This window comes from Budorcas taxicolor, chromosome 21 (genome assembly GCF_023091745.1).
Source record: "Budorcas taxicolor isolate Tak-1 chromosome 21, Takin1.1, whole genome shotgun sequence".
Lineage (NCBI taxonomy): Eukaryota > Metazoa > Chordata > Mammalia > Artiodactyla > Bovidae > Budorcas > Budorcas taxicolor.
Window position 1 is genome coordinate 64,223,711 of NC_068930.1, and position 71,233 is coordinate 64,294,943.

A 71,233-nucleotide genomic window follows, 5' to 3' on the forward strand; every position below is an offset into this window, starting at 1 on the left:
GGGTCCAGGCTGGAACCAGTAAGTACAACCTCAGTCAACAACCCTCAGCCCCTCTTGACTCTGTCCTGTGTTTGCTACTGGAGCAGCTGTCCCTATGCTGAATGTCCCGCCAGATACCAGGCTACTGGAGAGCAAGGCCAAGGACCTGACCTAGCCTTCTTTCACCCCCAGATCCCAGAGCAGGGTTTGGGGGCCTCCTGAGTAGATACTGCGATGTTTGTTAAGTATATAAATGAATATATGATTGATAAGAGCAACCAACACAGACAATAAATAAGACAGTGGCTACAGTCCCGGATTTTTAAGTCTAAAAGCCAGCTGGACACTAGCCAGTGGCCAAGGAAGACATGTGGAAGCTGCTGGTCCACGTGAGGACTGACCGATTGGGTCAGGCTACCCAGACAAGCTGTTCCAAGCCCACACCTGGAGCCAGTGCAGCAGCAACTAGTGGGGGCCACTACAGCCCCTTCAGCCCACGCAGCAACCTTGCAAATCTCACGATTAATGTCTCTTGGGGCAATGCTAACCTGGAACTACACAGGAAAGGAAATTCTGGAAAATGTGTTTGCAGCTTAGCTAAGTTGCACGTGTGTGTGTGTGTGTGTGTGTGCTAAATTGTGTCTGATTCTTTGTGACCCCGTGGATCATAGCCCGCCAGGCTCCTCTGTCCATGGAATTTCCCCGGCAAGAATACTGCAGTGAATGGCCATGCCCTCCTCCAAGGGATCTTCCCGACCAGGGATGGAACCCGTCTCTTATGGTCTTCTGCATTCGCACGCAGGTTCTTTACCACTAGCGCCACCTGGGAAGCCCTTAGCTAAGTTGCTGCTAAGTCACTTCAGTCGTGTCTGACTCTGTGTGACCCCATAGATGGCAGCCCACCAGGTTCCCCGTCCCTGGGATTCTCCAGGCAAGAACACTGGAGTGGGTTGCCATTTCCTTCTCCAATGCATGAAAGTGAAAAGTGAAAGTGAAGTCGCTAAGTCGTGTCCAACTCTTTGCGACCCCATGGACTGCAGCCTACCAGGCTCCTCCGTCCATGGGATTTTCCAGGCAAGAGTACTGGAGTGGGCAAGTTGACACAGCAGAAATCCACACTCAGTCATAGTTGCCCTGGGGTCAGGAGGAGAAAGGAGACGCCTCAGGGCTTAGCACTTCCTCCATGTCCCACTATGAGAGGTCCCAGGGGCCATGGCTGCGGGACTTGAAAGCTTCTGTTTGCTGCTTCTCTGGGGCTTTACTGAGGTTGAAACAAATCATGATTCTATACTTGTTTAAAGCCACTTTATTCTTATTTGCAAAACAAATACTCATACCAAGAAAAATGCCTTTTGCCCTATTCTGCAGGCTCCTTTGTCACAGGCTGGGTTGATTAGAGCTGAACGTGGGGCTCCTGGTGAATTAATAACCACCAAGCAGGTGGAATGGAATCAACTGCCTACAACAAATACAGTTTTCCACTTAAAGTGAACAAAGGTCTTTTCCTACCACCAACTTTCTAATAAGTGGGGTTTCGACAGCCAACTTTCCTGTCTCTAGTTATCAGTCACCAGGCCTCAGGGTTATTACAATAAGCCCTTCAGTGTTACTGGAAAGCTCTTTGTCCCTCTTGGCAAGTAGACTGGGCGATTCGATTCTGTGAAGCCAAAATAAAAGATAGGTGTGTGTGATCTTAGAGTTTCGGCTCCTGGCGAGGCTGACTCTTTTTTTCTGTCTAACAAGGTGGAGGCCAGCACAGGGAGGTCACTCAGCCACCCGTGCCAATCATCCCACGTCCCTTCCAAGCTTCTAATGATGCTCCCAACCAAGGTCTGTATCATTCCCAGCCAAGAATGAATCATGGCAGATGGGGCATCTAATTTTCTGTTTCCATTCTAGTTACTGCAGTCTCACGAGCCTGCGGCTCCACCTGCCCATCCTCTAGGTAAATGCCCATCTGACCGCCATTCAGGCCATTTAACAGGAAAGACAGCAACCATCAAAATAATTATCTAGCAGAATATTTACCATCCATGGACCATCCGCTAAGTGTCTCTATCTCCTAGGCTTTTGCTCTAATGATAAAAATAAAAAAATATCATTATTCTCCTGATATAAATGACCAGAATGAGGCTGGTTAAGGACTGCAGCCATGAAATTAAAAGATGCTTACTCCTTGGAAGAAAAGTTATGACCAATCTAGATAGAATATTGAAAAGCAGAGACATTACTTTACCAACAAAGGTCTGTCTAGTCAAGGCTACGGTTTTTCCAGTGGTCATGTATGGATGTGAGAGTTGGACTGTGAAGAAGGCTGAGCGCCAAAGAATTGATGCTGTGGTGTTGGAGAAGACTCTTGAGAGTCCCTTGGACTGCAAGGAGATCCAACCAGTCCATTCTGAAGATCAGCCCTGGGATTTCTTTGGAGGGAATGATGCTAAAGCTGAAACTCCAGTACTTTGGCCACCTCATGTGAAGAGTTGACTCATTGGAAAAGACTCTAATGCTGGGAGGGATTGGGGGCAGGAGGAGAAGGGGACGACAGAGGATGAGATGGCTGGATGGCACCACTGACTTGATGGACCCGAGTCTGAGTGAACTCTGGGAGTTGGTGACGGACAGGGAGGCCTGGCGTGCTGCGATTCATGGGGTCGCAGAGAGTTGGACATGACTGAGCAACTGAACTGAACTGAACTGACGGATTTATCCAACAGCATCTTGGCATTTAGGCACCGGAGCTGGAATTAAAACTCAGGACAGCTTAATCTCTTATAAACATTTCCACCCCCGCCAGACTCCCTCAACATGTTTGTAGCTGCAGATGCAGAAGAAAGACTCTCACAGACCCAGAGAAGCAGAGCGGGGAGGGGGTTTAGTGAGAAGCCCCTTTACAGAGAAAAAAATACTGAAATCCAGAGAGATGATTGCCATGTCCAAAGTCACACAGTCAAGGGACATCTGAGTGGCCGGGGCTCCTGCTTCAAAGCTCTTTCAGCATCCAGGCTGCCCATTTTCATTCTGTCTGTTCACTTTGCAGCTACACATGTGAAGTCAGAAATGGGAGGTTTGGAGTGCGTGAGTGGAGCTGCAGAGAGGGCGGCAGCGGCAGGTTTTCTGGTCAGTGGTTTACTTCCTCACCATGTTCTTTTTGGACTTTGTATGCGTCTTCAATGGATGGCAGTTTGGAGCTGTACCGGTTCCTTGTTAGGCTGTGCTATTCTGGGAAGTGACATGGGGTATTTTTTAAAAACTATTTATTTTGGTTGAGCTGAGTCCTCATGGCCGCATGTGAGCTTTCTCTAGTTGCGGCGAGCAGGGGCTGGCTTCTCTCCAGCTATGGTGCACGGGCTTCTCGTTGCGGTGGCTTCTCTTCTTGCAGAGCATGGGCTCTAGGGCACGTGGGTTTCAGTAGCTGCAGCACGTGGGCTCAGGAGTTGTGGCTTGCTGGCTCCAGAGGACAGGTTCAGGAGTTGTGACATACGAGTTAGTTGTCCTAAGACATGTGGGATCTTCCCGAACCAGGGATCGAACCTGCGTCCCCTACATTGCAAGGCAGATTCTTAACCACTGGGCCACCACCAGGGAAGCCCGACGTGGGGTATTTCTAAAGACACAATAGATCTGGAGTTTTTCATAAAAGTTCAGTTGAGCAAAACAGAAAGCTGAATCAGAATGTCAGCCCCACATTTGGGCTGAGCACCACACGAGGTTTTGAGTAAGTTCAGAAGTGCGCCAAGTAGTGTGGAGACTGACCACGCAACTCTGGGTGCTTGGCCTGGCATTACATAAACCAGGGAGCTACAAGAAGCAAGCGGCCACCGTGCTTCAGACAGGAGTACTTAAAGCTATAGATGACAGAAAATCTGTGCCTGAAACAAGGACTTATTCTTATCACTGAATAGAAGCTTCTGGCACTGTCTCATTTTCCCAGCACTGAGCTAATGTCCCTATGACACACCTTTCGCTTTCTTGGTCTCTCTGAGATGGCTGTCACAGTTATGCGCCATGCGCCAGCACAGGAGGGAGCAAGTAGGTAAATGCAAACCTGCAATCCTCTGGTTCCCCTCCTCCCAGCATCAGCTATGTCCTAGTATGACTTCTCTCATGGTAGCAAAATGGTCCCCACAGCACCAGCCCTCACGCCTACTCTCCTCTCAAACTGTTGGTTCAGTTGATGCTTCTTTCCTACATGTATTAAACATTCCTCCCAAGCTGAACTACTCTGTTTCCCAAATCCACCACTCTGGTACCTATTAGTTGTATCAGTTAGCTATTGCTATGTAACATGTGATCCTAAAATGCGGTGGCCTAAAACAACTACCATTTATTGTGGCTCACAAGTCTTCAGGCCAGTTGTATGGTTCTGTCAATCTGGGCCAGGCTTGGCTGACCTTGGCTGGGCTTGTGCTTGTGTCCAGGGTCAGCTGGCAGGCTGACTGGGTGCAGAGGGGGTGGGGGTTGGCTTGCTGGTCTAGAATGGTCTGATTGGGATGAACTGGCTCTTCTTGCACATGCTTCTCCCATCCTTCCAACTGGTTAGCTGGAGTATATTGCTGTGGTGATGGCAGGGCTGCAAGGGTTAGCAAGCCCAATTATGTAAGAGGGCAAACAGAGTTGCACATTTGCTTTCAAGCCTCTATTTGCATCATAGCTCATTGGCCAAAGCAGGGTATGTGGCCAAAGCCCAGAATGGGATTGGACGGCTATTGCGGAGTTGCAGGTAAAGAGCAGATTCAGGCAGGCCATTGATTGAGGTCATTAATGCAGTCTACCCTAGTGGCTGAGTGACTTTGGGAAAGTTAACTTAACCTCTCTGTGTTTCAGTTTCCTGATCGGTAAAATGGGAACCATGATAATCTCATAGGATTGGAAGCATCACTAAGTCATTACGTATAAAGTACCTGCCTCTCTTTCTTCTCCACTCTCTAGGGTAGCACTGACTCATCCTTCAGGTTGATTGGTGGAGGATGATGGGTGATGGAGAAAATCATGGATCAGCGTTTCAGAATCCTGGTTCTAGGTGCATCTCTGCCATTGACTGTCTGTCCTATACAACTCTAAGGGCTCAGTTTCCTAATCTGTAAAATGGGAATGTTAGTATCTCATCTCTGATCACTGTTGCCCAGTTGTTCACTAGTTAGGGCCCCCCCATTACCAGCTAGCACCATGAGCCACAGGCAGGGGAGCTGTGGGGGAAAGATCAGGCCTCGCCCTTGGACCTCATGCAGCACCCCTGGCTGCATCCCAGGGTGTGGTCTCCCATCTTTGAATCGATACTGTTAGTTTCCTGTTGTCACTGTAACAAATCAACACAAATTCAGTGCTTTAAAACAACAAATCTGTTCTCTAACAATTCTGGAAGTCGGAAATCTAAAATGGGTCTTATGGGGCTAAAGTCAAGATGTAAGCAAGGTCTTCCTTTCTGGAGGCTTTAGGGAGAATCCTTCTTGCTTTCTCCAGCTCTGAGAGGCTGCTGACTTCCTTGAGTCCTAGCCCCTTCCTTGCAACACTCCAAACACTTGGTTTTGTCATCAGATCTCCTTCTCTGATGGCAACCTTTGTGCCTCCCTCTCACCCTCCCGTGAGTGTGAGACAGGCTGGGACCTCGGACCCTTTCCTGCAGTGTGCACCTATTCTCACCTCTCCTTGAGCAACAAAATACAAAGAAACTGTGTGGGACTAAAAATAACTGCATTCATGCACAATAGGGGCAAATTCTGGACAAAAGATACAAAGAGGCCAAAAAAAAAAACCCCCCAAAACAACACCCCCAAACAAACTCCAGCTGCTACTTTTGAAGAGCTCAGAGCAAAAGCAGGGGGTTGGGAGCAAAAGCAGGGGGTTGGGAGCAAAAGCAGGGTACCCCGCATGCCCCCGGCACTCAACACTACCTAAGCAGGGGCAAATGACCTAAGCCCCCTCCAGCCTGACCCCCTAGACACACCTCTCCTCTTATCCCATACAAGCAACAACCTCTTCAGGGAGCGGGCAAGCAAGGAAACCTGTTGTTTGTTCTCATTCCCTGTTGCTGCTGCAGTATGGACCCCTTGCCTGAATTTCTTGTCTGGCATCCGATTAATTTCTGTTGATTAAGGAGGCCAGGAACCCTGAGCAATAACAAGTGTGTTGGGCTCCCCCAGACCATGCAGGATAATCTCCCATCTCGGGATCCCTCACTTAATTACATCAGCAAAGTCTCTTCTAACATGTAACATAGCATATCCCTGGATCCCTGGGATTAGGACGTGGACATCTTTGGGGGCCATCATTTAGCCAATTAACCCACCCTTTAGGGTGGGCAAAGGAAGAGCACCTCCCAGCTGACATGATCTATTAAGTGTAAGAAACGCCGCAGGAAGAAAGAGCCACCCCTATGGACCGTTGATCAGGGCCTTTATTGGGCGGTCGCTCTCGGGCAGAACTCCCGGGGGCGGGTGAGCAAGGAAGCGAAGGGAGTCTGAGAGGTATGAGGGGTGGGGAAGGGTTTTATAGCCAGGGCCGGGCTCCCATATAAGGAAGAAAGCGCGGGCTCAGCGGTGATTGGTGTCCAAGGGCTCCGTGTCGGCACCTGATTGGACGGCTTGGTTGTCGGCCCGCCTCCGGGACTTGTCTGTGGCACTTTTCCGGGGCATGCCTCAACACGCCCGGGCAAGCCTCAACATGTCCGGGCATGCCTTAACATGCCCGACCTTGCCCGACCTTTCATCCCGGCCTTTTTGATATAGGACGAGGGGTGCTGATTCTCTCTGGCTACTTCCTGCTGAACGGGGGCGATGAGGGGTAGGGTATGGCCGGGATGACAGGGGGAGTCTGCCGTTAATTTTGTCACAGAGTGCTTGTTGGAAGCCCTTGGTACTGCTGTCGTAGCACCATCAGCTGGACCGTGTTGAGCCGTTGTTTGATCTTTATAAGGTCTTTGAGGTTGAAATACAGATCTGGCCACCACATATTAGGGGGGTGAATTCCGGTGGTCAAATTGAGTACCTCGCGAGTCAGTCCATTCCGGAGCGTCCAAGTGATCTGAAAGGACTGGTGGGGGTTTTGGTTGGTGTGCCCCCCTCTTTCCAGGACCCCCAGTACCCCCAGAGTAACCCAGAGTAGAGAGCCCCGCATTGTTCCGAGGTTGGGGTGAAAGGGGTGCGGCGGACAACCAGCCTCGGGGGTCCCGTAAGGATGGAGCTGGTAACCAGGTCAGGGTGTCCCAAGGGAATAGCACCCCAGGAGTAGGAAGCAGGTGGCTAGGTATGTGAGGGCCAGGGACAGTCGAAGAGTGAGGGACCAATCGCGGGGGGCCACGGCCGCTAATCCAATGGCAAAAAGTATGGCCAGAGCTGCAATCGTCAGCAGCCACAGCGGGTGATGCCAGGCCAGCATCGGATCGAATTGGACTGTGGTCTCTCAGTTATTCAGGAATCGACGACAGAGGGGTTCAGGTGATGGTCAGTTTGGTTGGCCCCGTGAGGGTGGAGCGGTAGGAGTGATCGGGAGAAGGGGTCGGGGCCGGGGCCACCCCTGTCTCTGGGAGACCCGGGGGAGCTCGTTTGAGTCAGGTCAGGTGGTACCAGGGCTCATGTCCCAGGAGTTTGGCGGCTGTAGGAGTGGTGAGGATTACAGTATGGGGTCCCGTCCAGCAAGGCTGTAGTGGGCGGGGACTCAAGGTTTTCAGCAGTACCTGATCTCCTGGGGCCAGAGGCCGGGTGGGCCCCTTGTCGTCTGTCGGTTGTGGCAGGACCCGGTCTGTGTGTTCCCTCAGCAAGGATCGTAGGAGGGAGAAGAGGGGGAGGTACCCCACGAGTGGGGGAGCCTCTCCCTCTGGGAGGTGAGTCAGGAGATAGGGCCTGCCGTAGAGCAGTTCAAAAGGGGTCAAACCTGTTTGGGAGTGTGGTGTGGTGCGAATGCGAGTGAGCGCCAGAGGAAGGAGGTCGACCCAAGATAGCTGTAGTTCTGAGGCTAGCTTGGTCAGATGTGTCTTGATGATGCCGTTCACCCGCTCTACCTTGCCTGACGATTGGGGCCGATAGGGGATGTGGAGATGCCAGTTGATACCCAGGGCCGCAGCCACCTGCTGAGAGATCTGCGAGATAAATGCAGGCCCATTGTCAGACTGGAGAGAGTTTGGCAACCCAAATCTGGGAATGAGATGGGCCGTCAAGACCTCCGCCACCGCCGCTGCCGTCTCTCGGGGGGTGGGGAAGGCCTCGACCCATCCTGAAAAGGTGTCCACCAAGACCAGCAGACAGCGGTAGGTTCGATGTCTGGGCATGTGGGTGAAGTCTATCTGCCAATCCTGCCCGGGCATATGTCCCCTCAACTGGTGAGTCTCCTGTGGGGGTCGGAGTCCTCCCTGAGGAGAGGTGGAGGCGCATGTTAGGCAGGATCGGTGGATGGCATATATGGTCTGTCTGAGATGTAGGGGAGAAAAGACAGGGCTGAGAAAGGAAAAGAGAGCTCTTGGGCCGATGTGGAGGGTATTGTGGATTTGGGATATTATGGCCTTAGCCTGGCGCTCAGGAAGCACCGGTTTATTATGGAGTAGTATCCATCCTGACAGGTGCCTCTGAGCCCCTTCTTGCTCCAGCAAGGCTCTGGCTTCCTTGCTTGAATAATCTGCGTTGAGGGTGGATCTCAAAGTCAGCAGGGGCTCGGGGGCTTGTTGTAAGGTAATCTGTCGAGCCACTTGATCTGCCATATTATTACCCAGAGCGACAGTGTCATGGGTATTTTGGTGTCCCTTGCAGTGTATGATAGCGACCTCTTTGGGCAGGGATAAGGCATCCAACAGTCGAGTAATGTGGGGGGCATTACAGATGGGGTATCCTTTAGTGGTCAGGAAGCCCCGTTCTTTCCAGATTGCCGCGTGAGAATGGGCAATCAAGAAGGCATACTTGGAGTCTGTGTAAATATTGGCCCTCTTTCCTTCTGCTAGGTGTAAGGCTCTAGTTAGGGCTGTTAGTTCAGCCTTCTGAGAAGTCGTCCCGGGTGGCAAGGGCTGAGCTTCAAGGACTTCCTTGGTGGTTACCACAGCATAAGCCGCCCTTCGGTTTCCATTGGGGTCTCGCTTTGAGCTCCCATCGACGAACAAAGTTAGCTCTGGATTTGGTAGAGGTTTGGAGAACAGGTTGTGGGGTGGTTGCATAAGGGACTCAAGGACCTCCGAGCATGAGTGGGCTGGGGGTTCTGAGGAGAGAGGGAGTGAGGGTAGTGAGGAAAGCGGGTTTAATTGTGGGGAGCGGCCCTCGGAAACCTGAGGATTGTCCAGGAATACCAGGTGAAATTGTTGGAGCCTGGACTCGCTGAGTTCAGAACGAAATCTAGAGGCTAAAAGGTCACCAAGACGGTGGGGTGAGAAGATGGTCAGAGGTTGGCCATGAATCAGCTTTTTTGCATTGGCATACAACGTTGTCGCTGCTGCTAGTGCCCGCAGGCAGGGGAACCATCCCCTGGCTGTGGGGTCAAGTTGTTTGGATATGTAAGCAATAGGCAGCAATTCGGGGCCAATCGGTTGCACCAAGGCTCCAAAGGCTATCCCTCCCTTTTCATCCGTGTATAGATGGTGCGGATAGTTGGGATTTGGGAGAAAGAGAGGGGGTGCAGCCAATAGGGTTGAGCGTAAAGCGTGGAAGGCCTGAGTCACTTCGGTGGGGGAAGACAGCGGCCCTGTGGGAGTCTCTTTAGCTGCAGCATATCGAGGTTTGGCCAGGGTAGCATAATTTGGGACCCAGTGTCGGAAGAATCCCGTCAGTCCTAAGAAGGACAGTATCTAGTCTCCGTCGGCTGGAGGGCAGATGGACCGGAGGAGGCTACACCGGTCTGCTGTCAGGGCTTTAGTGGTCGGAGTGATGTGGAGGCCCAGATAGACGACAGAAGTCTGAGTCAGTTGGACTTTGGATTGTGAGGCTCAGGATTAACAGAAGGGGTTGGAGGGTCAACAAGTAGCATTAGGAAGGCCCCTGACGTGGGAGCCGATCCTGGAGCTAGCTGAAGAGTGGCCTTCAGCTTAGCAAGTATATCTCTTCCCAAGAGAGGAGTAGGGCAGGAGGGGATGACCAGAAAGGAGTGGGTAAATAGACAGGAATCTAATTGACAAGATAATGGTTGGTTTGGAGCGGACACGAGGGTTGGCCGTCAACGCCCATAACCGAAACCTGGGAAGGACGTAGAGTGCCTCCGAAAGAGAGGAGGACCGAATAGGTAGCCCCCATATCAACCAGAAAACTGATGGACTTACCCGCTACCTGGAGTGTTACCCTGGGCTCGGCTTGGGTTATTGGGGTCCCCGAGTCTGGGCGGCATCAGTCACCGTCGAAGCTCAGCAGCTCCAAAGCCGGAGGAGGGCAGGAGGTCTCCCTGGGGCGCTCTGGTCCCCGGCCCCTAGAGGTCGAGGCCTGAGAGGCCTGGGGACAGTCACTAGCCCAGTGTCCTTGTCGTTTGCACAACGGGCACGGCTTGGAAGGAGGCCGCGGATTGGGGCACATCTTGGCCCAGTGCCCTTCTTGGCCGCACTTGAAGCAGGCCCCCGGAGGGGGGTTTTGGGGCCCCGAGCCTGCCGCCGGCCGCAGGGCCGCTACCAAGGCCTGGGTTTGCTGGTTTAGGAGGCTTGCCTGAAATTCGGCCTTTTGCTTGAGCCTTGCCTTTCGGCTGGCCTCAGCAGTTTCCTCGCGGGCATTGTAGACCTTAAAAGCCATTTTTACCAGGTCTCGGATAGGGGTCTGAGGGCCGTCCTCGGCCTTGGCCAACTTTTTCCGGATATCGGGGGCAGACTGGGAGATAAAACGATTGGCCAAGGTGGCCGCCCTAATGGGGGACTCAGGGGACAGCCTGGTGTATTGGACGAGGGCCTCGGTCAGCTGATTAAGGAACATGGCTGGGTTTTCGTCAGGCCCCTGGGTCACCTCATCTAGTTTGAGGAGGTTTACAACCTTATGAGAGGACGTTTCCATCCCATCAAGGATACACTCTATCATATAGCGTACTCACAGCTGGCCACCACCCCTTTCCTGGTAGTTCCAATCAGGGTCAGTGTCAGGAACCGCCTGAGCCCCTGGAGGGCGCTCGGGGGAGGGGTTGGCATAGTGCCGCTGGTCGGCCTGAGCCTTGGCTGCCGTCCAGATAGCCTGCCTCTCTTCGGGGGTGGTGGTAGACCCCAGGATGACATATATCCTGCCATGTCAAGGCGTATGTGCGGGTCAGACCAGTAAACTGCTTAATGTACTGAGTGGGGTTGGAGGAGAAGGAACCCAGTTTGGCCTCAATCTGTGCTAAGTATTGGAGGGAGAAGGGGACATGAACTTGGGCTAGACCCTCAGCTCCGGCTACTTGTCGGAGAGGGAGTAGCGGGGCTGGGGGAGGGGGACGGGAGGCTCCCGGAGGGTTGCTGTGGGAGCGAGTGTGGGAGCTAACCGGAGACGGGGAGGGAGTGCCGGGGGGAAGAGGAGGATACAAGATAGGGTTAAAGGCCAGAGGATCCGGGGCCGGTGGTGGAGTCTCGGGGGCGGGAGCGGAGGTAGGAGGGACCGGAGTGGAAGGGGAGGGGGCAGGAACCAGAGTGGAAGGGGTAGGGGCCGTGGGAGAGGTATAGGGAGGAGGGGCCACCAGATCTTCCAGGGGAACAGAGAAAGCAGAGGACTCAGAGACGGGAGGAGCTGGCTTGGCCCGGGAGGGTGGAATCGGGGGAGCCAGGGTAAGCAGGATTTGGCGGGGAGTGCACGTGGTGCACAGGGTGGGGCGAGAACGCAACGCCCAAAAGGCCTGAACATAGGGGACCTCAGACCATTTTCCCGTTCTCCGGCAGTAATTATCTAAATCACGGAGGACGTCAAAGTCAAATGTCCTTGTGGCTGGCCACTGTGAGCCATTATCTAGAGGATACTGAGGCCAGGCTTGTGAACACAGAGAAGTGAGCTGCTTGGGGCGGATATATCCCTTTAGTCTTAGGGTCCACAGGTTAGGCAGCAGGCACTCTAAGGGGGTGGAGTATTGGGGATCAGGTTTGGAGGCCGTTGATCCCATGGCGACCACAGAGCGTGGAGGCAACCCCCGCTGCCCGAACGTCTTCGGATGTGCCAAGGGAAGCCGGAGGTCCGTGCAGCCATTCGGGACGTCTCCCCCACGAGCTGATGACCGGGAGGGCCCAGTAAGTGCGCACCTGTTACCGGGCCCTAGGAGGTGGTCGCCAGGGAGGGCGGGCCCCAAAGCCGAAGGGACTTACCCCGTATCCTGCCGTCCGGAGGGTTGGTCAGCTGCCTGGGTCCGGGGCTACCGTGGCGGTGGAGCTCGAGGGGGCCTCAACGGCGAGTGCCAGGGGCCCTCACCTTGAGCCCCACGTTGGGCGCCAGATGTAAGAAACGCCACAGGAAGAAAGAGCCACCACCCCTATGGACCGTTGATCAGGGCCTTTATTGGGCGGTCGCTCTTGGGCAGAACTCCCGGGGGCGGGTGAGCAAGGAAGCGAAGGGAGTCTGCGAGGTATGAGGGGTGGGGAAGGGTTTTATAGCCAGGGCCGGGCTCCCATATAAGGAAGAAAGCGCGGGCTCAGCAGTGATTGGTGTCCAAGGGCTCCGTGTCGGCACCTGATTGGATGGCTTGGTTGTCGGCCCGCCTCTGGGACTTGTCTGTGGCACTTTTCCGGGGCATGCCTCAACACGCCCGGGCAAGCCTCAACATGTCCGGGCATGCCTTAACATGCCCGACCTTGCCCGACCTTTCATTAAGTTCAGTTCAGTCACTTAGTTGTGTCTGACTCTTTGCAACCCCATGGATTGCAGTATGCCAGGCTTCCCTGTCCATCACCAACTCCCGGAGCTTGCTTAAACTTATGCTCATCGAACTGGTGATGCCATCCAACTATCTCATCTTCTGTTGTCTCCTCCTGCTTTCAGTCTTCCCCAGCATCAGGGTCTTTTCCAATGAGTCAGTTCTTCACATCAGGTGGCCAACGGATTGGTGCTTCAGCTTCAGCATCAGTCTTTCCAATGAATATTCAGGACAGATTTCCTTTAGGATTGACTGGTTTGATCTCCTTGCAGCCCAAGGGACTCTCAAGAGTCTTCTCCAACACCACAGTTCAAAAGCATCAATTCTTTGGTGCTCAGCTTTATTTATGGTCCAACTCTCACAGCCATACACGACTACGGAAAAACCAAAGCTTTGACTAGCTGGACCTCTGTCAGCCATAGGGGCGGGTAGATCCAGTCCAGCTCTGCAGGTTCATCACTGAGCATCGCCTCCCAGGCACGGGGCCAACAGGATACAGGAAAACAGAACCGACACCCTGCCCGCCCCTCTTACCACAGCACAGCAAACCGAGGCACTTTACCCCCACTGTTACTGTTAACTTAAAAGCAACCCTGTCAGGGAGGCATTACTACTATCCCTGCTGTCCACACTAGGAAACTGAATTGGACTGAGCACAGAGAGCCTGAGCGATTCACCTGAGGTCACACAGCCACGGAATGGCAGGACAGGAATCCAGGTCTCGTTCTGCCTGTACTGGTGCCTCTCCTCTTGCTCTCCCTCTGATCAGTCACTCCTAATATGTGATCAGTGCTCAGAATTCTCCAAAGATTTTTATTTTCTGTCCCCTCTCCATCCTAGCATGCTGCAGTCCATAGGGTCAAAAAGGGTTGGACATGACTGAGCGACTGAACAACATCTCCATGGTTCAGGCCCAGACAGGGGAGTGACTTGATCGATGTCCTTGGGAATCAGGGCAGACCTCCAGACTCAAGGTGTGATACTTGGTCCCTCTGTCTGCCTTGCATCATTCATTCCCTGACTAGCCAGACACCCACCACGTGCCCAACCCATGTGCATGGGAGTCCCGGAGAGGAACAGCGATCACAGCTAATCTCAAGCATTTGCTCAGAACCTTCCAGGTGCAGAACCCCATGGGCTGCTGGCAGGTCCAGCTTGGCTGGGCTGAGGCCAGTCTACTCGGGCAGCTGTAGACTTGCTTTCCTCAGTGAAGTGTGCAATGCCACTTCCCCTTGGGTTTGGTGATGATATAATGAGATATTGCATAGAAAACATTTAGTTTAGGGTCTGGCATATAAGAAACGCTGGATAAATGGAACGTATTACATTATTACACAGTGTAACATGACTACATGATCTATAATAACAGGCGCATAGCATTATTAGCTTGATTGTTAGTCACACTGAGCCTCTCATTTATGACGAGGCTCATAATCGATTCTGGCTCAGCACCGGGGATACACATCGAATGAGACAGATCTCTGTCTTCGGGTTTACAGAGGAGACTGAGAAAGTCAAGGGTACAGGCCAAGCTCAGCCAGCTCGTAAGTGGCAAAGCTGGGATTTGAACTGGGGTCTCCTGGCTCCAGATCCAGCCACTTCCATTGCTGTCTGTGTTTTGACAGGCAGCAGTACAGCTGTCTGCTCCCTTGTCGACTCAGCCCTGCTGGTTCTGGGATGGGACTTGAGGCAGGGAAAGTGAAAGTGAAGTCACTCAGTCGTGTCCGACTCTTTGCGACCCCGTGGACTGTAGCCTACCAGGCTCCTCCGTCCATGGGATTCTCCAGGCAAGAATACTGGAGTGGGTGGCCATTTCCTTCTCCAGGGGATTTTCCCAATCCAGGCATCGAACCCCGGTCTCCCGCATTGCAGGCAGACGCTTTAACCTCTGCGCCACCAGGGAAGCCCTCAGGACAGGGAAGGGAGAGTGATTAGCTGAGACCTGTGAGGTTTAGTGGTCTGCAGCCCGGGGACCCTGAGCTGAGTCTGGGGTGAGGGTCTCACTCACACTCAGGAACCCATGGGCCCCCCCGCTGGCTAGGCACCCACTGGGTATTGTGCTCAGGGCTACCGGTCGAGGCCAGTCACCTCCTCTCGTCCTGTTGGGGCTCACCCAGAGCCTCCTACTTCATCCCAGATGCCAGAGATCCTTTCGGGAGCCCAGGACACTCTGCTACTCAGTCAGCTCATTTGCAGAGCCTTTTGAGGTCATAAACCTTGACTGTTCAATACTTTCCCTGTTTAATACAAGCAGATACATCTTTTTTAAAAACGTGGAGACATAGTATGTGTAAGAATGTAAAAGATAATTGTGACATACAATCACAGAGCAAAGAGTTCAATGAACGTCTTTAAACATGACTCTATTTTAAAAATTTAAAAGTTTTAAATAAGATGAAATAAAAATACATATGACTATATGATTAAATGAAATACTTTCTATATTCAGAGAGTCTCATAGACTGCATCTGGTTCTTAATGTTATTCCACCTATAATGTTTCTCCCAAGCAGGCTGCAACTGTTACCAACCAGGATTCCTGGCCTCTCTCATCAAGCTCAGAAGCCAGATGAGAAATTCAGGCGGGGCTTTGTTGGGGCCCTTGCCACAGCAGGAGGGAGTGAGGACCAACAGGTTCCCTTTCTGGCTCTCTGGGTGGGGGGAGGGGCGAGCGTGTTCCTTACATGGGTGAGGGTAGGGGTGTGCTAGGAATCAGGCTGGAGGGGTGGCATAGGTGGTTTGCCCACCTCTCAGGTGGAGAAGGCAATGGCACCGCACTCCAGTACTCTTGCCTGGAAAACCCCATGGATGGAGGAGCCTGGTAGGCTGCAGTCCATGGGGTCGCTAAGAGTCGGATACGACTGAGTGACTTCACTTTCCCTTTTCACTTTCCTGCATTGGAGAAGGAAATGGCAACCCACTCCACTGTTCTTGCCCAGAGAATCCCAGGGATGGGGGAGCTTGATGGGCTGCCATCTATGGGGTCACACAGAGTCGGACATGACTGAAGCGACTTAGCAGCAGCAGCAGGTGATGAGAGGTTTCCCTTGTGGCTTAGGGTAGGGCTTCCCTGGTGACTCAGCTGGTAAAGAATTCACCTGCAGTGTGGGAGACCTGGGTTTGACCCCTCGTTTGGGAAGATCCCCTGGAGAAGGGAAAGGCTACCCTCTCCAGTCTTCTGGCCTGGAGAGTCCCATGGACCGCACATAGTCCATGGCATCGCCAAGAGTCGGACACGACTGAGCGACTTTCGGTTTCTTTCACTTTCAGGTGAGGATGAGTGCAGGGGGGATGCAGAGTACCCTTCTTTGGCTCCTGACCTCTGTCTTTGCTCTGGGCTCCCCAAAAGTGGCAGTGGGGTTTTTTGGTTTCTATGTATCTTTTTTTAAAATTAATTTTATTTTTGGCTGTGCTGGGTCTCTGTTGCTGTTCACCAGCTTTCTCTGGTTGCAGAGAGCGGGGACTCCTCTCCGGTTGCGGTGCACAGGCTTCTCATTGTGGCAGCTTCTCTTGTTGCGGAGCGCGGGCTGCAGGGCACTCGGACTTCGGTAGCTGCTGTTCCCGGCTCTCGAGCACAGGCTTAGTAGTTGTGGTGCAGAGCCTTAGTCGTTCTGAGGCATGTGGGATCTTCCCAGATCTGGGACCGAACCCGTGCCCCTGCACTGGCAGGTGGATTCTGAACCACTGGACCACCAGGGAAGTCCCTCTTTGTATCTTTTGTCCAGAATTTGCCCCAGCCGGGCATGCATGGTAATTTTTAGTCCCTTACAGTTTCTTTGTATTTTGTTGCTCCAGGAGAGGTGTGTCCAGGTTCAAGCATTGCAGCGAAGGGCCCCAGGCCCCAATCCGTCTCAAACCTGCCCTGAGGATAGATCATTGCAACATGAATGGATGCACGAGGGAATAATGAGTCACGTTATGTAAAACTGACACATCATGATGGCCAGAGTGTGTTCTGTGGGTGGGAAGCCAGTCACAGGCCACACCACACTCAAGGGGAGTGGACGCTGCTAGGGTGAGGCCACTGGGAGGTGAGGTTCAGTTTAGAAGCTGCCTACCACACTGTCTGGGCTTCCCTGGCAGCTCAGTGGTAAAGAATCTGCTGGCAATGCAGGAGACACGGGTTTGATCCCTGGGTTGGGAAGATCCCCTGGAGTACGTGGGATGGCAACCCACTCCAGAATTCTTGCCTGGAGAATTCCATGGACAGAGGAGCCTGGTGGGCTACAGTCCTTGGGGTCACAAAGTTTTGAGTCGGACATGACTTCGAGACTAAACAAAAATAACACTGTTCAACCCATACTTTAGCTACACTGTGATCCTAACGATTTCCTGAACCTTGTCATCCTGCCTTGGGACATGGTGTTCCCTCTGCCTGGAATTCCACCCCCTCCACTCTTGGTCCCCTAAGGCTCCCACTAAGATGCTCTTTCCTTTGGGCTCTGGCTATCAGCACCCAAGTCTGTGTTGCTCTCTTCAATCCTAATGCTTATCATCCTGCATTGGAATTTTTCTATTTATTTGTCAATCCCTCCCCTCCACCTCCATCACCTCTGGTGCCTAACGTGGAATCTACACAGGACTTGAACTTCAATAAACTTGCTGAATAAGCAAATGAACACACGGATTTATTTTTAGTGCTGCCCTGGTGGCTCAGGAGGTAAAGCGTCTGTCTGCAATGCGGGAGACCTGGGTTCGATCCCTGGGTCGGGAAGATTTCCCTGGAGAAGGAAATGGCAATCCACTCCAGTACTATTGCCTGGAAAATCCCATGGACAGAAGAGCCTGGTAGGCTACAGTCCATGGGGTCACAAAGAATCAGGCACGACTGAGAAACTTCACTTTCACTTTCAACCTGGAACTCAGGACCCTGGCTGCCCATTCTGGATCCTGTCCTGCCCAGGGGCTCTCTGCTGATCCTGTCTCCCAGGAGGCCCTCTGCCATCTCTCGAACTAGAGTAGTGCTGTGTTTGATTTCCTCTGACTTTGAAATACCTTTCCCCCTGCAATTCTCAGGTGTACTTTCCCGGAATCTCTCTCACTGTTCTGAGCCCCCCTCCTCCCTTCCGCCTAGCAACTCGCAGCCGAGCCAAACATTGGAAGCTCATTATTAAACTAGGAGCTGCCTTATATTATCCCAGAGACTCCAGATGGAAAATATTAGCTTCTATCTCAGCTGAGGACTGACATAGTAAAGGCTCCTTGAGCTGCTAGCTGTCAAGGAGAGGAATAAGTTTTTCATCTGCATGAGTAATTGTTTCCTGTGCTACCCAGAGAGACCGCGGGTTTACCTCGCCGGCAGTCACGCTGGGCCAGGAGCAGCTGCTGTTACAGAATCTAGGCATATACTCTCCCCTGTCCTCCTTCTTCTTGGAGTCATTCAGAAGAGAAGTTGGGGCTCTGAGGGGCAGTAGAGGGGAGAGAGGGGCTCTGAAATGTCCGGAATGGGAGAAGTGGAGCCTGGAAGTTTCTAGAACAGAGATGGAGGCTGAGCCCAGCGGCTTGGGAGGCGGCCAGGAAGGCTGGTCAAGCACGTGTTGGCTGGCTTCCCTACCTGTCCTCCTCAATCCACCAGCCCATCATCACCTCAGCCTCCAAAATGTGACCAGAATCCAGCCCCTCTTTCTAGCTAAGGCCACGCATCTCACTGGGAGCCCTGCAACCACCTCCCAAGTGGTCTCTGGGTCCTACTCTTGAATCCTATAGTCCATTTCCCACATGGCAGCCAGACCGACCTTCGTGTGTGTGTGTGTATGTGAGTTGCCCAGTTGTGGCCGACTCTGTGACCCCATGGACTGTAGCCCACCAGGCTTCTCTGTCCAAGGGATTCTCCAAGCAAGAGTACTGGAGTGCGATTCTCCAGGCAAGAGTACTGGAGTGGGTTGCCATTTCCTTCTCCAGACCGACCTCACCCACAGCCATACTTCTCGGCTTCTCATGGTCTTGGGAATGAACCTTGGCCTCTGGGACCCTGTATAAGCTGCCACCCATCCCACCTCCTAATCTCATCTGAGCTCACCCTTCCTGTCTTAAATGCAGCCTTTCTGGTCCTCAAACATCTCAGTCTCGTCCTGCCCCTGGCACCTTCTGGTGGCTTGGAGATGACTCAGACAGTAAAGAATCTGCTTGCAACGCATGATGCCCAGGTTCGATCTCTGGGTCAGGAAGATCCTCCTGGAGAAGGGAATGGCTATCCGCTCCGGTCTTCTTGCCTGGAGAATCCCATGGACAGAGGAGCCTGGTGGGCAGTAGTCCATGGGGGTCTCAAAGAGTCAGACACAACTCGGTGACTAACACTTTGGCATCTTCACCCTGACTGCCCACCTCCTTGGAAGACACTCCTGGGAAGATGCTCCCCCAGGTTCATGGAGATCTGCAGAGAGGGCTTCCTGGACCACGTGGTCAGATGTAGAGCCCCTCCCTCAACCACACTCCATCCATTATGGTACTTTATTTTCCCCAGGACACTTACCACCATCCAGAACTATATCAGTTTATCATCTGCCACCCACACTGGAATAGACAGTGATGGGAGCAGGAGAGACACGTGTGTCTCATCCAGCCCTGAACCTGCAGTGCCTGGGGCCATGAATTCCTGGAAGGCAGGGAACAGAGGACAGAGGGAGGGAGACCAGCGAAGAGGTAAGCTGACACCCAAGCAGGAGGGTGATTATGGCTGTCTGAGAACGGTCAATACACAGGGATTCAACAACAATAATAACAATTACAATCACTACAACTATGTTCTGGGTTGTGTTTTAGGTTCTAAACGGTCCAAAGCACTTGTATCCATAGAAGCTGGTTACAAATCAGTGAGTCAGGGAGAATCTGCACGGGGAGATGCTCTGTCGACCCCCGAAGGCGGACGGACTTATTCACAGTGATGGGAAACACAGGACCCAGCACGAGGGGTGAGAGGAAAGACCTGAAAAATAATACAACGCAGAAAAACTCCTGAATGTTCACTTCGTAAGTGATTTCATGGACACACTCTCGGTTGTCCCCTACACTTGCCACGTTTTACAGGCTGTGTGCCATAATGTAAAACATGCTTCACAAACCTTCCAGTCCACACAGAATGCAGAGTACTGATGAACATTTTCATTAAAAGTTTTTTATTTTATACGTGTAGAATAGTGATTTAGCTTCGCAGGTGGCGCAGTGGTAAAGAATCTGCCTGCCAGTGTAGGAGAAGCTAGAGACTCGGATTCGATCCCTGGGTCAGGAAGATCCCCTGGAGAAGGAAATGGCAGTACTCTTGCCTGGAAAAGTCTATGGACAGGGGAGCCTGGTGAGCTACAGTCTATGGGGTAACAAAGAGTCAGACATAACTGAGCATGCATGCATAGTTGATTTACAATGTAGTGTTTGTTTCAAGTGTATATAGCAAAGTGATACAATTATATGCATGCATGTATCTATTCTTTTTCAATTCTTTTTCTACAGAGTATTGAGTAGAGTTCCCTGTGCTATACAATAGGTCCTTGTTGATTATCTACTTTATTTAAATGTACTATATATATGTTAATCCCAAACTCCTACTAGTTTATCCCTCCTTCCACCTTTCCCCTTTGTTTCCTATGTCTATTTCTGTTTTGTGAGTAAGTTCATCTGTGTCATTTTTTAGTATTCCACATATAAGGGATATCATATGATTTACATTTTTAAAAGTGATAAAGACATACCCTCTACACAGTGGAGAAATCACTAACATTCCTGGACGTTTCGTGTCAGGAAACTCAAAAAAGAACACCCACAAGAAGATTCGAGTGTTGTAAAATGCAATCTGAACGGAATCCTTGGAGTTTAGTCCAAATAGCTCAGCTAACAAGCTTTGCAACCCAGAAGGTCCCACAGATATTCCAGAGCCAAGACAACTTTTTTTGCACTGGATATGCAAAGGTCCAAGTGATGGCTTCCTAATTTCTTTGTACTACAGTTATTTCTTCTCTTAAGGGAACGTATCTGTTTCTGATTTACTTCCCTTCTCAAAGCAGCATGGGTAGGGGAGACTCTAATACTGTGTTTTCACACCACCACTGATTAAGAACAAGCAGGACCAGGCATGACAGTGCACGTGTCCACATGGCATTGCTAACCCTCACAAAATGAGGACACGAGCTTCCAAGAGGTCCAGTAGCACATTTGCCATCCTAAAACTAGTAAGTTTCAGAAGGCAAATCCAAGCTTGGGTGTCTTCTTCCAAAAGATGTGCTTTTTACACCCTTCTTCACAACTTCTCTGAAGCAGGCGTGAGGCCATCAGCAAAAAGAGTTCAGTTTTCCTGACATTTATCAGGCACCAAATACATGCCAGGCCTATTGCCCAAACCAAGATGTAGCGCATAGCTTCCCTCCATCACTGACTGTTATCAGGCAGTGGGGCCCAGGGCTTAGGCAAAGGATGAGAGAGAGTGTGTGCGCGTGTGTGCGTGTGTGTCTGTGTGTGTTGGGGAGGCTAGGACTGGGGATGGAGGGACTGGGTATGGGGCAGGGGCTCACACCTTAGTTTCCGACACAACTATGGCCAGCAGACAGCCTGGACACGCTGAATGCTCAGAGGTACTGGATTAGGCCTCCTTTTCATATTCCCCTTTTCCACATCAGGATAGAATTAGACTCAGAGCTGGTGTAGGGCTGAACTTGCATGGGGATGAATGGGCTCTCGGTGCTGGGAATCGACTGACAATGGATTATGGACCCAGTGGGTCCTGGCAGGTGGGCTTAGCTGTATGTTGCATGTTTGTGTCCTTTGGAGAATTTCTTGCTGCTTCTGCTTTGTCCCTGTGCCTACCCACATGCTATAGCAAGTCCCTAGAGAATCATAGAAATTGGGATGCTGCGGGAATCACCTATTTCCTACATGCTAGGGAATCCAGTTTAGGGAATGAAGATGGACAATGACTAACTGACATTTTTTGCTCTGTTTGTTTGATGAAGCCTCAATTAGCCAGCTCTCCCATCATCAAAACATCATATTCTTTGGCGAGAAAGATGAACGGTGGTGGGTGGGGTGCGGGGGCGGGGTGGTGGTGGAATGCACACCATTATCAGAAGCTTACGGGGAAGACTTTGAGGAGATGAATGATGATTCGTTTTAATTCTACCTACCATTTCAAACCTTCTTATGTCAAGAGGTGACAATCACCAGTATCAAGCTGTTGAACCAAAGGGAAAGCCAGGCTGTTAGAAGGTGGGAGCGTCAAGAGGCATGAAATGATGCAGAGATGTCAGGATGCTGTGGGCTGATCATGTCTGCTCATCGCCCATGACCATTAGGAGGCTGGCCACTGGGACCTTTAAGAGAGCACTTTTGGGGTCGTGGTGGGAAGGGGATTGGCATAAATATGACAGGGTGCTCTGTGAGAGGTGCAAAGCTTGAAGAATGGTGACTCTGGCCTCTTCTGAGAAATCTGGCTTAATAGGGAGTATTGGAGAGCTAGCGCAGTGCCCGAAGTCACAGCCAATACCTAAAGCTCTTACTGCCCTCAGGACTCAGCACACAGGAGCCCATTTCATCCTCACAACCACACTGAGCAGGCTGTATCTCATTCCCCTCATTTGTCAGGCCAGTGACTTGCTGTAGTTCACACGACTAGTAAATAGTGGAGTTGGGATTTGAACAGATAATCTGGCTCCAGAAGGTGTTTTTAACCCATCTGCTTTGCTGATCTTCAAAACAGAAACATGCTGGTGAGGTGGCTTGAAATTTTAAGGGGTTGAAGGAACCTCATGATATTTGTATGAACACAGGGAAGGGAGAGAGATGGCCTAATCTCTCTCTCTCCTGAAAGCCAGGTATTGGCTGGCATCCCTGGGACCTGAGATCTTCAAACACCCATGACCGTGGCCTTAACTATCTGGCACTCCATCCATTACCCTCATGCATTTAATCCCCAAAATGTCTCCTAGACAACTTGGAGTCTATAGGATCCAAGTTTAAACAAGATGATGCTCTTTGTTAAGACAGAGAAGCTTGGAGCTGGGCCCTAGATGCCCTAGCTGAATGATAGGAGTGGTGAGTATTTGGTGATGTAACTTCAGAGGTTTGCTAAGTGCCCGGGACATGTGAGCCCAGCTGGTGAATGCCAGCTTGGTTTCTGTGGATCGATGAACAGGGTTTGCAGAGTGCCTACCATGTTCCCATGGTCATGAAAGACTGGGGACTTCGGCATGAGACCCCCCTGGGGTTCAGATTCCAGCTCTTCAGTTCACCAGCTTAGCGATCTTGTCCAGGTGATGGTCGCTTTCTGAACCTCGGTTCCTCATCTCTAGAATGAGGAGGAGAGACCACACAGCACAGGGTCCATGGGGGAGCTCAGGACGTGGTAGCCCCCTCCCTTCATCCCAGCCTTTGGTTGGATGCTTGCTCTTTGCGAAGACCCAATTTCTTCATCATAACAAGGCCACCACCGGGCTTCAGCGAATGACCCACTTACAGCCAACTGCTGCCTTCTGGGTCATTCTGATGGATTAGTCGAAGAACCATTTAAAACCAAGGCCCAAAGAGCCAGAGGGAGGGGCTGCGGAGGGATGATGTAGGTGGAGCCCTGCGCATGCTCACGGAAGCTCCGAGCCACAGTCAGGAAAAGCCCTGGGTGCAGAAGGGCGGCTGCATCCGCCAATCAGATTGAATGGCCCACCTGCAATGATGCTGACCTAACTAGGCCAGTCACAAAGCGGACCTTGGAATAAAACACGGTAATTACAGAGACCAGGGGGCCATCTGTGCCGCATGGGGCTTCGTTTATCCTGACTCTCTTCTTTCACTGCAAACTCTCAATACCCAGGGCCTCTGCTGTGCTGTGAACACTTATTTCTGAGTGCATTTTCCATGAGGCATTGGTAGGAAGTGTCTGTATAAATTCTAATCCAGCACACTTCTGGGTTCGTGTAGGATTTGGCTGGGGCTGTTTTCAACCAGGAAGCAATTTGACTAAAGAACTTTTCAGTCCAGCACGTATTTGCTGGGTCCCTCCTGTGTTCCCAGCACTATACTTGATGCTGGAATGCAGAGATGAATAAGAGATGGGATCTTACCCTTTGTTTCTTCACTTGGGCTTTAGACTGTCCCGTCCTCTGGGAGGAAATGTCTGCCCTTGGGAGAGGGGCCAACTTCATTCATCTGTTAATAAAAGAACTGGCAGTTCCTGGTCATTGCCGATGAGGAAACTCGAATCAGAGAGGCCAGTCTGACCCTGGGTCATCAGACTGGAGCCCATCAGACTGACTGCACCTTCCCCCTTTACCAGGCTTGTAAGACAGGGCAGCACCAAGGCCCACCTGGCAGCACCCACGTGGCTGAAGCCTGCATCCTGTTCTGGACAAGGGTCCAGACCAAAAGGACACTCAGAAGGGGGAGGGAGACGGCCATGGGAGGGTTGGCCCACCTGTGGCAGGGGTAGAATATATCTAGGTGGAGACTTAAGAAAAGGATGCTTATGAGGTAGAGGGGGTTACCCTGCAGGTGGGCAGGCAGGTAATGGGCCAGAGGGACATTCTTATAAACCTCTGGGGAACCTCTCCTTGCAAACGCCAGAGTTACAAAAGTTAAGAAGGGGGGATTTCCCTGGGGGTCCAATGCAAGAATCCGCCTTGCAAGGCCACGGACATGGGCTCCATCCCAGGTAGGGGCACTAAGATCCCACATGCTGCAGGGCAACTAAGCCCGCAGGACCCCAACCACTGAGTCCTCGTGCTCTGTAGCCTGAGTGCCACAACTAGAGAGCCCGTGTGACACAAAGAAAGACCTCACCTGACGCAACAGAGATCCCACGCGCCTCGACCAAGACGCAAAGAAGGACCTCACGTGACCCAACAGAGATCCCACGCGCCTCGACTAAGACGCAAAGAAAGACCTCACGTGAGGCAACAGAGATCCCACGCGCCTCGACTAAGACGCAAAGAAAGACCTCACGTGAGGCAACAGAGATCTCACGTGAGGCAACAGAGATCCCACGCGCCTCGACTAAGACGCAAAGAAAGACCTCACGTGAGGCAACAGAGATCTCACGTGAGGCAACAGAGATCCCACGCGCCTCGACTAAGACGCAAAGAAAGACCTCACATGATGGAACAGAGATCCCACGCGCACGCCTCGACTAAGACACAAAGACCTCACATAATGCAACAGAGATCCCACGTGCCTCGACTAAGACACAAAGAAAGACCTCACGTGATGCAACAGAGATCCCACGCGCCTCGACTAAGACACAAAGAAAGATCTCGTGTGAGGCAACAGAGATCCCACACGCCTCGACTAAGACGCAAAGAAAGACCTCACATGACGCAACAGAGATCCCACGCGCCTAGACTAAGATGATGCAGCCAAGTGAATCAGTCAATAAAAAATTCTAGCAAAGTCCAAGTTCTCCCAAACCCTAATATTTGTCTCTTCTGGATCACAATATCCCTTCTGAAACTGTGGGGCTCTAGAGCACATGGGCTCAGCAACTGTGGTGGTCTGGCTTAGTTGGCCTGTGGCATTTGGGATCCTAGTTCCTTGGCCAGAGGTGGATCTCACGTCCCCTGCATTCCATGGCAGATTTTTAACCACTGGACCACCACGGAAGTCTCTCTGGAGTCTCTTGAGAAGACAAAGACGCACCAGGAATTGAAGTTCCTGAGGAGAACCTGAAAGCACTGGAGAGAGAGTGTACCGACATCAACCATCAGGCATCTGTTGCTGTATTCTTCCCGAGGATACTGGCTGATTCTCACGCATTTGGACGAAAGCGGAGAATTGAGGGACCTCAAAAACAAGACCAGTGCCTTCTTGCCAAAGGCGGTTTTTTGTTTGTTTTAGGAATAGAGGCAGCTCAGGGCAGGATACTAAAAAGCGAAGCCAAAGCCTCAAAAGGCAGAAGAGAATCTCCTGCTGAAGACAAAGCCCTACCAGGCTCTTGACTGAGAGCTACACCACAGGAAAATGGTGAACGGGGGGAGATAGACTGATTCTCACTGCAACTATAACTGGACCTTGACTCAATTCTGTTCTCACCAGGATTGCGCTGTTCAGCATCTGACTCTATCTGCCCAGCAGAGGAAGGAGTTAACTTTCTCTGGGGGAGGATTATTTAGAACTTTTCAGGGCTTTACACCCCAAATTTGGTATTCCTTTAAAAATGACTCCCATTAAAAAAAAATATATATGTAACTGAAAACAAAGAGAAAAAGCAGACAATAGAAGCAGACCCACCAATAACCCAGAATTATAAGAAAAGTACTTTAAAAATAACTGAATAGCGTATCTAAGCATGGTCCTTCCCGGTGGCTGAGTGGGAAAGGAATCTGCCTTCTGGTGCAGGAGACGCTGTTTTGATCCCTGAGTCAGGAAGAACCCCTGGAGGAAGAAATGGTAACCCATTCCAGTATTCTCGTCTGGAAAATCCCATGGACAGAGGAGACTGGTGGGCTACAGTCCACGGGCTTGCAAAGAATTGGACATATCTGAGCAACTAGACACACATACGTATACAGAAAAAAACGATGGACAAAATGGTTCAAAAGGTCGCGATTATCAGAGAAGTTCCAAATCTACAGAGAAGCATCAAATGGACAATCTAGACCTGAAAAATATAGTATTTGCAGTTAAGAAATCAGCTTATTGGCTTAAAGAGCTGATTAGACACTGCAAACGACAGGACTAATGAACTGCAAAATAAGCCAATAGGAGACACCAAAATTGAAGCTCAGAGAGGAAAGAATATTTTTTAAACCTTAAATAAAACAAATAAAGCAGAGCAGGGCATAGAGGTTATGGTGCACAGTTTAAAAGGTACAGCAAACTGGAGTCACAGGAGGAGAGAGAATAAGAGAGGAATAACTGAAGACAATGGCTTAGAATTTCCCAACATAAGTGAATTTTTTGATATAGCAACAATATACTAAAATCAGTTGCTTTTTTGCTATACCAACATCAGACAAATATAATAGGGTTTAAAATAATACTACTTAAAGTAGCACCGGGCTTCCCCCTTGGTTCAGCAGGTAAAGAATCTGCCTGCAATGCAGGAGACACATTAGACTTGGGTTCAATCCCTAGGTCAGGAAGATCCCCTGGAGAAATAGTAACCCACTCCAGTATTCTTGTATGGAAAGTCCCACAGACAGAGGAGCCTGGCAGGCTACAGTTCGAAGGTTCTCAAGGAGTTGGACATGACTGAGTGACTACGTTGGAGAAGCTGGTCCCTCGAGAAAGCAAGAGCCACAATCTGAGAGCTTGAGAACTCATGTTTATTACACCTGCAGGCCCAGAAGAGGTAACACTTCCAGCTCTGAGCCTCAAACAAAGGGGTTACATTTAAAAAAAGAGTTTTTATAGACAGTTCATGACACCAGACTTTAGTGGGCAGAGCTGTTAATAGGCTAGTTTAAACTGGGGGTTTGACAGACTCCAAAGTGTTAGGACAAAGCAGGGGAGATGCCTGACCTCTGTGCAGACAAACATGGTTAAGCAGAACTACAGGGGCTAGGTAATTGACAAGGGTGAGTGAGGCATTTCAGCTCCTAGCATTGTTGTAAGTTTCTGTTTTGGGAAACTATGTAACTTAACATGACTTTGCAAGGAACTAGCTGAGTTGCAGAAGCAGAAGGAGCATGAGGTTATTTCTAGTTGGGTGCAAGTTTTTAAATTTTCCTCAACTAAGCATGCAGGCAAAATAGAATCAGATAAGAACAAATTTAATGAAAACAGAAAAATTAAAGACAAACTAAGATGTGGAGGGGGAGGGACATACCCAGTTCTGAGATTGTAACGTACAATACGGTAGAGATGATAATTCTCTTCAAACAGACATACAGATACAACACAATCCAAATCAGAATCCTAGCAGGCTTTCTGGAGAAAAGAGGTGGTAGTTAATAGACCAATTCTAAAATTTATACAGAATCACAAAGGTTAGAGAATCTCTGAATTAGTCAGGGTTCCACAGACTAGAAGTAACAAGATGTGTGCGCATATATGCCCAAACCCAGGTCTCGGGCATTGCAGGTAGACCCTTTACCATTTTGAGCTACCAGGGAAGCCCTATACAGAAAGAGATTTATTATGAAGAATTGGGATACTGTGGAGATTGACAAGTCCAGGATCTGCAGTGTGGGCTGGCAGGCTGAAGACCCAGGAGAACTGAAGGTACATAACCTAGAGAGTCGGAAGAACTAATTATGTAGATAAAGTCCAGAGGCAATCTGCTGGAGAATTCCTTCTTGCCTCAGGAGGCCAGTCTTTTCCTATTATTCAGGCCTTCAACTGATTGGATGAGGCCTTCCCACCCTATGGACAGCTAGCTGCTTAACTCAGAGCTCACCAATTTAAATATTACTCTTATCACCAAACAACATTTAAGCTGACATAAAATTAACTATCACAATAGTTAGGCAATCTAGAAGGAGAACAAAGCTAGAAGATTAATACTCAAGATATAAATACCTGTTTTAAAGCTATAGTAATTAACAATGTGTTATCAACACAAGGATAAAAAAAAGACTAATGTTAAAGTCCAGAAATAGACCCAAATACATATATATATATATATATATATATATATGTTCCAGATTCATGACAGAAGTAATAATACAATATGGGAGAGAAAGGATAGTCATTTTAAGAAATGGTATTAATTTGATATAAACATGGAAAAAAGAATCTAGATCTCTTCTTCACACTGTACACAAAATAAATTATATCTAAATATAAAAAGTGAAATAATAAAACCTTTAGAAAAAAACAGTATGTATCTTCAGTGACTTGGGACAGACAAAACTCTCCTTCAGTTCCATGGCTGGGTCGATATTATCATCCTGCCAATTCATTCTGTTGATAGTTTGAAATAAGCAGAGCTGGAATCTGGATGTTCTTGTTTGTAATCCCACCTGAACCATCTCCATTTAGTCCACTTCTAGTAGTCACTGATGACTGAGTCACCCTTTTGTTTTATCATTAGTTCAAAACGTCTATCAAGTGTTTACTGATGCCAATTCCCTTTCCCAAACACTGTCATGGCTCCTGATCAGCTTGATAAAAATGAACTGGTTGGACTGGTATTTTACATTCTCACAAGGCAGCCTCAGCATCCACTACCCACACATACCACCACCGTATTCTTATCATCTTATGAGCCTGCCTCCTCAGCACTGACTAATCCTCATTATTCTCTGATCTCCAAATACACGCTGAATGTCCCCTCTCCAAGACTTCACTCATGCTGCTCAACAGCCCCATCTAGGTTATCCTATTTCCAGGCTCCCAGTGGCCGGCCTTCTTGGCCAGTTTGGGCTCAGTATGTGGGAGGAGGCAAGCAAAACACGCAGAGATCTTGGTGACCAAGCCCCAGCCTTCCAAGTCCTGCTGCGTGCCCTCTTGCGGTCTAGAATCATCCCCCTAGGCTGAGTGCCCCACCACCAGGACACCCCGACTTAAGGCTTGTGAAGGGCGCCCTCGGCTGGACTCCTCCAGCTCAGGCATGACTACACTCAGCAGGCTCTGCCGGGAGCCATTGTGGAGAGATCCAAGTACTTGCAAAGACTTTGGTGACACCCACCCCAGAGAGTGAATCCTACCAATTGCAGGCACCATGGATGGACACCTGGCCAGGAAACACTGCCGTATCTCAGACATGATATGGACAAAAATCAGCTGAAGGACAAGGATCCAAATTTCCGTTCTCATCGCCTGCAGTGATCTTCCTTCCGTGCAGGTCCAAGGGACCTGGGATGGAGCACACGACAGGAAAGAAGGGTGATCAGCGAAGAGCTCTGTTCATTTTCAGCGGCTACACTATCAGAAATTTTTCTTTCCTTTTGCTCATGGGAGCCTCCACTCCTTACCTCTGGACCACCATGGGGAGGTATTCGGAGCCTCCGCCTGGAGCCCCTCTCCATTTCATCAGCAGCCACTCTGAATCTCCCTGGTCCGCATTCTGCCTCTTCCCCGTGGCCGCAAGACTTGGCCAAGGCAGGCGACAAACAGCACGGACGTCAAAGCCGGGAACAGCTGGGTTCACCTTCCTCCTCTGCCTGCCACTAAACCTCTCAAGCCTGTTTCCGCATCTGTCAGGTAGGGACGGCGGTCTCTAGTTGAGAAATGGAATGCGTGCGGGCTCAGCTGTGCCTGCCTCTTTGCCATCCCATGGACTGTAGCCCGCCAGGCTCCTCTGTCCATGGGGCGGGTTGCCACTTCCTTCTCCAAGGGATCTTCCCAACCCAGGAAGCAAACCCTTGTCTCTCGCGTCTCCTGCATTGGGAGGTGGATTCCTGACCACTGAGCCACCTGGGAAGCCCGGCCTCATACTTGGGGAGTCTCTTACCTGTCCAGGCCCTTGAGGCTCCTGACTCCAGTCCTTGCCCCTTTAGGCGGGTGGGCCTAGTTCCTGAGACTCACGCTCTTTAGCTCTCCGGGTGGCGGACCGCAGAAGCAGGCAGCTCCTCTCCTTCTGGCTCCGCCCCTTATCTTCCCCTCCTATTCTCAAACCTGGGACTCACTGGGCCCAGCGGAGGGTCACCGGCCCCGCCCCCAGGATAGCTGGCCCCGCCCCACGCAGACGCCTGTCTTCTTAAGGAGGCTGAAGTCCGGGAGTCTCCAAGTGTGCCCCAGGCTCCCAGGCCGACCCCTGCGATGGAAGCCGAAGCTTCTCCGCCGGTCGGATCGCCCCCTTGCTGCCTGTGGTTCCAGAGCCCTGGCGTCTACAAGGATGAGAAGGGCAGGATCTGGGTGGCTGTGGCTCTACAGATCAATCCCTCCCACCGAGCTCGGGGCAGCGAGGCCCCTGAGAGCACAGTGAGTCCTGGGGCCGGAGGGGAGCCAGTGGAAGGGCAGTGGTGTCGCGCGACTCCAGCTCATGAGGGCCTGCACATTCTGCAGTAGGGCCCAGAATAGAGGTGAGAGGATGGAGTTTTCACTGGCGCCGGAAAACTCGGCCTGCGTGGGTTTGAGCGTGCAGATCCTGGCCCCAGAAGCCCCTGCCTGGAGTGGCACAGACAGAGCTTATCGATCAGAGGTGATGTGATCCCCCGTGGGGTGGCTGAGAGAGAGAGAGAGAAGGAGAGAGAAGGAGAGCGCCAGCGAGCTCACCTAGTCTTACCGCTAGTGCATGTTGAAAAGGCTTCATTGATAGGGTGACTATTCAGTTGGGCCCTGCAGGATGCATAGGAGTTTCCCAGGATCAGAAATGAGACAGGACTAGCACAAGCAAAAGCATTGCAACCTAGAGGCAGTGGGTGGGCCAACAGTGTAAAATTTAGCTTGGCTTCAGACTCCTAAACTGCGAAATGGGAGTAATCTACCATGAGACAAGTGAATCACTGAGACAGGTCACCAGCTGAATGGCCTGCAGAGCATCTGAGATACAATGTATCCTAGAACCCCACCTTAGAAATTGATTCAGGAGCCTTGGGTGGAGGCGAAGATGTTTGAAAAGCTCCTCAGGTGATAAGGATAATCAAATTGGAAACTGCTGTCCTAAACTAGGGGCTGGGATCACAGCACACTTTTGAGAGATGAAATATAAATTCTTCAGGGTAATACCCTGATACTGCGGAAGCTTGAAGGCAAAAGGAGAAGGGAGTGGCAAAGGATGAGATGGTTAGATAGCATCACTGACTCTGTGGACATGAATTTGTGCAAACTCTGGGAGATAGTGGAGGTTAGAGGAGCCTGGCTTGCTACAGTCCATGGGGTCACAAAGAGTTGGACACGACTTGGTGACTGAACAACAACAAATATGGTAAATATTTATCCAGGGGTTAAATAAGCAATTCACTGTTATTTTAGTTGCTAAGTCGGGTCCGACTTGTGATCCCATGGACTGTAGCCTGCTAGGCTCCTCTGTCCCCGGGATTTTCCAGGCAATAATACTGGAGTATTGTTTGCCACTTCCTTCTCCAGGGGATCTTCCCACCCCAGGGTTCAAATCCGGGTCTCCTGCATTGCAGGCAGATTCTTTACTGTCTGAGCTATCCGGGAAGTCCTAACCACAACACATTTCCTAACAATCTTCAAATAGGTTATCCAGAAAATTTTTGGTAGAGCACACTGAAAGTCTTTCCCATACCTCCACCCAATAAAGCATGCAGAACATTTTGGACAAAATAGTTTAGTACGTTTTTAAAAAGCATACAAAAGTGTTCAGTGGGAAAACAATGGATTCTTCAAATAATTTAGCCTTGAGCGGGGGAAGGGAACTGGAGAGTGAGCATTGTTTTCAATTTTTAAAGTGATTATTTCATAATAGTAGACCTGGGTTTTCACATGCAGTCTTAGGATGGGAAATAGCTTTCTGAGCATGATCTCATGCAAGGATCAGCAAACTTTTTGTGGAGGGGCTGACAGTAAAAATTTTCAGCTTTCATACAGTAAAGACTTCAGAGCAACTACTTAACTCTGCCCTCATAGGACAAACACAGCCAAAGACAACACACAAAGGAAGACATTTTTGTTTGCAATAAAGCTTTATTTGCAAAAGCAGGTGGTGAGCCAGATTGGGTCCATACTTTGCTGGCACCTGATTTAAAGCCAGAATTCAAAGGGAAAGAGATTTTGCTGCATAGTTCAAAATATCCCTCTTGCAAAACCCATCCCATAAAAATCATAGGACAACAGACTAAGGAAAATCACTTGCAAATTGTATGACTGATAAAGGGCTAGATTCTTAACTCGGAAAAGTGTTCGTCACTAAGAAAAGACACACACTCTGATAGAAAACTCTATAAAATAACCTTTACATCTATTAATAGTTGCATCATACATGGAGCTTCGGTTGCATTTGATGACTTTCCTGCATTTCTGTACTTTTCTGCATTGACCAAATTTTCTTTGTGTGTGTGATGTTCATAAGAAGTAATGATGGCCATGATCAAAACTACAAAATATTTTTTTTGGAAAATCCTTCACTCCCAGGTCCTGAGCTCTATGGATATCTTGTTTTTAAAAAGAGAATTTTTGAAACTATGGAAGTGGCCAAGACAGACAGCCAAGAGTTTCCTCTGTGTAGGCCTAAACGTTTCTAATGGGCTGGAAACAGAAGCTAACTTTTCAGGGTGCAGGGGGTAAGGTGGGGTGTAGGTCTGTGGGAGGGTGATACCAGAGAGGAGGCCTGGAAGAACTAGTCCTCTCAGGTCCAGGCAAAACCCCCAACTGATGGTGCCAAGACTCTGGGTGTGGGACTCTAAAAGCATGACCATCCCACCTCTACTCCAGGCAGTGCCCCCACCCCAGCTGGGCCAGAGGATCCAGGACCCTGGTTGTGTGTGCAGCTCAGCATCCCTAATGGGGCCCATCTTTCCCTCCAGCATGAAGTCGGCCTCACGGTCCATTTGTGGCAGTTACCCAACCAGATGCCCAGGTCCCCCAGCTGTCCGCTTGTGTCTGGGCTGCCCATTAAGTGGGAGCTCTATCCTGGGCGAAGGTACCAAGGAACGGATTCCAGACTCTGGGAAATAATGGACCATGGCCAGGCAAGTGTGTGGTGGCCCACGTGAGGTGGGTGGCCGTTAAGTAGTGGCTGCAGGGTTGCGAGGTGGGACAAAGGAAAGAGGGCTTCCCTTCTCCAGTCCCTTGGAATCCACAAATCCAGGTTCCTGTTGGCTTCACTGGGATGGAAGGGCATGCCTCCTGGAGCTCTGATCACTGCTTCCCCTGCTACAGGTCATCTCCACGGAAAATCTGATCCTCAAACGTCTGCCAAGTGGGAGCCACTGATGAGGCTGGTAGGTCAAGCCTGGAGACTCAGCGCGGAGGGCTGCCCCTCTTTTCAGGAAGACCCTACCAGTCACCTTGCCCTCAGGCTGTTTCTTGAGTTTTTCTTAGTAGCCGCCCCTTTCCTCCCTGTCCCCACCCCACTGGACAGTGATTTCCACCAGGGACAGAACCCCAGTTCATTCACAAAGTACTGAATAATGATTCTCACTCGGTTCTCTGAAGAATGAGGTGTACCTATGAACACCTTGTGTCACAGACAAGGAAATAGGCTCTGAGAGCTGGAAGGCTTTCCCTGAGACCACAGCCTGGAAAGAGCCGCGATCAAGCTTGGATCCACTGACCTCGGAACTCTCAGGCCGACCTTAGCACTGGGGCGCCACAAGTCCGGTCGATGGCAGCGGCCTTTGGGGACCCTGCAGTGACCCACAGAGCCTTCTCCCTGAGATGGGCCGCAGCCTGTGCTGAGGGCCTCGAGTAGGGCCTGCTCTCCTACCCCTGGTCCTGCTCCGACGGGGCGCCCGCAGGAGTGAGGCTCCCGTGTGCCCTGGATGACAAAGGGGACAGTCCATGAGCAGGGAGGGGTGAGGCAGACTCCGCGCGGACTGGGTCTTGCCCTTGAAACCTGAGCGTTCCTGACCATCACCTTTTGCCTTCCCCCAGACCCGGCTGGCCCTGTGTCTTAAGCGAGAATTCCTATGCACCTGCTCCTTGGTTTGCACACCTAGGGGCTGGGCCCCGTCTTCTCAGCATTTCCCATCCCTCCTCCTGCTTTGGCTTGTCTGCATCCTTTGTATTCTTTGTGCCATCCTCCAGGTGCCACGCCCTCAAGCCCCTTCCTTCCACTCCCACCAGGCTCCGCCCCGCGGCCTCCTGCGCAACCTTGATTGGAAACTTGCCTTCCATCCACTCCGCCTCTGGCGGCTCCGTCGGGGCGCGGGTTCCAGGTCTGGACCTGGGACTCAGATGCCCCGTGGCTGCCACTTCTGCTGCCGCTTTGGCTGGAGTAGATCAGGGACTGGGCAGGCTGTCCACTCCTGAGCCTCGATCAACCCTGGGAAGTGAGTGCTGGCCCCTAAGGGTCCCCTCCAGTGCTGGTTAATTAAACTTCATTGCTTGTTAACTTTTGTGTGGAATCGCTTACCTTAAATTGGTAACTAGTGTAGGAATGCAGCAGCTGAAGGTAGAACTGCAATTATTCCTTGAGTGTGTTTGCACACCTGGAAGGAAGCCGGAATCGGCTCGTTTCAGCAGCAGGTCCGCGGTGGAGGGTAAGGGGATGGAGGGTGAGTTCTTTGCCAGGCTGGACTCCGAAAAGGCAGGCAGACTGTGGCAGTCACTGCTGGAGAACCAGCGGCAGGTGGGCACCTGCACAGGGAGTGAGGCTCCCGTGTGCTCTGGAAGACAAGGGGAACAGTCCATGAGCAGGGAGGGGTGAGGCAGACCCCGGGCGCGGACTGGGTCTTGCCCTTGAAACCAGAGGGAAGAAGAGGACAGTGTGGATGGAGGGCAGGGCGACAGGTTCACGGTGACAGCAGAAAGGGAATTCACTCCTTGGGACTTACTGGTGGTCCAGCTGGTAAGACTTGGCGCGCCTAAGGTGGGGGACCGTGTTCAATCCCTGGTCAGGGAACTAGATCCCACCTGCCGCAACAAAGCTCCTGTGAGCTGTAGCTAAGACCCAGTGCAGCCAAAATAAATATATATTTTCAAAAGAAGGAATTCATTGTGTCATATCAGTCATGAGAAGAGATCCCCAACATGAAAGTCCTAACCTTAAAAATGAATCCATGATGTCACTGAAGAAAGCCCTGGGGGTGATGTTCACAACTTCGGATAGGAAACACTTAGAGCAAAAGACAGTTAAGACAGACAATTAGCTTTCTCAAATGCAGCATTTTCTGTGAGGAGATGCTGTAAAACAAGGGTGGAAATACAAGGGCTAGATACAAAGCACTTGAGTGCAGAATATACAGGGAATCTGTAGAAGAAATCCCCAAGGAGAGAAGAATGGGTGAAAGCCAGGAAGGAGGCTATTTACAGAAAAGGAGACGACACTGGGAAGTGCCGGTTTCAGAATTCAGAAATGTGTATCCTTGATTTTGGCTGAAGTGTTTTAGGCGTTGCGGGAGTAGATTGTTACAGACACCTTGGAGGTTTGGTGGGCAATTCAGAAGCATTCATCAAATTTTAAAATGACACAAAGCCATGCCTAGAGTATTAATACCAGGAGCAGAGTTTCCAAGCTCAGTGCTGTGAGCCTTTGGGCCAGATACATCTCCGTCATGAAAGGCTGTCCTGTGCTGTCTGGCAGCAGCCCTGGTCTCTGTCCGTGCAGTGCCAGTGACATCCCTTTGCCCAGCCGACTCCCCAAGTTGTGATTACCAAATGTCCCTTGTTGGGGGGCAAAGTTTCCCCCAGTTGAGAGTTGCTGCCCTGGAAGAACATTTGCACAAGAGGGAAGGGGAGGGAGCACCGTGGTCAAGGCTCAAGTCCACCACGGAAGAGTGGTTAAGGAAAGGGAGACCCTGAGAGCAGGGGCTGGGCCTAGCCCCTTCCACTTAGAAGCTTGTGTGATCCGGCAGCCTGGCTCTTCAGAAAACCTTCTTGGGTCAGATGGCAAGGTTTAGTTCTAGTTTTTTAAAGGAATCTCCTTAACTGTCCTCCACAGTGGCTATATCAGTTTACATTCCCACCAACAGCAATCCCACTGCTGGGCATATACCCTGAGAAGACCATAATCGAAAAAGACACATGTACCCCTGTGTTCATAGCAGCACTATTTACAATAGCCAGGATGTGGAAGCAAAGACCTAGATGTCCACTGACAGATGAATGGATAAAGAAGCTGTAGTACACACATACAATGGAGTATCACTCAGCCATAAAAAATGAATTTGAGTCAGTTCAAGTGAGATGGTTGAACCTAGAGCCTGTTATACAGAGTGAAGTAAGTCAGAAAGAGAAAAACACTGTATATTAACACATATATATGAAGTCTAGAAAATGGTACTGATGAACCTACTTGGAGGGAAGGAATGGAGATGCAGATATAGAGAACGGACCTATGAACACAGGTGGGGAAAGAGAGTGTGGGACGAGTGGAGAAAGCAGCCTAGACATATATACACTTCCATGTGAAAAATAGATAGCTGGTGAGAAACTGCTGTATAACAGGGCAGTGTATCGTCCGGGCACTCTGATGGTCTAGAGGGAAGGGTGGAATGGGGGAGGGGAGGGAGGCTCCAGAGGGAGGGGATCTATCTATAATTAGGCTGGTTTGCATTGTTGTGTGGCAGAAACTAGACTTCCCAGGCGGTGTGAGTGGTAAAGAACCCACCTGCCAACTCAGGAGACACGAGAGAGACGCGGGTTTGATCCCTGGGTCAGGAAGATCCCTTAGAGTAGGGAATGGCAACCCACTCCAGTATTCTTGCCTGGAGAATCCCCATGGACAGAGAAGCCTGGTAGGCTACAGTTCATAGGGTCGCAAAGTCAGGCATGACTGAAGTGACTTAGCACGTATGCATGCAGGGCAGAAACCATCACAACATTGTGAAGTAATTTTCCTCCAATTAAAAAAAATTTTAGAAAATTGTAAGAAAAAAAATTTATAAAAAAGAAAACCATCCTCCCCTCAGCTCATTTTCCTGTCCTCCTTTTCCTCCCGAACAGATGGGTAGGAGCCTTGGGATGCATCCTGCCTCCCACCACACACAGGAAGATTTGTGGAGGACCTACTGGACAAGACTTCCCACCTCCCTCCCTCCCCTCCTTCCCACCCCAGACCCTGGCGCAGGAAAAGCAGCGGGCTCCCCTCTGCCTCCCCGAGGTCTTGGAGCTCAGTTGCTGAACTGTATGCCTGAGGACAAGAAATGCCTGGAAGTCCTCTTACAGGATGGCAGCCTGGCTGCTGAGGGTGCTGTCCTGCTGCAGAGTCCAACTGCAATTCAAAAGCCTCTGATCTCACTCCATTTCCTTGGTTCAAAGTCTAAGTCTGCCCTCCGCTCCAGGCCATCCCGGACAGAGGCTGGACTCGTGGGAGAACAAAGAGAAAAAGCACATCAAGATGTTTGCAATCACTCCCAGGGTACTTCCAGTTTGCCCGCGAGCTCCAGGTCCTCAGTGTGGCTCCTCCATCCTCTGTGTGGTTCCTGAATGTGTGTTTTCCTGTGACCACAGACGGCTTGTGGGTCTGAGGTGTGGCCTCCTTGAAGTCTGGACCTGTCAGCTCTGACAGTTTACTATGGGGCACGCTGAGAAGACAGTTCTCAGATCCCCACTGGAGCTGAAGACTGAAACCAGCTACAGGGGATTGTGTTAAGGACTCTGAGAGATGAACAAAGGAGAGGTTTTCCTGAAGAAACTGGGGGAATCAATCTTTTGTAAAGGGTGGAGGACAGTGACAGGTGATTTAGTTTGTTGAGGAGACTTGGGGCCACCCTGGATGTCAGAACCACTGACCGTGAAGGATGCTCTCTGTAGGAAGGTTCCCTCCGCTCGGCCCAAACCAGGGGCAATGCTCAAAACCCTGTATTAGCCCTGTGGCCTAGCCACTGACCAATGGGAACAGATGCTGGGCACAGGCCTGGCAAGCCCAGGCCTGGCCCTTGCCAGACTGTGTCACCCATTGGACATCTTCCTCCGTGGAGACAGTCAGACTTTGTGTCCAGATCTCTGCCTGGACCACATTCCTCATCCGGGTCTCTGTTTCTCCTCAAGTTCTATGAGTTCCTCGAGGGCAGTTGGCCAAGGTCCACAAACATTTACAGACTCAACTCTGGGCCAGGCCCCGTGCTGAGTGGAAGGAAAGAGAAATGGGCAGGAGTCCATCCCTGCCCTCCCAGTGTTGTAGCCACGTGTTCCGGGAAACAAGCTCACTCAGAAGGACAATGCAGATAGTGGAGTGCAGTTTATTACACCGGCGGGCCCAAGGCAGTCTCCTCTTAGCCAAGGACCCCGACCATTTTTTGTGAAAACCTTACATACAATAAATGTATGAGCCCAAACCCATCTCCCCCAAATTCTCTGAAACTAGTCTGAACAAAGGAAAAAGAAAGATACAATCAAAGTTAACCCATGATTCATATGCCTTAAGCCTAGGTACAATTATCAATAGGCTTGTGTTCATACCCCAATAAGCATAATAGAATGTATGATTCTATTCGATTACACAGATAATTAGGGTATTAATTAGGGTATTCTTTTAGACAACAGAGAGCCCTGGGGCTCTTCCTTCCTGGGGCCTGGTTTTCCAGTTGGTATGTCGTTTCCATAGATACTGGGCATATAGCTCAAAGTCCACAATCCGGCCCAAGATGGAGTCCTGCTTTCAAGACAGAGCCTGTTCTGTTTCCTCCTCATCAAGGCTCAGTCTGATCAGAGTCTGAGCACACACCCCACGGACTGTGCAGCAGGGCTGAGTGTAAATGAGGCCAGAGAAGGAAGGGAGGCACTTCCCTGGTGGTCTGGTAGCTAAAACTTTGTCCCAATGCAGGGGTCCTGGGTTCATCTCTGGTCAGGGAACTAGATCCCACATGCTTCAACTAAGACTCAAATGCAGCCAAATAAATTAAAAAAGGAGGGGGCCGGTGTCATGTATCTGGGGCATCTAGGGAGGCTGCCTGGAGGAAGGAGCAGGCTAGAAAAGCCCTCACTTTTACATCATGCCCTGCCAGCCTCAGTGGTGAAGAATCCATCCTGCCAGTGCAGGAGACGCAGGACATGCAGGTTCGATCACTGGGTCAGGAAGATCCCCTGGAGTAGGAAATGGCAACTCATTCCAGTATTCTTGCCTGGAAAGTTCCATGGACAGAGGAGCATGGCAGGCTACCATACTTGGGGTTGTAAAGAGCTGGACATGACAGAGAAACTGAACACATACATTGCCACCCCCACAGCACTTTATGTTACAGATTCAAGGTGAAACATACAGTGAAATGTGAAAGCCTGATCCTTAAAGCAGGCCCAGGAGGCAGGTTAGGCACCGCTGTCTCTCACTGCTCCAGATGAGGAACCCGGGCCTCCGCAATGTGCCCTCGTCCATGGTCAGCAGACATAAAGTCAGGGCTGATGCTCAGGTATCCCAGCTCCCCCATCCCTGCTCTTCTTTGCCCCACCAGGCAGAGGCTGTAGGAAAGGAGACCAATGAAGATGAAAGAGTAGTGGAGGAGAGAGAATGGACGGAACTTAGTACTGAGCAGATGAGGGAGGATGGGAGAGCTGGGGACAAGGCTGCTTCTCAGAGTCCTGGTTTGGCCAACGGGGTCCTGGGTTGGGAACATGCAAGTGAAGGAGTCTTTTGGGCCTAGAAAAGAAAACAACAGTTTCAAAGGCCCTTGCTGAATCATCTAACTTCGGAGAAAACAAAACAGAACTTTAGGTCCCACCCTGATGCTCCAGGCCGGTTGCATCTATCTGGGAATTAGCACCCCCTGTCCAGAAACCTTCCATCCCCTACACCTGCACAGAAGACTTATCACCCCCTGCCCAACTACAAATGCCATCTCAATTAAAGACTACCCAAAACCTCCCGCCTGATTAATGTTTCCCTTATCACTTCCAAAAACCTCCCTATAAATATGGAGACTCCCTGATCCCTCTCTGCGCTCAGCCTAGTCATTAGGCCTACTGTCGCCCCTCCTTGCCTGAATAAAGGTAACCTACTTCTGTTGAGGTCATCTTTCCTCTTTCTGCCTCCACCAGAACTATACCTTACATTCTTGGTGCCAAAACCCAGGAAGGGGTGAGGCACTCCTCTCTGTCTCACTCTCCGTCCCTCTCATTGTTTTCCCTTCCCAGAGTCTGGGAGAGTGAACATCCTCCGAGCTCACTTTTCTGCCAGGGCTCAAGTTCCCCTCGGGGCGCCCAGTGCCTTCCTGAGCGGTGCAAGCCTCGGGCTAAGGCTTTATAGGTGCTTGGCGTACCCCCAGGCCTCAGCTCTACCCCCGTTCCCTCTCCCTCTCTCTGACGACCTCTGGAATAGGGATCTCTTGCCATTCGACTGCTCTACACGCAACACTCCACTCAAGCCGACGCCTAGATTAAGGTAAGATCCGGACGGTGTTCTAGAGGCGCCCCAGAACTCAGTCCTCTCAGGTCCTCTCCCGGGGACCGCCGGCCCAGGGCCACTCTATAGGCGACAGTGGGGGACGCTCCACCTCGACACAGAGCTCTCGTCTCATAACTCCTATTGCGACTCCGGGTGACAACTCGAGCTCTCAATGGGAGCCTCTGCTTGCCTTTCAGTGATGGGGTCTGGCCAATCTGTCCCAAAAGATTCCCCTCTGACCTGTGTTCTCAAAACTCTCAAACCACTCTCACTCACTGAACTCAAAGCTAACCGATTAAAACAACTCTGTACACAGATTTGGCCTCAATACCAATCAAGACCGCTGGCCTGAGGCCACCACATTTGACTTCAACATTCTTCAAAATCTCACTGACTTCCTTAAACGGAATGGCAAGTGGTCGGAGGTCCCCTATGCCCAAGCCTTTTGGGCCCTTCGGAGCAGGCCCTCCCTATGCAAGGCCTGCTCCACCCACGAGGTCCTTCTCTGCACCTTGCCTCCCAAGCAAAAGGGCTCTTCCTCAACTAACCGCAGACCGCGACCTTCCGCACTCCTGGAGTTCAACCCCGTGGACGAGCCCCCTCCCTACCCGCCACCCTGCCACCCCTCTCCTCCCCCTTCATCTGACTCACACGCTGGCTCTGCCTCTCCTGACTCCCCCTTGACCCCGCTGCCCCATCTCCCCCTTCCCCTCCTCATTCCTTCCCCGCTGCCACACGGTCACCTACCCAACACCCCAGTCCATGTGCCATTTTCATTGTCAGATATGAGCCAGAGAGAAGAAGTTAGGGTCATTTTCTGAAAATCCTACCAGATACAGAAAAGAATTCCTGAGACTCTCCCAGGCCTGTCACCTCGTGTGGAATGACATATATTATATCCTAAATGCCACTCTCACCCCTGACAAAAAAGACCATATCTGGCAAGCGTCAAAAGCCCTTGCTGATCATTTACATAACCAAGACCGGGACAGCCCAGTTGCTGATGAGGCCGTGCCTCAGTTAGATCCCCACTGGACCTATCAGTCCAGTGACCCAGGTATCGGGAGACTCAGTCATATGATTACCTGCATTCTAGAAGGAATGCAGAAAAATGCTCATATCCATCTCAATTATGATAAAGTGAAAGACATCACCCAAGGGGCAGACGAAAATCCAGCCTTATTCTTGGCACGCCTCACAGAGGCAGTCCAGAAGTATACCAACCTAGATATCACCACCCCTGCTGGATGACTCTTCCTTCACGTTCAATTCATTAGCCAGTCCACCCCTGACATCAGACGCAAGCTTCGACAACTAGAAAAGGGCCCTGAGACCCCTCAAAGAGACCTTCTAGAAATAGCCTTCAAGGTGTTCAATAATAGGGAGGAGGAGGCTGAGAGAAAAAGAACGTGAGAGAAAAGCTAAATATGCCTTTTTGGCGGCAGCAATTAAGGAAAGAGATCAGCCTGGCCCAAGTCATCCCAGAACGGGGCTTAAGACCCACTCCTGACCCTGCTTCAGATGCAACCAGTCAGGACACTGGGAAAAGGCATGCTCAAAGCCACGGCCCCCCAAAAAAGCATGCTCAACCTGTGGCCAGTGGGGACACTGGAAGATGGACTGTCCCCAGGGACGCCCTGGCACCCCTGGGGAGGTCCCCACCTCCCAGACTTAGAGAGTGGAATGTTCACAGGGACGCCCTGGTGCCTCTGGGGAAATCCCCACTTCTCCCAGAACCCCAGGCCAACCCTACGAGAGTTGTTCCAATGACGGGGCCCGGGTTCCAGCCCTCTGGCCAGTGGCCTGAACATGAGCTCGGAACTTAGGGCAGATGGGGTAGTGGCTGGGAAAAAGACCTCTTTTATAGTATACACTGGAGCCACTTTCTCTCTCTTAACTTCCTACTCTGGCCCAACTCAAGACTCAGAACTCACAATCCAGGGGGTCTCTGGAGTTCCCCTAAGGCCAAAAATCAGCCCTCCATTACTCTGTCAATTTGGAAAATTGACCCTTATACACTCATTCCTCATAATGCCTCAGTGCCCGATGGCACTCCTAGGGAGAGATTTGATATCCAAATTGGGGGTCTTTATTACCATAGCCCCCCTCGATATAGTGTCTGTGTTCTGCATGCAGATGGCACCTGGACGGTCCCTATCCCTCACCCCTGACCTTCCCTTGGATCTACCCGCCTTAGACCCCCAAGTCTGGGACACTGATCACCCATCCATAGCCAAACATCATCCCCCAGTCCACATTACCCTAAAAGACCCCTCGACAATAATCACCCAACGAAAGTACTCTCACCCCGGAGGCCCACAAGGGACTTAAGCCTACCATAGACCGTCTTCTTCAAGCCCCTATCCTAATTCCTACCCATTCACCACACAACACCCCTATTCTGGCACTAAGGAAGGGACCAAGCTCTTGCAGACTGGTCCAGGATCTGCGAAAAGTCAATGAGGCCGTCACATAGACATTCCCAGCAGTCCCTGACCCTTACCCCCTTCTGTCCACCATACCCCCGACTGCAACCTGCTTCACCGTATTAGATCTCAAAGATGCCTTTTCACCATCCCTCTCCACCTCCTCTCCCAACCCCTTTTCGCCTTCACCTGGCAATACCCCGAGACTCACGTTTCCCAACAACTCACATGGACAGTTCTCCCCGAGGGATTCAGAGACAGTCCCCACTTTTTTGGACAGGCTTTACAAAAGGACCTACAGACACTCGACCTAGCCCCGAGTCATCTCCTCCAAAACATAGATGACCTCCTCCTTTGTAGCCCAACCCGAAAACCCTGCCTCCAACATACTGCCAAACTCCTTGGGGCCCTGGGATCCTGGGGTTATCAGGGATCCCAATCTAAGGCCCAAATAGCCCAGACAAATGTCACCCAGCTGGGGCTCTGCATATCCCATCAACAAAGAACTATTCCCTCAGATAGAATCCAGGCCTTCATTAACTGTCCACTTCCAAAAACAAAAAGGGAGCTCCTGTCTATCCTAGGCCTCCTGAACTTTTTCTGTATCTGGATCCCTAACTTCTCCCTCATTGCAAAGCCGCTCTATGAGGCAACTAAAGGATGTCTGGATGAGCCCCTCTTTAATCCCTCCTCCCTGGCCAATCCTCTTCGCCAGCTCACCCAGAACCTCCTCCGAGTGCCAACTCTCCACCTGCCAGATCACACCAGACCATTCTTTCTCTTTGCACATTCCAACCAAGGACAGGCCCTGGGACCTCTGTGTCAGTGGGCCGGAGACACCTGGGTTCCCATAGCCTATCTATCAAAACAGCTGGACACGGTGACCCAGGGGTGGCCTCCCTGCGTACAGGCCATGGCCGCTATCGCAGCCCTCTTACCCGAAGCAAATCAACTCTCTAGACATGCCCCTTTAACAGTGTTCTCCACACGCCTTCTGAGACTTGCTATCACATCAGGCTTCCCTCTCCCTTCCCCCTCCCAGGGTACAGGTCCTACATGCCTTTCTCCTCGACCCTCAGCTCTCATTCTCCCCATGCTCTCTCCTTAACCCCGCCAGCTTGTTACCCACGTCCTCTACAACCGACTCCCTTCTACATAGCTGCGGCCTAACAGTAGATCTTACCCAAAACCCCTTCCAACATTTAACAGATCAGCCCATCCTAGACCCAGACATCCCACACCGGTTCGTTGATTGCAGCTCTCAAAAATCCCCACCCTCTGCAGCAGGATGTGCCATCATCCAGGGGGACCTTCGTCACAATCATGGGACCCAGAGAACTGAGGCTTCACCTCTGCCACCTCACACCACCTCCCAACACGCAGAACTGATAGCTCTCACCAGAGCTTTAACTCTGGCTAAAAATCTAAGGGTTAACATCCACACAGACTCCAAATATGCCTCTAACATACTTCACTCAAACATCCTAATAAGGAGAGAAAGAGGTTTCCTAACCCAAAAGGGATCCCCCATTATTAATTCAGACCTGATCCACAAACTTCCAGGGGCAGCACTCTTACCACACAGAGCCGCCATCCTCCACTGTAGGGGACATCAAAAGGGAAGTCTCCTATCAGCCTACAACAATGCTGCAGACCAGAAGGCAAAGGAGACAGCCCTGTGCCATCCTTCCCTCCAGTCCTGTCATCTTAGCTGACTCCTCCAGGCCCCCACCACCACCAGAGAAATCCTCTCTTATCTACACTCACTTTTTCATCCCTCATCCAAGACACTCCAACAGTTCCTCCATAACCACTTCCCCATATCCAGTGCTGACCAACAATATTTAGATAATCTTACCTGCTCCTGTCAAACATGTCAACGTACTAACCCCAGTTCCAACCTTAAACTGACATCCTTTCCAACCCATCAAATGCGAGGCAGCACGGGATTGGCAGATAGACTTTACTCATATGCCCCCGGTCTGGAGAGTCAGATACCTCCTGGTCCATGTGGACACCTTTTCGGGATGGGTAGAAACATTTCCCACTACAGACAAAAGAGCCCACACCATGGCCCAAATCCTCCTCACAGAAGTTATCCCCAGGTTTGGCCTGCCTTCATCCCTACAGTCTGATAATGGCCCAAAATTTACATCCAAGGTCACCCAACAACTTGTCCAGTTCTTACAGATACCCTGGAAAGTTCACTTTCCATACCGTCCTCAGTCCTCAGGAAAGGTAGAAAGGATGAGTAGAATAAACACAGAAACGCTTACCAGACTAACCCTCGAAGTACATCTGGGTTGGACTAAACTTTTGCCCGTTGTTCTCCTCAGAATACGGGCCTTGCCCAGAAAGCCCCTGGGGCTGAGCCCCTTTGAGGTGATATATGGAAGGCCCAGGCTCCCTCCTGGACTGCCCCCTGAACCTCCTCCCATACCAAGCTTCTTACACTCCCCTCTGCTGGCGGAACTCCACAATGCCCTCTGGAAATACGTCAAGCACAGCTTGCCTGCCCCTGACCCCCAAGCCTCCCTGCCCCCTTTACAAATTGGGGACATGGTCTATCTGTCTGATAATCCCCAGGGTGACCTAACCCCAAAGTGGCAGGGACCATTCAAAATCATCCTCCTCACCCCAACTGCAGCTAAACTCGAGAAGGTCACCTCCTGGGTACACCTCTCTCTCCTAAAACGGGTCACCTCCGATCCTGCGCTACCCTCCTTAACTGACCCCTCTCAGGTCTCCCTCTCACGGGACCCACCTCCTTAAAATTCACCTGGCGACAACCTCTGTCAACCATCCGAGAGGACACTGAATGACCTGGACTCTCTTCAACCTGCAACTCTTCCTGACCCAACTACTGCAAGACCCCTGGACCAGCGCCCAGACAGGAACCTCCTCCAAAGACCTGACCACACTGGTGTCTCACCTGTGGCTCCAGGGAACCTTCTACAACCTGACTCCAGTAGATTTCTCTACTCTCATTCTCTACATCATTCTACATCCTAATGAACACTGTTCCCCTCAGATCCAAACCACCACCAACTTGGGGCCTTTTCCCCTCGCCCTGACTGCCCTCTCCCTGTCTCTCTAACCATAATAGCACTCTTAATCTTAATGCTTGCTATAGGCCTAGTAACTGTCTCCCCTCAGGACTGGCCACCTACCCTTCATCTTCCCGTGGGTATCGCCTGCATTCCTAGCTGGGTTCCACTCCTAGGCTGCTATTTCCTCTGCGCTGCCTAACTAACAGCCCATGACGCCTCTGTTCCTTATCCTGGCTGCACTCCCGAGCCTTCTGGCTACTCCCTGCCCCTGCTCTGACATTCATTCCTATGTACATTCCTCATGTTATAACACAGCTCCAAAGCCATGCACCATGAACCTCGGGGGTGGAAAGTCCAAATCCCTACTCACTGTTAAAGTACAAAAAAAGGGAATTTCGTGAGTATCCGCCATTAGCCAAAGGGAAAAAACATGTCTATCCCATTACCCCCTGGGGGTACTCAGACGGGGGCGGGGTACTAGATCAATATCGGGAAAAAAATAAAAGAACAAGTCATCAAGAACATAATTTCCCAGTTACAGGCAACCCCTGAGCCTTATAAACGCCTAGACCTCCTTTCCCAATTGCGGCCTCTCCTAAAACCTCCCTCCGGCAACCAACACTTTACCCGCCTTCTCAACTCTTCCTTCCAATTCTTCCAGTGCACACCACACACATCCCAGGGCTGGGTAGGCATGTCACTGTCTCCCTCACTGCACACAGCAATTCCCTTACCCTCAGCCTGGCTGTCACAGGGCAACTATACCTCCCCTTCCCAACAGAAAACCACGCAACTCACTGGGCCAGTCTCTGACAATGTCCTACTGTCAGCCTCTTCAGACCTAAGCTGTACCTAACCTGTAGTAACTACTCCAGTCCCAACTACACTGGTCTTGCAAACTCCCTCCTTCTGTTCCACTTGGGTTCTCTGGAACAGCACAAAGAATTGCACCAATCCGGGAATCTTCATTCTCTGCGGGTCCTATGCATATTCACGTCTCCCCTTGGACCCCCCTGGACCTTGGTCTTCCTGACCCCAGGCCTAACATTCCTCAAAGAAGATGAGGTAGAACAAATAGTCTACCCCCAAGGGGAAATTTCCCACAGGAAAAGACGAGCTGTCACAGCCCCCCTCCTGATTGGGACTGGCATAGCAGCAACCCTAGGCACCTGGATTGCAGGCATCTTGACCTCTGCCCATTTCTGCTACAAGCTGTCCCAAGAACTTAATGAAGACATGGAGCGGGTAGGGAAGTCCTTCGTTTCAATCCAAAGACAAATTAACTCGTTAGCTTCTGTGGCCCTACAAAATAGGCAAGCCCTGGACCTTCTCACCGCAGAAAAGGGAGGGACCTGCCTTTCCCTAGGAGAGGACTGCTGCTATTTTGTTAATAAAACAGGCATAGTCCAGGGCAGAGTCAAAGAACTTAGAGACAGAATTGAACGCCGCAGAAAAGAGTTACAAAACCTTTACAGTCTCCAAAACCTGTTCCAACAAGTCCTCCCTTGGTTGCTCCCTTTCCTGGGACCACTGGAACTTATCATTATTGTCAGGCAGGTAGAACAGGGAAAAGGAGTCCAGAATGGTGGTGGCTACAAGACAAGGAAGGGAAAAGCCCGCGAAAATGAAACAAAAGAAGGTCCGAGGACTGGAGTGAGGACCTCAGGTAAAACAAACAACACTCCTGGCTGGTCCAATTTACATAGGACAGGCCCAGCGAGAGATAAACATATAAATAGAAGAGTCAAAGCCAGCTCTCTCTCTCTCCCCCCGCGCTGGGGTGATCTTCTCCTTGTCTCTTTAGATCGACGGGCCCTGACGCCTCGAAGATGGATTTTCCTGCTATCTTCCAAATAAAATAGAGCTGTAACACTGAGCTGTAACACTGATTTGTCTAAGAGCTATAACACGGTCCATTCGAGACCTGAGAGCTATAACACGGTCTATCTAAGACCTGAGAGCTGTGACACGCCGGGGGGGCTTTAATGTCCGTCACTCCAAACCTTTGTTGTGACGAGACAAAGACTCGAGGAACATACACGCGTGACAATTCTATTCCTTTTATTTGGACCCTGTCTCTTCAATCTCTTTCAAAGGTTTCTCCCAGAGCGGATTCGGGCCATCTCTCGAGATCAGGTTAAGACCATTCTTCTTCTCGAGAGCCTCACCCCAAGCTCAGAAAAAGGAGACCCTAGGCCCTAGGATGATCCTCCATTCCAGACTCAAAATCGTCACCCCTATCCAGAAGGAAGTAGCCAGAGAGATACAGCGTCCTTTTCCCCATTTTTTTTTTTATGATTTCAGGCCCTGGAATGAAGGAGTCTTTTGGGCCTAGAAAAGAAAACAACAGTTTCAAAGGCCCTTGCTGAATCATCTAACTTTGGAGAAAACAAAACAGAACTTTAGGCCCAGCCCTGATGCTCCAGGCTGGTTGCATCTATCTGGGACTTAACACCTCCTGTCCAGAAACCTTCCACCCCCTACACCTGCCCAGAAGACTTATCACACCCCCTGTCCAGAAACCTTCCACCCCCTACACCTGCACAGAAGACTTATCACCCCCTGCCCAACTACAAATGTCATTTCAACTAAAGTATACCCAAAACATCCCGCCTGATTAACATTTCCCTTATCGCTTCCACAAACCTCCCTATAAATATGGAGCCTCCCTGATCCTTCTCTGCACTCAGCCTGGTCGTTAGGCCGACTGTCGCTCCTCCTTGCTTGAATAAAGGTAACCTACTTCTGTTGAGGTTGTCTTTCCTTTTTCTGCCTCGGCCTGAACTATAGCTTGCAGCAAGGAGGCGGAGATCCAGGATAAAGAAAGCCGAGAGTCAGGTTTGGGACGCTGAGTGGGGTATCCAGGTTGAAATGCCCTGGAGACAGGTGTGGGTCTAGAAAGGTTGGGGCTGAATTCATAGGTTGGAAAGTCATCATCAGAGGTCATTGCCGGCCAGAGGAGAAGAGAGAACTATCTGGGGCAGAGGTCAGCAAACTCCCTGCACAGGAACACGCAGTAAATAGTTTTGACTCTGCAGGCCATTCGGTCAACTCCTCAACTCCGCTGTTGCAGCATGAAACTGGCCATGCATGACAAACAGGCATGGCTGAATCTGAATACAACGTCACTTAACAAAATGGTCAGCAGGCCAGATTTGGCTTATCAGCCATAGTTTACTGACCCCTGATCTAGAGAACAGGTATGCCAAGCAGAAAGAAGAATGCCAGATTCTTAGCAGGAAAGAGATGGCAGCTAGTTGGACGAGAGAGAACAAAGTCTGATGTGGAGAATGAGAAAAGGAGTTTAAGAAGGACATATACATTTCTTCTTAAAAAAAGGCACCACCTTTGTACTCCGAGGTGCGCAACTCCGGAGGTACCACCCACTCATATTGGGATGGACTGGTCCCCCAGGGCTGTGCATCATGGTGGTCTTGCTCCCCTCAGATTTAGAACCACCCAGAACATAACACATGAAATATAACCCAACACCGGAAAGCACAACCACTGACGGTAAGTCCGAACACAACTTGACCTTTGGCATTTTACAGGAAGGGGCTGCCATAACTCGTTCCTGCGGCAAGTTAGAACATCGGGGCTAAAACCCTGGTCTCACAACTCTCTGTACCATGTTACAGACCATCAGCCTTGCATTGCCCACTGGTGGGTTCACTACTTCCAGCTTCTTGAAACTGAAGGACAAGGTCCCCCATTATCTGTGGGAAATAAGTTGCAAGGTGCCCAGTATAGGCCTGAGACCATGGATAGTATCTAACTCTATATATACCATGTTTTTTCCTATACACACATGCCTATGATAGAGTTTAACTTATAAATTACATACAGTAACAGATTAATAATAAAACTATAACAATTAACAATATAGTATGATAAAAGTTATGTGAATGTGGTCTCTCTCAAAATATTGTAGATTTCATGCATTTTCCATTTTAACATAGCATTTTTTACACACTGTGGTGCTTTCCAGCTGCGGCAGCAAAATTAGCATGAGTTTCTTCCCTTCTTCACAATCTCATGGATAGAATATTTGTTCTCACTGTAGGTCTTAATGGTATGTGACTTCTTTCCTTATTGAGAACTTTTACTTTTTTACTGAAATGAAGCACTTTATGGCTTCTTTTGGACAGATTCAAATGGCCAGCATCACTACTCTTGTTAAGGTTTTGTAGCCACGCACTCCAGGAAACAAACTCACTCAGAAGGACAATGCAGATAGTGGAGTGCAGTTTATTACACCTGCGGGCCCAAGGCAGAGTCTCCCCTCAGCCAAGGACCCAGGCCAGCTATTGTGAAAACCTTACTATACACCCTAAGTATACCTGTTCAAACCCACCTCCCCCAATTCCCTGAAACTAGTCTGAACAAAGGAAAAGAAAGATACAGTCAATGTTAACACGTTATTCATATGCCTCAAGTCTAGGCAGTTAACAGAGGACAATTATCAATAGGCCTGGGGTCATACCCCAATAAGCATAATAGAATTTATAATTCTATTCGGTTACACAGATAATTCAGTTCAGTTCAGTTCAGTCGCTCAGTCGTGTCCGACTCTTTGCAACTCCATAAATCGCAGCACGCCAGGCCTCCCTGTCCATCACCATCTCCCGGAATTCACTCAGACTCATGTCCATCAAGTGCATGATGCCATCCAGAAATCTCATGCTGGGTCGTCCCCTTCTCCTCCTGCCCCCAATCCCTCCCAGCATCAAAGTCTTCTCCAATGAGACAACTCTTCGCATGAGGTGTCCAAAGTACTGGAGCTTCAGCTTTAGTATCATTCCTTCCAAAGAAATCCCAGGATTGATCTCCTTCAGAATGGACTGGTTGGATCTCCTTGCAGTCCAAGGGACTCTCAAGAGTCTTCTCCAACACCACACTTCAAACGCATCAATTCTTCGGCGCTCAGCCTTCTTCACAGTCCAACTCTCACATCCATACATGACCACTGGAAAAACCATAGCCTTGACTAGACGGACTTTAATCAGCTAAGTAATGTCTCTGCTTTTGAATATACTATCTAGGTTGGCCATAACTTTTCTTCCAAGGAGTAAGCATCTTTTAATTTCATGGCTGCAATCACCATCTGCAGTGATTTTGGAGCCCCCAAAAATAAAGTCTGACACTGTTTCTACTGTTTCCCCATCTATTTCCCATGAAGTGATGGGACCAGATGCCATGATCTTTGTTTTTTGAATGTTGAGTTTTAAGCCAACTTTTTCACTTTCCTCTTTCACTTTCATCAAGAGGTTTTTTAGTTCCTCTTCACTTTCTGCCATAAGGGTGGTGTCATCTGCATATCTGAGGTTATTGATATTTCTCCCGGCAATCTTGATTCCAGCTTGTGTTTCTTCCAGTCCAGCATTTCTCATGATGTACTCTGCATATAAGTTAAATAAGCAGGGTGACAATATACAGCCTTGACGTACTCCTTTTCCTGTTTGGAACCAGTCTGTTGTTCCATGTCCAGTTCTAACTGTTGCTTCCTGACCTGCATACAGATTTTGCAAGAGGCAGGTCCGGTGGTCTGGTATTCCCATCTGTTTCAGAATTTTCCACAGTTTATTGTGATCCACACAGTCAAAGGCTTTGGCATAGTCAATAAAGCAGAAATAGATGTTTTTCTGGAACTCTCTTGTTTTTTTGATGATCCAGCGGATGTTGGCAATTGGAACTCTGCTTCCTCTGCCTTTTCTAAAACCAGCTTGAACATCAGGGAGTTCACGGTTCACGTATTGCTGAAGTCTGGCTTGGAGAATTTTGAGCATTACTTTACTAGCATGTGAGATGAGTGTAATTGTGCGGTAGTTCGAGCATTCTTTTGCATTGCCTTTCTTTGGGATTGGAATGAAAACGGACCTTTTCCAGTCCTGTGGCCACTGCTGAGTTTTCCAAATTTGCTGGCATATTGAGTGCAGCGCTTTCACAGCATCATTTTTCAGGATTTGAAATAGCTCAACTGGAATGCCATCACCTCCACTAGCTTTGTTCGTAGTGATGCTTTCTAAGGCCCACTCAACTTCACATTCCAAGATGTCTGGCTCTAGATTAGTGATCATATCATCATGATTATCTGGGCCATGAAGATCTTTTTCGTACAGTTCTTCTGTGTATTCTTGCCACCTCTTCTTAATATCTTCTGCTTCTGTTAGGTCCAGACCATTTCTGTCCTTTATCGAGCCCATGGACATCACCAGATGGTCAACACCGAAATCAGATTGATTATATTCTTTGCAGCCAAAGATGGAGAAGCTCTATACAGTCAACAAAAACAAGACCGGGAGCTGACTGTGGCTCAGATCATGAACTCCTTATTGCCAAATTCAGACTTAAATTGAAGAAAGTAGGGAAAACCGCTAGACCATTCAGGTATGACCTAAATCAAATCCTTATGATTATACAGTGGAAGTGAGAAATAGATTTAAGGGTCTAGATCTGACAGATAGAGTGCCTGATGAACTATGGAATGAGGTTCATGACATTGTAGAGGAGACAGGGATCAAGACCATCCCCATGGAAAAGAAATGCAAAAAAGCAAAATGGCTGTCTGGGGAGGCCTTACAAATAGCTGTGAAAAGAAGAGAGGTGAAAAGCAAAGGAGAAAAGGAAAGATATAAGCATCTGAATGCAGAGTTCCAAAGAATAGCAAGAAGAGATAAAAAAGCCTTCTTCAGAGATCAATGCAAAGAAAGAGAGGAAAACAACAGAATGGAAAAGACTAGAGATCTCTTCAAGAAAATTAGAGATACCAAGGGAACACAGATAATTAGGGTATTCTTTTAGGCTATGGAGAGTCTAGGTATGAGCCCTGGTGCTCATCCCTAGGTGGGGGGTGTCTGGTTTTCCAGCTGGTATGTTGTTTCTATAGATACTGGGCATATAGCTCAAAGTCCACAGTCCAGCCCAGGATGGAGTCCTGCTTTCAAGATGGAGCCTGTTCTGTCTGTTTCCTCCTTCAAAGGAGTCCAAGCTCTCTACTTGCCACATGCCAGGCCAATTAACCAAGAGACAGGGTATTTTGAGGCAAGGAATAAGCTGGCTGACCAAGAAGATAGTAGACAGATGTCTCAAAATAACCATTTTATTGGGGTGGGTCTGGATGCCAGGTTCTTTTTATAGAACAGAGATGGGGGAGGTGAGCGAATAAAGTAAAAAGGCCATTAATCTTGCAAATATCTCCTAGAATGACAAGACTTGAGGAGGGGATGTTAATTTCTTTTTTCCTGGAGCCATGGGCGGGCAGGCAGACAGAGCCTAGAACAAAGGCATTCTGGTTTAATATTCAGGCAGAGGCGTAGGGTTCCCCCAGGCAGGCTATTATGTATAAACAGTATCCTTTTAGTGAACAAAAGCAAAGGGAAGCAAAGATTAAAAGTAACAGATCCAACATGAGGTCAGAATTGGCTCCTCCCTGCAACACTCTTGTGCTCTGGGGCCACTGTTAATAAGTAAGGATTACTTAACACAAGCATTACAATACCAAGATGGCCAGTAAGTGACTAAGGGCAGGATATGATGGAAAAAGGATGATCATTGTGCCATGTGCTTTCCCAATGGCTCAGCTAGTAAAGAATCCACATGTGATGCAAGAGACCAGGAGACGTGGGTTCGATCCCCGGGTCAGGAAGATCCCCTGGAGAAGGAAATGGCAGCCCATTCCAGTGTTCTTGCCTGAAAAATCCCACGGACAGAGGAGCCTGGCGGGCTACAGTCCAAAGAGTCAGACACAACTGAATAACAGAGCACATACGCATTGTCCCATGGAGGATGGTAGGAGATTTCATCATGCTACACAGAATGGCCTGCAATTTAAAACTGATGAATTACTTCTGGAATTTTCCACTTAATATGTCCAGATCTCAGTTGATTTTGGGTAACTGAAACCATGAAAAATAAAGCCACAGATAAGGGGGGATTCTCATGGCTCTGTACACTGAAAGGCTACTAAAAACTGGGATTAACAAAAGTTAGGATGTTAGGCAAAGCACACTGATTGAAACTGCTCATCCTGGCCAGGCACCATAGTAACTATTTGCACGAGTTGTTTTACGACAGGAGGTCCTGGTAAGGAACACGGAACTAATAAGCCGCCACCATCGGGAAAGGTCAAAAGGAGATACCACATGTCCGACCTCCTCCCAGAATCCTTCTCTCTGGCATACATCTTGGATGAACAAGGCACCACCAGGAAGGACTTCCCCTTCCTGGAAGGGGTTCCCCTTCCTGCAATAAGGATACAATCTCGGTCTAAAAGGATTTAAGGAAATGTAAGAGGAAAACAAGCACAGTACAAGTTTTATTCTGTTTATATATACAAAGACCTGTGTTTTACGTAGGTATATAATGAACAATACAGTTTGAGTTCAAGTTTACCTTTTCAATCTGTGGTATTAACACCTGGATAAATTCATTCTTGGGTTGCCTGAAGCAAACAGGGATGGGAGTGCCTGTCACCCTGCTAAACAGTCTCCAAGGAAAGTAGAAATGTTGAAAAAAGGCTGCTGTAACTTGGAGCAAAAATCAACCTACTATTTATGATTATATGTCATGTTTTCTAAGGCAAACCCCTCAAATAAACCAACTGTTTGATTTCTTTTAATAGAGCAAATCATATTGTTCTCGCAATATTCTTCATCTTTTTAGCCGCAGACCAACAACCATTCCCTCCTTCCTGTTTAAATTATATTTATAAAAGTAAAAGAACTGGCATTGACATTTGGTTTGTCCCTCAATTTTTTTTTTTTAATAAAGCAAAATCATTTTGCATGTGTGCTAAGTCACTTCAGTTGTGTGCAACTCTGTGTGATCCTATGGACTGTAGCCCAGCAGGCTCCTCCGTCCAAGGGATACTCCAGGCAAGAATACTGGAGTGGGTTGCCGTGTTAACCAAGAGCGAAGTTTCCCTAGTTAATCCCTCTAAGTCCCCATTTTCTTGTGTGTAAAAGAGGCATCATTATAATAATACCTCCCTGAGGGGTAGCTCTGGGAGTGGCTCCTGCTCAGCACTGCAGGCTTTCTCTCAGGCCTGGGCCAGACCTCCTCCCCACTTCTGATCTCGGCCCTCTCCTGGAACACCCCAGGATGTCCCTCAGCACAGCTGAATTCCGCCCGATTTCCAGAAAGTGTTCCTTGCTGAGTCCTGTACATCTAAACTCTCTTCCTCGCCTTCCTCTCTTCTTACCTCCAACATTCTGAGCAGGTATACAGGAAGAAAGGAAGCGGAAAGCGAAAGAAAAGAGAAAACCTACAATGAGCCATAGCAGTTCTGCCTCCTAGGAGAGATTCTCCTTGGAACAGTTCGTGTTTTATTTAGCAAAAAACACATTGATGGGGCACTGAATCCCAAAGAGCTACCCCAAGTCAACCAGAACAAAGTTGTTCTGCATTATAAGCTAAGAATATTAGCATTTCAGAGATTAGTTATATGAAGAAAGGAGGGAGGAGCCCGGAAAAATGAGGTGATGGCTTAGTGGGGAGGGACTGGTGCTGCTCTAACTGTGGCTGTTGGTAGCTCAGTCGTGTCCAACTCTTTGTGACCCCATGGACTATAGCCACCAAGCTCCTCTGTCATGGGATTCTCCAGGCAAGATTACTGGAGTGAGTAGCCATTCCCTTCTCCAGGGGATCTTCCAGGGATCGAGTCTGGTTCTCTCACATTGCAGGCAGATTCTTTACCATTTAAGCCAACAAGGAAGTCCAAGGGACTTTTCAAAACCAGTGGCCAAAAGCTGACTTTAAGGTATAGTCTGAATGTTGAACCAAAAACCTCCTCAAACCCTCAAACGTAACTCTATACACACACCCAAATCCTGTCAATTGCAGCCATGTAGTCAAGGAATGACAATGGTGCCCAGGGGGAGGTGAAGTGATGTTCATGGAACAGGAATGGATGGGAGATAATCCATAATCCAATCTTGTAAGGGGCAATGGGCAGATGTGTGAGACCCCAGGAAATCCCTGGGGAGACAGTGAAAAGTGATATGGAAGAAGAGGAGCAGTCAAGCTAACTTAAATCTTTTCTAAAAGGATGGAGTGCCCTAGCCAATAAATAGTTCACATCAAAAAATGGGGATTTTCACCATGAACCAGATGGGATCATCAAATCATGATCCGAATCTATTATTGTTCTGTGTGTGTGTGTGTTGTAGCTCAGTTGTCTGACTCTTTGCGACCCCATGGACCGCAGCACACTAAGTTGCTCTGTCCACGGGATTCTCCAGACTTCCCTGGTGGCTCAGACAGTAAAGAATCTGCTTGCAATGCAGGAGACCTGGGTTCGATCCCTGGTTTGGGAAGACCCCCGGAGAAGAAAATGACAACTGACTCCAGTATTCTTGCCTGGGAAATCCCATGGACAGAGGAGCCTGATGTGCTGCAGTCCATGGGGTCACAAAGAGTAGGACAAGACTGAGCAGCTAAGACACACTTCTATGACATACGCTAAATCTCTGTGTGTTCTTTCCAGGATGAAGATTTATTGTGGTTATCCATGACCCTCAAGAGTCAGAGGATCATTAGGAAGGAGACATTCAGATCTTTAACCAAATACAATCCAATCAAAAAGGTGGTGAAGTGGACATGGCTTCTAGGTGTCCTTGATTGGTGGTCTGATGAGGCTAGTGTTGAGGGGAGGCGTCATTTGATCAGAGCAACCAACCAAGTTCTCTTGATTTTTGACTTTTTGGCTCTTCAAGTTCTCGGGCCCAGTTAATGAGCATCTTAACCAATGAGGCTGCTGTATATAGACCCGTATCATCTGGACCAGTTTCCAAGGAAGAGTTTGATTACTGAGTTTGATCATAAGTTTGATTACTGAGAAGTGCAAAGAGCTCTCCCATATTATTGAAATGTTCAGTTTAACAGTTTCAGGGACTATTGAATTTCTACCTCAAAACTATGAATGTTTATTATAGTAGAGTATTTGTGAGAGCATTTTGTTGGGAAATTTCTCACTTCAATTTGCAAACTGTTTGCCATAGGAGGTGCACTCACCAAAACTAGATGGACTCACTAACTTGACAATGATTTAACTGGACTAGTTCAAGTTACCTTGTTTGGTATAAAAAGATGGGCGAGAATCGTTTAGAATTAGTATATTTCTAAGGGCATTTCCCCTTTGTTTATGAAGTTGTTTTGTAAGCAGAATACAGTGACACTAACAAAGTAGCTTTGAAAAACAGTAAGAATCAAGGAAATTTGGTAACAATGGCATTGTTTCCCAATTTCCTCAAAGCCCCTCACAAAACCCAGCAGAGTAACTAGGACAGAAAAATAGTGTAGAAAGGAGAAAAAAAAACTCAATAAAAGGAGTCTTCCAAAGGATTCAAGTGAAAGTGATGGATAAAGAAAACAGGCTAAGGAGATTCAACATATGCGTAATACAAGTTCCTCCTCCACTCAAGCCCCCAACTTCAGAAAAGTAACACTGTGGAACAGAACAAATACAGGATACTTCTAAAAAAAAAAAAAACTTTCTGGAAAATAAAACAAAACAAAAAAAAATCACTTGAACCTGTGTTTTTCGTTTTTGTTTTTTAAATATTTGGCTGTACCAGGTCTTAGCTGCAGCATATGGAATCTAGCTCTTTTATCAGGGGTCAAACCCAGGTACCCTACATTGTAAGCCTGGAGTCTTAGCCACTGGACCCCCAGGGAGGTCCCAAACCTGCGTATTTTAAAAGGATATGATGTCCTTGGGACATACAACCAAGAACAGTCAACTCTGAGACACAGACTATTAAAAGTATCAGATTTTATAGAACTGAAACCCTTTTGACATAAGGTAAAATGACCAAATAACTTACTGGGGATTAGACCTCTATGGAACACTTTTTAATTTAATATTTATTATTTATTTGGCTGCACTAGGTCTTTAGTTGTGGCACTTCGGGTCTTTCACTGTGGCTCTTGGACCCTGGTTGTGGCGTGGTTTCAGTAGCTGTGGTACACAGACTTAGTTGCCCTGTGGCAGCTGAGGATCTTAGGACACCCACCAGGGATCAAAGTCAGGTCCCCCACATTGCAAGGCGGATTCTTAACCACTGGACCAGCCGGAAATTCCCATGGAACACTTTTAACTTAAAACACAATGGAGTAATAAAGTACAGATTCCAAAGGAAGAAAATGTGAGAATTTTTTTATTCAGCCAAAGTGACCTTCAATTATAAAGGACACAAACAAGCTGATGAAGCTGAAAGAATCAGGGAACATTGCTTTGTGCCCTGCCTGAGCGACCTACAAAACAATAAGGTTCAGACAATCAAGAAGTGTTTAGAGAAGCTTTTTATAAGAACTACTAGTGACCACTAAATGTATTTAACTGTAGAATGAAGATTAGGAGGCCAAAGGGTGACAAATACTATCTATTTGTTCTATCCTCCAATAATGAAGACAAAATCCATCTGTTAAAAACAGGGAGAGAAGGGAAAGATTATGTGTAATGTCAGCTTGCTCGTTATCTTAAAGGTATTGTTTAGCACTAATACTGGCCACCTGATGTGAAGAGCTGACTTATTGGTAAAGACCCTGATGCTGGGAAAGGTTGAAGGCAGGAGAAGGAGATGACAGAGGATGAGATGGTTGGATGGCATCACTGACTCAATGGGCATGAGTTTGAGTAAACTCAAGGAGATGGTGAAAGACAGGGATACCTAGTGTGCTGCAGTCCATGGGGTCACAAAGAGTTGGATGTAACTTAGCCACTGAACAACAATAACAAAGCTTTCTCATTGCCTTAAAGGTAATATTTAGCACTAAATGGATTAGATACTTAGGGAAGAAAAAGGAAAGGGGAAGAAGAGGGTACTAATTTCAGGACTGTTCACAGTAAGGAACCAAAACCTCTGTTACCATCCAACATGGAAGCCACTTAGTTTTCAATTATCATTAAATAAAATTTAAAATTCAATTTCCCAATCATACTAGCTACATTTCAAGTGCTCCACTGGCTACTACATGTACCCAGTACATCTTTCACACACTGGAGAACACAGATAACAGAACATGTTCATCATTATAGAAAGTTCTTCAGACAATGCTACAACAGATAGCATTATTAAAAGAAGGATTAAGAATATTACCCTAAGATATTAGTATAAAGATAACCATTGAAACAAAATACCCAGTCGATGCTATTTTGCTTTGGCATCCCAAGCAGATGAATAGACAGCCATTCTCCACATATTAATCTGCAGAGTCAACATAGTCGATCAAAATATCAGCTGACTTCTTTGAAGAAGCTGACAAGCAATCCTGAAATTTGCACAATATTCAAGGGAACCAGAATAATGAAAACAACCCTGAGAAAGAACAAAATTGGAAGACTTATACTTCCCAACTTCAAAACTCATCATACAAATAGCGACCAAGACAGTGTTGTATTGGCACACATCAACTGAATAGAAGTGAGGATCCAGAAATAAACCCTTACTTTTACAGTCAATTGATTTTTTAAAAATTTTATTTATTTATTTTTGACTGTGCTGGGTCTTCATTGCTGCATGGGGCTCTCCTGTAGTTACACACTGAGCAGAAGCTACCCTCTAGCTGTGATGCACGGGCTTCTCATTGCGGGGGCCTCTCTTGTTGGGGAGCGCAGGCTCTAGGTGTGAGGGCTTCAGTAGCTGTGGCTGCCAGGCTCTAGAGCACAGGCTCAATAGTTGTGGTGCATGGGCTAAGTTGCCCTGCAGCATGTGGGATCTTTCTGGACCAGGGATGAGTCCATGCCTCCTGCACTGGCAGGTGAAGTCTTTACCACTGAGCCACAGAGAAGCCCCAGTCAATTGATCATTGACAAGACTGCCAAGACATTTCAGTGGAAGGAAGAAGTCTTTTCAACAAAGAATACTGAGGTTAACTGGCTATACACATGGACTTCTACCCTCACAACATAAATACAAATTAACTCAGAGTGGATTATATACATTAATGTGAGAGTTTCAACTTTAAAACTCTTGGAAGAAAATCTAAGAGTACACTTTGATGACTGTGAAGGTTAGGCAAAGCTTTCTTAGATATAATATCAAAAAAACAAGTAATAAAAAAGATGCATCAAAATTAAAAAGTTTTGTACTTTAAAGGATACCATCAACAAGTGAGTGGACAATATACATATTGGGAGAAACTCTTTGTAAGTTATATCTGATAAGCAAGTTGAGTCCAGAATATATAAAGAACTCCTGTAACTTGGTAATAAAAAAGAAAATAACCTAATTAAAAATGGACAATAAATAAATCATGATGATTTAATGTACAGCATGGTGATTATGGGCTTCTTTAATGGCTCAGACAGTAAAGAATGTGACTGCAATGTGGGAGACTCGGGTTCAGTCCCTGGGTCAGGAAGGTCCCCTGGACAAGGAAATGGCTACCCACTCCAGCACTCTTGCCTGGGGAATTCCATGGACAGAGGAGCCTGGCGGGCTATATAGTCCATGGAGTGGCAAAGAGTCGGACATGACTGAGTGACTAATACTTTCGCTTTCATGGTGACTATAGTGAACAATACTGTATTGTATATTTGAAATTTATAAAATAAGAGAGCACATCGTAAAAATTATCATCACAAGAAAAAAATCTATGTATGATGATTGAGCATGCCTGATACATTACATGTCAAATATACCTCTATTTAAAAAATGGGCAAAGCATCTTAGTAGGCATTTCTCTAAAGAAGATATACAAATGGCCAATAAGCACATGAAAATGTACAAACATAATTAGCCACCAGGGAAATGCAAATCAAAAATACAAAGCTTCTTTATACCTTCTATGTGGCTAGAACCAAAAAGCCAGATAATAACTGACAGGGATGTGAAGAATGAAACTCATACAGTATTGGTGGGAATGTGCAACCACTTTGGAAAACAGTCTGGCAGTGCCTTAAAAAGTCAAAAAAGTTACTGTATGACTCAGTAATTCCACTCCTATGTATATAACCAAGAGAAATGAAAGCACATGTCCACACAAAAACTCTATGTGTGACTGTTTGCAGCAGCATTATTAATAATAGGAAAAAGTATAAATAACCGTAATATCCATATAAGGATATGAATATATCCTTAATATATAAAGTGGGGCATATTCATGTAATGGAATATTATTCAGTCATAACAATGAATGAAATTTTATTATATGCCATAATACATGTGAAACCTTGAAAATATTATGCCAAAGTATCGTCACAGAAGGTTACATACAGTATGATGCCATTTATATGAAATATACAGAACAGGCAACTGTGATGATGGTTGTACAACTCTGGGAATATACTAAAAACAACTGATTGTACATTTTAAGAGTGCATTGTATGGTATGTCAATTATATTTTAATACAGCTGTTACATAAAATAACCATATAAAAATTAAAAATAATAAACACCCAATTAAAAGAGCTAGAAAAGGAACAACAGAAACCAAAAGAATATATAACTTTAGAATTAAAGGTAAAAACAGACATCAGTGATACAGAAAACAAGCAAAACAACAGAATTAACAAATGAGTCTAAAAGTTGGTTCTTTGGGAAATAAAATAGACAAGCCTAATTTTACTAAATGGGTAAGTAAGATTTAGTAAAAATTTTTAATAATAAAAAAGATAAAAGAAATAACACAGGACAAAAAGTAGAAATGTGGCTACCAGGAGTTGGGGGTGGGGCAACTGGAGAAGGGTTGGTAAAGGATAGAGTTTCAGCTATAAGATGAGCAAAGCCTGAGGATCTAATGTCAAATATGATGACCATATAGTTGATAACACTGGATTGTATAACTGAAATTTGCTGAGGGAGTAGAACTGAAATACTCTCAAAAAAATTAAAAATAAATATGTGTAGTGAGGGCTAGGTGAATTAACTAAAAGGGGGAATATTTTCACAGTGTGTATATATATATATATATATCTCAAATCATCATGACATATAATTTATATACCTTGAAATTTTATTTATCAAGTATACTTCAATAAAGCTGAATTTTTAATGATAAAAAAGAAATAACATAGTGCAATAATAATCCAGAAAGGACATTAAGATTCCTGAGGCTATTTTGAATAACTATGAAAACAAAACATAAAGCCCAGATGAAATGGACACCTTTCTAGAAATAAGTTATTTAATCAAAGTTGACTCCAGTAGAAATGAAAAGCTTAAACAGACCAATTTCTATAGAAGAAATTAAGAAGCTGGAGAAGCAGAGTTCCTTAAAAAAAAAACACCAGCCTTGAATGGAATTCTTTCAAGCTAAAAAAAAGATAATCCCAATGTATTTTACAGTATTACAGAGTAGAGCAAAAGAAAAGCCTCTAAATTATCTTTATGAAGTGGCTCTAACTTCGACGTCAAAAGCAAAGATGGGGGGAGAAAAATTTCTGACCTTTTTAACTACAGTGCAAAATTTTAAAATAAAACATTAGCAAAGAGATCCACCAACACACTAATGTATTATTCATCATAATTAAGTGTGGTTCATTCCAGGAATGCAAGTCAATACCCTAACTTCAGTATATTATTAGAGTTTAATAAAGGTACCATCTAATCAACCCACTCTGGTATTCTTGCCTGAAGAATTCCAAGGACAGAGGACCCTGGCAAGCTATAGTCTACGGGGCCGCCAAGAGTCGGACACGACTGAACGCACAGCACATAATCCTCTCCTTACATATCAAAAGGCAGGTAATAACATTTAGTATCTGTTCAAGTGAAAAATTCTGAAATAGGAATTGAAAATTTTTTAACTTGATAAAATATAAGTACTTAAGCCCCAAAGACAGTGTCACGCGAGTGTATGTTCCTCGGTTCTTGGTCTCGTCACAACAAAGGTTTGGAGGGACGGACGTTAAAGCCCCCTCGGCATGTCACAGCTCTCGGGTCTTGGATAGACCATGTTATAGCTCTCAGGTCTTGAAAGGACCATGTTATAGCTTTTAGACAAATCAGTGTTACAGCTCTATTTTATTTAGAAGATAGCAGGAAAATCCATCTTTGAGGCATGAGGGCACGTTGATCCAAAGATGCGAAGAGAAGAGCGCCCCAGCGCGTGCGCGGGGAGAGCCAGCTTTGGCTCCTCTTTTTGTATGCTCCTCTCTCCCTGGGCGTGGCCTGTGTAAACTGGGCCAGCCAGGAGTGTTGTTTGTTCTAGCTGAGGTCCTCACTCTGGTCCTCGGACCTTCTTTTGTTTTATTTTCCTGGGCTTTTCCCTTCTTTGTCTTTTAGCCACCGCCATTTTGGACGCCTTTTCCCTATTCTACCTACCTAACAGATAGGATCATACTTAATGGGGGAACCCCAGAGGCCTTTCCCATACAGCTAAGAAAATTCTTTAAATGTCTATTACTTCTATTACTCATCATAGCTTTGGAGATATTAGACAAGAAAAAGGAATGACAACCATGAAGAGTTAAAACGTTTACCTGGTTTGCTGTTAAGAAAGAAGGTGGGTTATAGATCACAAGAGACTTCAGACGCATCAACCACACGCATTCTGAGTCTTGATTTAAACCAGCTGCAGAAAGACATCGGAGACATCTAGGAAAATCTGAAAATAGACTGGGTTAGATATTGAGGAATTGCAGTTAATTTTGTTAGAGGTGACAATGATATTGTGGTTATCAGGAATAAAATGTCTTCTCTGTGAAGATACATAATAAATTACTTGTGGGTGAAATTATTCAGCCTGTAAAATACTTCAGTCAAAAAACAAACCCCGACTTTGTAGGGGGAAGAATGAGACAAGACTGGTAGGATACTGGTAAATGCAGAAGCTCTTTGTCAGATGCCAACATACATTTGTGACCCACTCCATCTTGCTTGGCTTCCTCAAGAATGCTGGCCCTGGGACTTCCCTGATGGTCCAGTGGCTGAGACTCTGCACTCTCAATGCGGGTGGCATGGATTCAATCCCCGGTCAGGGAAACAGATCCCACAAGCTGCAACAGTTCACATGCTGCAATTAAAAAAGCCTGCATGCCGCAACGAAGATCAGGGATCCCAGCACAGACAAATAAATCAAAAAATTAATAAAATAAATATTTAAAAAAGACTGCTCCCTTCGACAATGGCCTCTCTGCTGTCCCTCCTTCCCTTCGGCTGCACACAGGAGTGTCCATCACCCTTGACCAAAGCCCCCTTGCGACCACACTTCTCCACAGAAAAGCTCCTAGCAAGGGCTGTTCCTCCTCACTCCCCTTCTCTCTTATGCCCACCGTGACCAGACCACACCCCCATCACAGCCAACTTCTCCTGACGATGTCACCACCAGCCTCCACGTGGCCAAATCTGATGCCCACTTTTCTCTGTTCAGCCTCTTGCCAGTGTGCTCCCCAGCCTAGCATTGTTGCCCTCTAAATACTTCTTTTTAGGGTTTTAAAGATGCCACCATCTTTCCATGAGGGGCCTCCGGCAGGTCCCTGGCTTTCACTGCCATTGACATTTTAATCCTACACTGATATCTTTAGTCCTTACGGGAATTCTAGATCCATATTCAAACAACGGCCTATTGACTCTCTAACTGGAACGTCACAAGCAACTCAAACCTCATGTTACTAAAAGTCTGGACATTTCTGTCCTGCTGAGCCCACCTCAACAATACCACTCTCCATCCTGGGGGTCTCAACCACAACCTCAAAGTCATTCTTGTTGCAGAAACTGAGATTCTGTATCACACTTATAATTTATGATGACGACTTATTCTCATAAAGGGCTTCTCTGGTGGCTTAGTAAAGAATCTGCCTGCAACGCAGGAGACGCAGATTCGATCCCTGGGTCAGAAAGATCCCAAGAAGGAAATGGTAACCCACTCCAATATTCTTGCCTGGAGAACCCCATGGACAGAGGAGCCTGGCGGGCTGCAGTCTGCGGCGTCACAAAGAGTTAGACATAACTGAGAGACTGAGCATGTGTGCATGCATTCTCTTAGTAAAGAGAATCTTGCACTTTTTCAATTTCCACAGCAAATTAAACTCACACAGCCTTGAACCTCTTCATCCTGGGGCTCTCCTCCCTAACTTAAGAATCTAGCTCCCTCTCATTTTCAAGGTCTGATCTTAAAGGCCACCTGCAAGGGTGGGAATTCTTTCATCACCTGACCTAACTTGCTACCTGGTTACTGTGTTCTATTTTCTCCGTAGGATTTGGCACGTTCTGAGCTTCTTCTTCTTTTTTATCCAGAGGGACAGCTGCCTGAGAGCAGGCCGTTGGTTTTGTTCATTGCTATATCTGCAGCCCTCAGCAGAGTTCACAGAGGTGGCCAAAATTTTCATGAATACTGCCTTGGTTTGCTTGAGCTGCTATAACAAAACATCACAGACCTGGGGGCTTAAACCACAGGTATCTATTTCTCCCAGTTCAACGTGAGTCAGAAGTCCAATCAAAGTGCTGGCCAGCCCACTCCATGTCCAGTGTGTGGTCCTGGCTTGCTGACTGCTGTCTTCCTGCTGGGTCCTCACGTGGCCTTTCCTTGGTGCAGGCGCGTGGCGAGAGATCTTTCTTCCATCCTCAGGCCATCTTCTCACTTTAATCGTCTCCCAAAGGTCCCACCTCCAAATACACACCCGGCAGTTAGTGCATCAACATATGAATATGGGGGGGGGGGGGGGCGGGCGTTGAGTGCTGGACACAAGCATTCAGCCCCAATTGAGAACTTTCCTCTTCTTGTGCCTGTTCCTAAAACAAGCCACAGGCTGACCACGGATACTCTTTCTTCTCCAAGGTTCTGACGCTCCAACAGACCAAACTCCTGCACTGTCAAGTACCGTGCAAAACGACAGGGTTAAAATAAGAGACACAGGCCCAGGCAGGTGTGGAACCAGACGTTCACCTGTCTAATGCTTGGTAAGACGGGGATCAGAGAATATAGAACAGGAAAAGTGATATTTTTCTTCTACAGTTCTCATATTAGATACTTGTATGAGTGTGTTAGTCACTCATGTCTGACTTTTTGTGACCCCCATGGACTGCAGCCCTCCAGGCTCCTCTGTCCATAGGATTCTCCAGGCAAGAATACTGCAGCGGGTTGTCACGTTTCTTCTCCAGGGAATCTTCTGACCCAAGGATTGAACCTGGGTTTCCTGTGTTGCAAGCAGATTCTTTACCATCTGAGGCACCAGGGAAGCAGTATCTTTTTTTTTAATGTAATTCTCAGATACTTAACCACCTATTGATGTTTGTGTCCTGACCCTGATACGGCTCTGTGATGAAGAGCTAGGGACTAGGGTTATGCCAAGTGGAGAAGAGCAGTATTCCTTTGACTGGAAGGCATTCCGTTGTGATTCCTGAGGTCCTGTTTACCTGCTCAGGAGGTAAAGGAGGGGCAGGGAATCTTGAGAAGGAATCAGGAGGCTTCTGCGGGATGGGCTGTGACCTGGGGCTTGGGAGGAAGGGAAGGACTCTGGCTGCTGGCTGGGGACAGTGTCAGGCAGGAGGGGGCTCAGGCTGGGATTGGAACTATCAAGGGAAGGACAGGAGACAGAGCTGGCTGGGCCAGGAAGGGAGGAGAATGGGGCGGGTGTGTGTGTGTGTCCTGAATACCAGGAGATGCTGACTGTGACTTTTTGAGGTCACTTACTCCAGTGGTTCTCAAAACTATACCTCTAAGAACACTGGGCTTTTGAGCACTTGGATTATATGAAAATAAATTCCAGTCTTATCTCCAAAGTAAAAACTTATCATGAGGATTCTTTCCCTTTCAAATATTCTTACTTGGTGACCGTCTGTTCCTGCTTCTCTCCACTAGAATCAAGGTCAAGGATAGAAGCTGGTTCAGCACAAAGTTAGATGAATTGTCTTCCATTTAATCAGTCAACATTACAAAGTGTTTAGGCCACATACAAGTTCATAACATCCGGGTCTGAGGGCATCTGTAAAATAGGGGGACCTCCAATCTCTCTTTCCACAGGTGGGCAATCAGAGAGCTGGTCCACCGCGCTGGCCTGCCGGGCCTCCTGCCTGTCCCGGGCTGAGTGCCTCTGAACCACAAGCTTCGCAGTCCTGAGCACTGACCCAAGCCCCTCCCAGGCCGTCCTGTGAACGGCACGTAGGATGCTCGGGCAGGGGGTGGGGCTCTCGGAGGCGTGGTCACGTGCAGGGAAGGACCACGGGAGACAGCTGGTTCAGGGGCTCAGAGACCAAGCGCAGGCAAGCCGGCCCCATGCCCTGTGGCCAGGATACAGAGCTGAGGGGACAGAGCGGGAAGCAGCCCAGGGTGTGCAGGACGTGACACTGTTTGCTGTGAGGGACGGAACAGGGAGAGAGGCTGAGACCATCAGGCAGCTGAGAAGACCAGAGGCACAGGTAGAGGCCGGGGTTCGTGGACCCCGAAGCTGTGCCCACACGGCCTCTCCCGCAGGCAGGTCCGCTCGGGGGAACTCATCCTCTGTCCGTCTGTCCGACCCGGGTGTGGTGGAGCAGATCACACAGGGTTGGTAGGTACAGGAAGGTGAACGGAAGCACTAACATTCCCCTGGCAGGCTCAGGGCTTGGGAGGAGATGGGAGCTGCGGAACTTGGGACGAGAGAGAACAAGGTCAAGGGCAAAGGGAAGAAAGGGGCGGAATGCAGGGGGCGGGGGGGGTGGTGTGGAGCAGCCGGCGTCTGGATAGGGGAGCTGGGGGGGGGGTGGTCAATGCTGGTCCCCAGAGCCCAGGCCTTATGCCCAAGTCAGCGGCTTGGCGTGAGAAGACCTGGATCCGAAACCTGACTCTGAGATCTCGACCAGTCATCCTATGTCTCAACCCCCCTGCCCCGTCTTATGACCTATAAAGTTAAATACTATCCAGGTCTGGTGCTGTGAAGGTCAAAGGACCGTGCCCACGCCTATGAAGCACCGTGCAGCTATGCGCCCCTAGTATTAAGGACTTGATTGGCTCCTGAGGTGTTAAAGGAGAGCGAGCCTGGGTCCCAGCCCCACGGATGTCAGCGTAGTTGGGAATAGGGGTCAGCACCACGGAGGTCAGCGTAGTTGGGAATAGGGGTCAGCACAGCCTCCACGGCGGGGAGGGGCGTCCCCTCTTCCTGACCTGCCCCTGGGGTGCTCACCTCATCACGGGTTCACTGGGTCTGGCAGCTGCTCCAGGAGCATTTCTTCGGTGCCAGAGACCTGTTAGAGAGGGAAGTGGAGGCCAGAGCCGGGGATCTTCTGTCCCCTCCCACTCCGGGCCCTGGGATTCGGGTGGCAGCTGGGAACCTGGGGGACCCCAGGGGCCCCTCGTCCCCCCAGCCTGCAGTCCTGGACTGCCCACCAGAGAGGCGCCTGCCACCAAGGGAGCTTCTGTTGGAGACCCCTGAGGGTGGCTGGTCATTCCCTTTGAATGTCTCATCAATTCAGTCCTAAAAATATCTGCCATTGTAAAGTCCCCCCCACCTTTCTTTTTTCAGAAGTGGAGGGAACAGATAGACTGCAGGGGCCAGACATGGGGGCGGGGGAGCGGGGCCGGCCACGACCACCTGACGGGTCCCCGGGGAAGCCCACACTTGCCTCGACATGGTACACTATGCGCCAGAAACTGGAGTCTGAGGCTCGGTACCTCAGCCCGGGGTAGAGCTGCCACATGACAGGCAGCAGGTGCGGGCCCAGCTGGCTGGGGGACACAGGCTCCCCCAGGGGCACGTCTTGCTGACGAAAGAGGACTTGGAGGCTATTTTCTATCTGAAGAGAAGAGAAGGCCGAGGTACACCCTCAGGACACAATACCCACAGGTTGTCCAGCACAAATACCCACGGACCATCCGGCCACCCGCCCAGCCTGCAGCTGAGATGCTGGTGGTCACTGCCCCCTGAAGATCCAGTCCCTAAGCCGGACTACGCTCCTCTCAGGGGGCTCGGGCTGGGCCGGGATGAGCAGCACTTGAATGGGTCTAGATACCCAGACGGGACCTCAGAAGGTCCACCTCGTGACCAGTGCCTAGTTGCTAGGGAATGCCACGGGGCCCTGGGGCTTCTGTAACCATGGTGTCTGGGGTCTGTTTCAGCTGATGTGGGATTTTCTTCGATTATTCATTATCATGCATCCCCTTTGAAACAAGATCTGCCCAGACCCTGGAATCAGGTAACAGCATGTTTCGCCATCTCCACCGCAGTCCTTGTTTCACTGCCTCTCACTAGACTACAGAGACAACTGCCCAGCCTACCGCCTAGTTGGTCCTGTGACCCACAGCCAAGTCTCAGCCCCGGAGCCAGGGTGCCTATCTAAAAATCTTGTCTCTTCCCTGCTGGATGCCCTTCGACAGCTTCCAATCGCAGGCAGGTGAACTGGACTCTTCACCATGGCCCACAGGGCTGCTGAGCCAGGTCCCTGCCTCTCTCACCTCCTCTCTCACCTCTCACCTCCTACTGTTCCATCCCGGTTCCTCCATCCACTCCAGCCACACTGACCTCCTCACCATGTCTGGACACACACACTCCAAGTAGAAATCACTCCTACGTGCTGTCCTCTGCCTGGAACATTCTCCCCTAAACCCATGCAGGACTCACATCCTTTTTAAAGGCAGATCTTGGTTCGAATGAATGTTTATCTATAAAAACAAATGCCAGAAGAATCCAACTCTATGATATCCATAAGGGGCGTGCCCAAACCGATGTACAAAAAGGTTTCAGAGAAAATGATGGGCAATTTTCAGGTACATGCAAAAGAAGATTCTGGAGACGAACTGCATGAAGACCCCAGGCCACTGGTTCCTGCCTGCTATCCCACTGGAGTTATCCTACACAACTTCCCACCCGCCTCACCTACTGTGCTGTCCCTCTCCCTGAGTAGAATATCAGCTTCACAAGCAGTGGGATTTAATCCCACCCACTGCAAATCCCCACAACCTAGAATTTTTGGCATATCAACAGGACACTTATCTTTGTTCAATGATTATTTTTCCAAAGTGGAAACGGCTTTTCAAGTTTTATCTATGAAGTAAGTTAGAATTCACCATTAAAAAACAATTCAGAATATCTTGCAAAGTGCAAGGGTGGAAATCACCATTCTTGCCATGTTAGGATATGGCTTTCCATATCCTTGAACCATTTGAAATTTGCTTATTCACCTTTTTGTTGCTGACTTACATAAATCTTTTCAGATGAAGAATACTAGTTCTTTGAAATTATGTGGAGAAAATTCTATCCCATGGTTTGCTAAATGGCTTTGTCCAGAATTTATAATGATTATGTGAAAAACTCTGCTTCGCAGTTTCAGCATCATGTTTAAGAAGATATGCCCCAACCAAAGATTAAAAAAAGATATTCACTTACATTTTCCTCAAATGCTTGGCTTAACGTGAATATTTAACTCAATTTTTAAAAGTATATATATTTCAAAATCTTAAAGGACAATAAAGATGCAGATTTTAGATGGTGGTTACATTTTAGATGATGTTGCGCTGGAATCCCAACCCCATTAACCTACAAGCAGCAGCACTACTTTGAACAAATGTCCATTTTTATGCCTCTATTTCCTCACCTATAAAATGGGAAAACAAGCATTCTCAGTAACTTTTTGCAATTTTACTATTCCATAAATGTTCTAATGACAATTATACTTTTATATATTCTTTCTTCGGTTTATATATGGAAAGTTTCAACTGTTTTCACCTAAGTTTCTTTGAGGAAACCCATGCTCTGATGGAAAGTGCTTGTAAGAGAGCTGTACTTCTTAAAAAAAAAAGAAGTATTAACTAAAGATCCATCTTAAGGTCTTAAGGCATCACACATAAAACAAAGTCAGTGTCTATTCCGTACTGCTTTATGCCATGTGAAATTTCTTTCTTTCAAAGACTTGAGGAGGTAGGAAATATCCCAAACTCTACTGCAGTGGTTCCCAAACTTGGCTGATCTTAATTTGTGGAGGGTCCTTTCAAAATACAGATTTCTGGGTTTCACCTATGGAGATTCTGATAATCTGCCAAGGGCGGTAATCACTTTCTCATGTTAGTTGTTCAGTCATGTCCGACTCTTCCTAACCCACGGACTGTAGACTGCCAGGCTCCTCTGGTCATGGGATTTCCCAGGCAAGAATACTGGAGTGGGTTGCCATTTCCTTCTCCAGGGGATCTTCCCAACCCAGTAATCCAAGTTGGGTAGCCCACATTGCAGGCAGATTCTTTACCGCCTGAGCCACCAGGGAAACCCAAATCACTTCGGACAAAAGATTATTCCCATTTTACGGATTAGGTCCTTGAGATCCAGAGAAATCCTATTTTACTCGAGATCATATTCATACACTCCAGACATACTGGGTTCGCATCCTTTGGCTCTGTGTTTCTCCTACCCTCCTTTCCTGGCCTGGAGAACCTCTC

General features: G+C 48.7%; 2 protein-coding genes across 2 annotated transcripts in view; one reads left to right on the forward strand and one right to left on the reverse strand.

The window, feature by feature from the left end:
* The first annotated feature begins 30,344 nt into the window (after positions 1-30,344).
* TCL1B (TCL1 family AKT coactivator B) lies at positions 30,345-33,425 on the forward strand. Its single transcript, XM_052659542.1, has 3 exons — positions 30,345-30,506; positions 33,017-33,181; positions 33,372-33,425. The coding sequence occupies exons 1-3, from the start codon at positions 30,345-30,347 to the stop codon at positions 33,423-33,425; spliced, it is 381 nt and encodes a 126-aa protein (XP_052515502.1).
* Positions 33,426-67,995: 34,570 nt separating this feature from the next.
* TCL1A (TCL1 family AKT coactivator A) overlaps positions 67,996-71,233 on the reverse strand; it is a 3,568-nt gene continuing 330 nt past the window's right edge. Inside the window, exons 2-3 of the mRNA XM_052660162.1 lie at positions 68,431-68,601; positions 67,996-68,052 (exon numbers count right to left, since the gene is read on the reverse strand). Of these exons, the coding sequence (XP_052516122.1) occupies positions 67,996-68,052; positions 68,431-68,601 (228 nt within the window). The remainder of the gene's footprint in view (positions 68,053-68,430; positions 68,602-71,233) is intronic.

What these genes read in the sequence shown, in the direction of transcription:
- TCL1B (XM_052659542.1), top strand. Translation starts at nt 30,345, where the DNA reads ATGGAAGCCGAAGCTTCTCCGCCGGTCGGATCGCCCCCTTGCTGCCTG. An exon ending in GCGAGGCCCCTGAGAGCACA is followed by an intron (nt 30,507 to 33,016) that starts GTGAGTCCTGGG and finishes CTTTCCCTCCAG; the next exon opens with CATGAAGTCGGCCTCACGGT. An exon ending in AAATAATGGACCATGGCCAG is followed by an intron (nt 33,182 to 33,371) that starts GCAAGTGTGTGG and finishes CCCCTGCTACAG; the next exon opens with GTCATCTCCACGGAAAATCT.